Genomic DNA, 71579 nt, shown 5'->3' on the forward strand with positions numbered 1-71579 from the left:
TGGAGCTGAGCCTAATGTTCCTTGTCCACCATTGTAACTCTGTAATGGATTCAGCAGTTAAATACATAGCTCGGTCAAAGTGACCTGAGTTTTGCTTTAGTGCGTGCACTTTTGCTCTTTGTAAATTTTGGTAGTGCAAAGGTCCAAATTGTGTAGCTGGGAAAGCTGCTACCATTTTACCAATAACTCTAGCTACGTGCCGTATGGTTGGCTGACGTTTATGCATTAGTTCGTGGCATGATAGTGCCAATTGTGATGCTTTCCCCTTTGGCAGAGTTACAACCATGCGAATAGTATCAATCGTAAATCCAAGATAGTCCATGGTAGTGGACGGTGTAAAATTGGATTTATCTGGATGTATGGCAAACCCCAAAGTTTCAAACAAACGTTTGGTGGCTGCTACTGCCAAAATAGCTGTCTCCAAGGTTTTCCCTACTATTAAAATGTCGTCTAAGTACGCCATGACTATATGCTTTTGTTTTCTTAATAATGCCAAGGCGGGTTTTAAGATTTTAGTGAACAACCTTGGAGCGGAGGTTAGTCCATTTGGTAAGGCTTTAAATTGCCATAGCTGTTTCATCCAGATAAATTTTAAGTATTTACGGTGTTCCTTGTGTATGGGTACTGAGTAGTAAGCATCTTTTAAATCAATGCCTGCTAGAAAGTACCCTGTAGAAATCAAAAGTCTGGCGGTTTCAAAAGTTTCCATCTTAAAATGTGTGTACTTAACTGACTCGTTTAACGTAGTTAAGTCAATGATGATGCGACATCCACCATCTTTTTTAGATTTAGTGAAAATATTAGACACAAATTCCAAAGGTTCATGTTTTGTTCTTTCAATGACACCTTTTGCTAGTAGCCTCACAAGTTCAGCTTGACCCTCTTGTGTCTCTTTGACTGAGAGGGTGAATACCCTTTGGGGTATGTGCTGAACGGGCGGAATGTTTTCATGAACAAAGTCAATTTTATAGCCATGAATGCAGCTTAGTATGTATTTGTCATTAGTGATGGTTTCCCATGCATCCAAAAACAAGTGCAATCTCCCCCCTGATAGTATAGAGTCCCTACTGCTCATATGTCGAGAGGTACCAGACCCACCTACCTGCATGGTTACTGGTGTTAATTTTTCTTCTGCCTCTTCGCTGGACGATGAGGTGTCTGCTGGGCTGTAGAGGGCTGCTGTTGCCGTTGATGTTGTTGGGGGTGGCGCATTTTCCATGGGGTCCGCTCTGGGCCCTGGCCTAAAAAAGGCTTACGGGGAATGATTGCGGACCCCGAGCTTTCACCAGTCGCATATGGTCTATGACTGGTGGACGCCGTGAGGTACTGCCGCCTGGGTTTGTTGGGTCTGCTCGGTCCCAAACCTGCCCTCACGAGACCAAAGGTCTTGGATTCTTCCTCTAGGTCTTTCACCTTTTTTGGAAGATCCTTTCCGAAAAGCAGAATTGGAGGTTCTGAACCCGGTGTTTTGCAGAGTCCCGCAAACTTAGGGTTGAGGGCAGGCTTGATGATTTCCTTCCGTAACATATTGATTTGGTATTGAGTGGTGCACAGCAGAGCTAATGTGTCTTGCTGATTTGTGGAGATGTCCACACCATCAATGGACCGAGCATATGATGTTATCCCTGCAGTCAGGAGTTTCAGGGTTTTCTGGAGCTTCAACTCCAGGTTCCTGATGTTCTGCCCCAGATGTCCCCAAATTTGGCTGTTTACAGCTGGTACATTTAATGATGTACAATTTTCTGGGGCTGTATATAGCTCAAGAGCCTCATTGAGCACCTGTTCTTGTAGGGGTTTTGAGGACAGGTGGTCAATGCTGGCTGCAAGTTTCGGCTCTAAAGGCCGACCCCCTCGTGGAATGACCACGTAGCGGTTGACCACACCCAGCAGTTCTTCCTGATCCTGTACACTCTGCGTACTCCGGACATCTTCAGCCAATAACCCCTCTTCTTGACCAGCCCAGACCTGGTCGCCAATGCTGCCTTCAAAAGAAGGTGAGGCAATGGCCAGTGCCATAAAGGGCACTGCGGGAGTACCTGGGCTCCCTTGGCGAGTCTGCTGCTGCTCTCTCAGCAGATCTCGCTGGAGCATTTGCTCCATAAGCCGTTCCATTCGGCTTAGGCGGCTGCCAGTGCCGCTCTTTAGCGGTGTGGCATCTTCATCCGAATCGTCGGATACTACCGCCCGGTTCTGGCTGCAGGTACCTCCAGCTCGCTGCTCAGGCTGCACTAGCGGTGCTGGGCTCGGCTCGGTAGTTGCTGCCGCCTCTTGCCCCCCCTCCAAAGAACGTTCCTCAACGGAAAACGAACGGGGGCGAGCTGCAAATTTCTTTCCTCTGGTCTTGCTCATCTTGGGACCTAAAGCAACCCACAGAGCACAGAGAAAGTACTCACGGCGACGGTAAACTTACCTGTCGGCCCGACTTTTTAAATTGTAGCGGGAGCACCTTGAACTCCCGTTCGTCGCGGGTGCACTGCGTGAACGCTAATGTCGCGCATGCGTGCTGGACGGGGTCTTCACGTAGTCACTCACGTGACTCCGAAATAAAATCTATATTTTACTAATGGAGTTTTAGCTGTTAGAAAAAATCTTTTATCATTAGCTTTAACTGTTTTCAACAATATATTAATGAAATGTTTTAGCAAAGGTGACTCTTGATCCTTAACTAATAGCTTCGCTTCCCATTTATAGATAAATTCTTCTGGGCATAGTTCTTTTATTTTATCCATTTCAATTTGAACCCATGCTGTTTTTCCACCCTCTTGATAAAAGGATGAAATAAAACTCATTTGTGCTGCCAGATAGTAATTTTTAAAATTTGGTAATTGCAGTCCACCTAATTCAAATTTCCATGTTAATTTTTCCATAGACACTCTTGGCATTTTACCTTTCCAAAGAAAATTTCTCACAATTTTATTCAATTCTTGAAAAAAAATATTTGGTAAAGGTATAGGCAGTGTTTGGAATAAATACTGTAACCTCGGAAAAATATTCATCTTAATACAGTTCACTCTCCCTAGCAATGTAATTGGAAGTTTCATCAATTTCTTCAAGTCCTCCTCAATTTTTTTAATTAGTGGTTTATAATTTAGTTTATACAGATTATTTAACTTATTATCTACTTTAACCCCTAGGTACTTCATGCCTTCTTTTTGCCATTTAAACTGACTTTCTCTTTTACATTGATCATAATTACCTTCAGAAAGAGGCGTTATTTCAGTTTTATCTTTATTAATTTTATATCCTGATACTTTCCCATATTCTTCCAGTCTGAAATATAATTTTCTTAAGGATTCCAATGGTCTAGTAAGACAAATTAAAACATCATCTGCAAATAAAGTAATTTTGTGATTTTCCTGATTAACTTTAAATCCTTCAATGTCTAAATCTGATTTTATTAGCTCTGCCAGAGGTTCAATGGCCAATACAAATAAAGCCGGTGACAAGGGACATCCCTGTCTACTAGATTTTTCCAAATTAAATGATTGAGAAGATTGGCCATTTGTCACCACTTTGGCTTTAGGTTGTTTATAAAGAGCTTTTACCCAGTTAATGAAACCATTTCCCAATCCGTACTTCTCTAATACTTTAAATAAAAAATCCCATTCTAACCTGTCAAACGCCTTTTCAGCATCTAAAGCAACTGCTACGCTCAATTCCTTTCTTTTCTGTGCTAAATGTAAAATACTTATAAATCTTGCTACATTATCAGATATTTTCCTTTTTTTGACAAATCCAGTTTGGTCCTCTTTAACCAGCTTCGGTAAATATTCTGCCAATCTCCTTGCCAAAAGTTTAGCAACTATTTTATAATCTGCATTCAACAATGATATTGGTCTATAAGAAGATGCATTTAAAGGGTCTTTCCCTTTTTTAAAAATTACGGTTATAATTGCCAGTGAGAAGGATTCTGGTATTGTAGAAGTTTTTTCCGCTTGATGTATCACTTCCATAAATACTGGTAACAACAAATCTTTAAATTTTTTATAGAACTCAGGTGGGAAACCATCTTCCCCTGGAGATTTATTACTTGGTAAAGAATATAATACTTCCTCGACTTCTCTCAAAGTAAAGGATGCATTTAGTCCCATCTGCTCCTCATTAGAGATTGTTGGTAATTGTATCTTGGATAAAAAATTATTTATCTTAATTTCATCCTTTTCAGATTCAGAATGGTACAGATTAGTGTAGAATTGCTTAAATACCTCATTGATTTCTCTAGGTTTATAAGTAATAATGTTTTGATCTGTTCTAATTGAATTTATTGTTCTTGATATTTGTTCTTCTTTCAGTTGCCATGCCAATACCTTGTGCGCTCTTTCTCCTAATTCATAATATCTTTGGTTAGTTCGTAATATTAGTTTTTCTGTTCTGTAAGTATGTAAAGTATTGTATTGAAATTTTTATTTGCAAGTTGCGTTTTTTTCGTATCTGAAGAAGTTTTCTGTAAGTCTTTTTCTAATACGGTGATTTATTTTACTAATCTTTCAGATTCCTTCCTATAGTCTTTCTTTATCTTAGATGAGTAGCTTATAATTTGGCCTCTCAAATAAGCCTTCATTGCATCCCATACAATAAATTTATCATCAACTGAATTCAAATTTGTTTCCAAAAATAATTCAATTTGTCCTTGAATAAAATCACAAAAGTCTTGCCTTTTCAATAGTAAAGAGTTGAGTCTCCATCTATAGACTGACTGTTCTTTATCTGGCATTGTAATTTTCATTAATAATGGTGAGTGATCCGATAACAATCTAGCCTTGTAATCTATTTGTATTATTCTACCCCTTAATTGAGCTGAAATCAAAAATAGATCTATTCTAGAATATGTATCATGTCTATTGGAATAAAAGGAGTAGTCTCTTTCCCTGGGATGGCTTTTCCTCCAAACATCTATTAAATTTAAATTTTCCATTAAATTCAAGGTTGTCTTCGCTGCTCTTGTCCTTGTCGTTGTCCTTGATGATCTATCCATTACTGGATCTAAACAAAAATTGAAATCTCCCCCTATCAATATATTTTCATGTGCTTCCGCCAGATTTGAAAAGGTACCCTGCACAAACTTCTCATCATCTATATTTGGTGCATATATATTCATCAAGGTCCACAATTCTGAGAAAATTTGACAATGTACCATTACAAATCTACCTACTGGGTCACTTACAATATTTTGTATCTTAATTGGTAGCGTTTTCTTAAATAGGATAGCAACCCCTCTTGCTTTTGAGTTAAAAGAAGATGCGACCATACTTCCTACCCAATCTCTCTTTAACTTTTGATGCTCTTTTTCCGTTAGATGTGTTTCTTGCAAGAAAGCTATATCTACTTCCAATTTTTTCATCTATGTTAAAATTCTCTTCCTTTTTATCGGTCCATTTAACCCATTCACATTATAGCTTAAAAAATTTAATGTGTTATCCATTCATTCCTTTTTTTTTCTTCCCTTTTTCCTTACCTTGATACCTCTTCAGGTATTTACATTGTGCCGTATTTCAGTGTGCTCCCCTCCATAGTCCAGGTATAAAAACAGAAAAGAAATAAGAAAGATAGAGAAATAAACCCTCCCTCTAATGTTGTTAATAAATAGATTAGCAACATTACCCCCCTCTATTATACGAGGTGTGGTCCGCACCACACTTGTGCCCATGATTATGGTGGAGCATCCACATTCTCCAACCCCCCCGATATATCAAGTACTTCTAAAAATTAACAATCCTTAATACAGTTAATCCCCTCTATAGTATACAGATATTATTAATAATCAATCATTCATGAATCTTCTTAAGCATTTCTCGATGGCAATTCTTCTGCTTTGACAAAGTCTTTAAAAAAATTATTTTCTCCAGTGTTGATCATAATCTTCAAAGTAGCCGGATGCAGTAAAGTAAACTTATAGCCTTTCTTCCATAGAATATTTTTGGCCTTATTAAATTCTTTTTTTCTGCTCAACAAGGCATTACTGATGTCTGGGTAAAAGATTATTTTAGTGCCTTCATGTTCTATTGGTTTTCCCTCTCTTATATTATTCCCGACTGTTTTGAAAACCAATTCTCAATCTTGGTATCTTAAAAATTTAATCAACACAGATCTTGGCTTTTGATTAGCCGAGGGTTTTGGTCTTAGAGCCCTATGTGCTCCTTCTATTTCCATCCGACCTTGTTTATCTATTCCCAGAGTGGTCACTATCCAATCTTGAAAAAAGTTAATTGGGTCTTCCCCCTCCACTCCCTCTGGCAAACCAACAATTTTAACATTATTTCTCCTGCTATAGTTTTCCAAGGCATCCAACTTCTCCGCCGTCTTTTTGCTTTCAATTGCTGCTGCAGTAATACTGTCTTCATTTTTTTCCACTCTAGATTTTAACATTTCATTTTCCATTTGTATATAATCCATTTTATTTGTCACTGTTTGAAATTTCTCCTCCATTTTTTTCAAAGTCTTACGAAATTTCTTGTTATCTCTCCTCATTAATTTGTTATCTCCTTCAATTTTCTTAAGCCTGTTAATAATTTCTTGAAGCATCGTTTTCATATTAGTCTCTGTATCTTCTTGCTTTTCTTCTTCTTCCTCATTTCCACTTCCACTGCTAGTGGAGTCTCCCGTTACCTCATCGTCACTCGAGTCCGAAACTCCAGACACAACATCAGCAGCCTCTCGGCAAACAGTGGGCCTTTTTGGTAACTCACGGCGACTCCCTCGTATTTTGACCCGAGTCAAAGAGCGCTTACTGGGAGTAGTAGACTCCAGCTTCATACCGGAGCCCTCCCCAGACTCACTGCCTGCCGAGGAGTCACCAAATCTAGTCCTCTGCTCCATCAGAGCTGTGGGCCTACCTTCGATTTTTTTTCTTGATTCCTTTGCTTGCTTCTGTGGCAGTTGTACTCCTCCTTTTACTTTCTTGGAAGGCATCCGTACGTTCTGTATACTTTCTGATTTAATTTAAAGTACTTGAATCCTTTAGTTCGTCTTTTTTTAGCAGTTTAGGGCTTTGTTTTCGGGAGTGCTGAAAAGTTATGTCTACTCAGCCAAGCATTGGACACGCCCCCTCTTCGCCTCGTTGAAAGCGGACACAGCCTCGTCGTGCCACTGCACATCCTTCCGCCTACCCGCCAGGAGCTGGAACAATGATCGCATGATTCGGGCCGCAGTGGGCACAAACCGGTGGTAGAAGGCAACCATCCCCACAAATTCCTGCAGGCCACGCACCGTTGAAGGACGCGGGAAATGGTGGATGGCTTCAACCTTTTCCGGGAGCAGAACTGCACCCTGCGGGGTCACGCGATGCCTGAGGAAGTCGATGGAGCTGAGGCTGAACCGGCACTTCTCCAGGTTGATCGCCAGGCCGTGTTCGTCAAGCCACTGGTAGAGCTGCCGGAGATATGAGCAGTGCTCCTGTCGGGAGTGGCTTGCCATGCGAATATCGTCAGATACACGAAGACAAAACCGAGCCCACGGCACACCCAGTCCATTAGGCGTCGAAAGGCCTGCGCGGCGGTTTTGAGGTCGAACGGCATCCGCAGGAATTCAAAAGGCTGACCGGTGTGATTATGGCCGTGTTTGGGATGTCGTCCGGGTGGACCGGGATCTGATGGTACTCCCGCACGAGGTCCACCTTCGAGAAGAATCTGGCCCCGCCAGGTATGCGTTGAAGTCCTGAATATGGGGGACAGGATACCGGTCCGCGGTGGTCACGTCGTTAAGCTGCCGGTAGTCACCACACGGCTGCCAACCGCCACTGGCCTTGGGGACCATGTGAAGCGGGGAAGCCCACGGGCTGTCGAAACGCCGGACGATCCCCAGGGCCTCCATGGTGCAAAACTCCTCCCGAGCGATGCGGAGTCTGTCGGGTGGGAGTCGGTGCACACGGGCGTGGAGTCAGAACACCAGGGAACTCGGCCAGTACCTGTGCATACAAGTTGGCGATTGCCGACACCGGGTCCCGAGGCAGCGCTGTCGGTACGACCCGGCGCAGGGAGACGCGCTCGAGCGTCGCGGAGTGGATCAGGTGCTCCCGCTGGACATCGACAAGGAGGGAGTGTGCCCAGAGGAAGTCCGCGCCCAACAACAGTTGGGAGACGTCCGTGATGGTAAATGGCCAGGTGAAATGGCAGGCCCCGAGGATGAGTGGGACCATACGAACCCAGTAGGTCTTGATGGGGCTGCCATTCACCGCAGTGAGCGAGGCCCCTTGCCTCCCTGAGCGGATGTCCGATGCTGTAGGGGGGAGGTCGCTCAGCTCCGCCCCGGTGTCGACCAGGAAATGACTCCCAGAATGCCGATCCCAGGCGAAGAGGCAGTGAATCTGGCCGGCCGCCACAGCGACTACTGGCGGCCTGCACCGGCGGTTGCCAGGTACGTGCAGGGCAGTGAGTAGTGTGCTGTGTTTTTAATAAAAGCCTCTACGGAATTTGCGGCGCGGCGGGCATCTTGTTCGGCTGAATCATGCGGTAACGGAGAGTCAAGGGTCACCAGTGTGGCGGGTGTGCAATAGGGCCCAGAAAGAAGGCAAGGAACCAGGCAAATTCCGTAAAGACTTTTATTGCACACATCATATTACTCACCGCTTCAGTGAGAGCGTGAAGACGGAAAACTAACCCCTGCAGGAAACCCCGTAGCCTCTGAAGGAAACCCCGTAGCCTGGGCCGTCCCAGGACTTGTCCATCACAGTACCAAGGGGTTCGATGTGGGAGTGGCCTGACCCTTGAGAGCCGCCACAAGTTAAGCTTATTTCAGTTGCTATTTCAGTTTACAGTTTAAGAATTCATTGATGCTGACAGCTGAGTTCAAACACTTGTGGGAACGCATTAATTACTGAGCAAATGTAGCAAGATGTTATCCAACTGAGACGGCTGCTTGGTTCTTCCAATGCCCTGAAGCAGTGTGAACTCTACTGACAGTTGTGCACTGTGTAGCAATGCATCTTTGTGCTGAAGCCCAGTGTCCTCACCTCTAAATCAAAGGGGCGAGAGATCGGGCTGCACTCCAGAAGTTCTTAAACTTCTAGCTCTTGCTGGAGGATGTGCAGTGTTGTCAGTAGTCCAGTTGTTGGGATGGAATATTAAAGTGAGTGTAGGTAGACACAAAATGCTGGAGTAACTCAAAGGGTCAGGCAGCATCTCTGGAGAGAAGGAATGGGTGACGTTTCGGGCTGAGACCCTCCTTCAGAATGAAAGTGAGAGTACATCAGTGTGAAGATTAAAAAATCCGACAGTGCGTTTGAAGAACAAGAGGGCCCTCACCAATACCTATCCAAGTCATCATCGATCATTACCACAGTGCTCTTTGTGGCACCTTGTTCTGCACAAAGAAGGAGTTAGTCACCGACTTCAGGAAGTGAATGGAGTACACGTCCCAGTCCGGATCAATGGTGCTGAAGTGGAGGTGGTCAAAAGTTTTGTTCTGAGCTGTAAATATCACCGACAATTTGTCCTGGTCGAACCACATTGATCCTTCATCCAAGAAAGCACAACGCCTCTCCTTCCTCAGAAAACTAAAGAAATTCGGCATGTCTCTAATGACTCTTACCAATTCCTACAGATGCACCATAGAAAGCGTCCGATTGGGATGCATCCCATCTTGTTTCGTCAACAGCTTTGCTCATGATCGCAACAAACTGCAGAGTTTTAGACATAGCCCAGTGCATCATACAAACAAGCCTCCCCCCACTGTCTCTGTCTACTTTTCATGCTGCCCTCAGGAAAGCTGCTAAAATAATCAAGGACCACTCACACCCCTGTTATTCTCTCTTCTCTCCTCTCCCATTTTGTAGAAGATACAAAAGTTTGAAACACATACTAACAAATTCACGAATAACATTTTCTCTGCTATTAGACTCTTGAATGGACCTTTCTTAAGCTAAGGATGTATTCCCGAATCTCCCAGTCTACCTCATGACTGAGAAAAATCTGATCTTTCTCGGTAGCTGTGACACAATATTTTGCAAGTGTTTCCTTTCTCTTTTTGCACTACCTGTTGTATTCATGTGTGGTTTGATTGCATGGAATGATTTATCTTGAAATGTTTTCAATCTATCCCAGTACTTGTGACAATAAACATAGTAATACATAGTAGCTGCAATTGTTGCCTTGTGTTATATCCAGTGACTATTCTTTAAATATTGTACTCATTGTAACACATTGGTTTATTTGTGTTGTGTCAAACCATTTATTTCTGGGCGACGTAAACGTTTGCAATGTTTCTGTGCTTCCTTTTAGTTTACAACTGTATGACGGTTGGCACGGTGGCGCAGCGGTAGAGTTGCCGCCTTACAACGCCAGGGATTCAGGTTCCATCCTGACTACGGGTGCTGTCTGTATGGAGTTTGTACGTTCTCCCAGTGATCTGAGTAGGATATTGGTTTCCTCCCACACTCCAGAGACGTACAGGTTTGTAGGTTACTTGGCTTGGTGTATGTGTAAATTGTCCCTAGTGTGTGTAAGGTAGTGTTAATGTGTGGGGATCTCTTGTTGGAGCAGACTCGGTGGGCCGAAGGCCCTGTTTCATCGCTGTATCTCTAAACTAAACTAAACATAGGATGGTGCAACCTCTCCAACAGCCATTTCTCTATTCTACAAAATAACAACACTTAACAAGTACATTATTGGCTGTTGTCTGTGAAGCAGCTTGAGATATCCTGAGTTTCTAATATCAGCTACGTAACAGCATGTCTTTCTTTCTGATGCGTATCAATTTTAATATTTACAGTGATATTTGGAGAAAATTCAAGACTGGGAATGATCAGATAGTTCTTTCAAAGAGCTTGCAGCATTTGACAGTGAACCTAAGTATATAAGTTATAGGAGCAGAATTAGGCCATTCTGCCCATCAAGTCTACTCATGGCTGATCTATCTTTCCCTCTCAGCCCCAATGTCCTGCCTTCTCCCCATAACCCTGCCACTCTTACTAATCAAGAATCTGTCAATCTGCACCTTCAAAATATCTAATCACTTAGAGAAATCAAAATCAATGGAGGAGACCAAGAAAAGAAAGGTACAGTACTTTGATTAGTATGGCTGTCAGGGGTTGTGGGGAGCAGGCCGGGAAATGGGGTTAGGACAGCCAGGGGGGCTATGTGAGAATGCTGTTCATTGACTTTAGTTCAGCATTCAACACAATAGTCCCCAGCAGACTGGTTGAGAAGCTGCTGGAACTGGGGCTTAGCACTCCTCTGTGTGCCTGGGTCCTGGACTTTCTCACCGCCAGGCCCCAAGTGGTCAGGATGGGGGAACACACATCTAGCTCCCTCACCCCGAACATAGGATCCCCCCAGGGTTGCGTCCTTAGCCCCCTACTGTACTCCCTGTACACACATGACTGTGGGGCCAGGTTCAGCTCAAACTCCATCATCAAGTTTGCTGATGACACTGTGGTGGTGGGCTGGATCTCCAACAACAATGAGAAGGCCTACCGGGAGGAGGTGGCTGATCTGGCACTCTGGTGTCAGGACAATAGCCTCCTCTTGAATGTCACTAAAACGAAGGAGCTGATTGTGGACTTCAGAAGGGCTAAACATCCAAGGACGTACACACCACTGGAGATAAATGGGTCTACTGTGGATAGGGTGAGCAGTTTTAAATACTTGGGAGTCCGCATCACAGAGGATCTGACATGGGCAACGCACATTGCCGCACTGGTGGGTAAGGCAAAGCAGCGCCTTTACCACCTTAGACAACTGAGGAAATTCAGAGTGTCTCTGAGGATCCTTCATTGCTTCTACTCTGGGGCTGTAGAGAGCATCCTGTCCGACAACATTACAGTCTGGTTTGGGAACAGCTCTGCCCAGGACAGGATGGCCCTGCAGAGAGTAGTGCGTTCGGCAGAACGCACCATGGGAACTACACTTGTCCCCCTGCAGGACCTATACATCAGGAGGTGCAGATCCAGAGCAAGCACGATCATGAGGGACCCCTGCCACCCCAGTAACGGACTGTTCCAGATGCTACGATCAGGCAAACGCCTCGGCTGTCACGCTGTGAAAACGGAGAGGATGAGATGGAGTTTCTTCCCACAGGCCATCAGGACTGTCAACTTTTATGACCCCAGAGACTAAATTTTTGTCTACACTATAGTAACTTATTAACTTTATTTATATGCTGTAACTGTAATTCTTTTTTGTGCACAATCCGCAGGCATTGCCACTTTCATTTCACTGCACATTGTGTATGTGTATGTGACAAATAAATTTGACTTGACTTGACTTGACTTGAGGAGGGAGAGATAGATCAGCCATGATTGAATGGCGGAGTAGACATGATGGGCCGTATGACCTAATCCTGCTCCTAATACATAACTTATGACCTTGTGACCACTTGGCCTCCCCAGCCATTTGTGGCAATGAATTCCACAGATTCACCGCCCTCTAACTAAAGAAATTCCTCCCCATCTCCTTTCTAAAGGTACATCGCTTTTATTCTGAGGCTGTGCCCTCTGGTCCTAGACTCTCCCAGTAGTGAAAAGATCTTCTCCACATCTACTCTAGCCAGGCCTCCACTATTCGGTACGTTTCAATGAGGTCCCCTCTCTTCTTCCAGCCCAGGCCCAGTGCCATCACATGATTGTTTTAATGCTTATAAGCATTCTTTTTACGGAAATATGAAAATAATCTCTTCAGGAAGGAACTGCAGATGCTGGTTTAGAGAGACTCATAATGCTGGAGTAACTCAGCGGGACAGGCGGCATCTCTGGAGAGAAGGAATGGGTGACGTTTTGGGTCGAGAACCCTTCATCAGACCCTGGTCGAGACCCTTCTTTAGAATTAGACTATTCTTTTTTAGGGCTGAGAGTATTTTAAATTTCCAACTATATATCCGACCAGATGATGGCGCTGTAGTTTCCCTCCCTGGCCTGAGGCTGATGATGAAATTCAAAAGACTACTTGCTGAAAATCTAAATCAAAAAATGAAGAATCTGGAAACATTCAGCATGTCAGTCCACATCTGTGGACAAAGAGACAGAGTTAATGTTTCAGTTTAATGACCCTTCATATATCATTCAGGCCAAGAACATATTTGTGAATATGTGACTAGTTCCTTTCTTGTATTTGATGGAACATTTGATACAATGATATAAAACAGCAATATTACATGTGGCGATGCAGGTTTCCTTACCTTATAGAAGTATTTCCATGGCATTTAGGACATTCTGATGATGCACGAATGATTGTAAAATAAAATTCCATTAATCTGGCACGCTCAAGACTGAGGTGGTACTGCATTTGTAGATTTTCTGGATTGTTGTATGTTATTCTATTAGGTGGCACAGTGGTGCAGCTGATGGTGCTGCTACCTCACAGTGCCAGAGACCCAGTTCGATCCTGACCTCAAATGCTGTCCGTGTGGAGGTTGTATGTTCTCCATGTGACCACATGGGTTTCCGGGTGCTCTGGTTTCTTGCCAAAGACATGCAGGTTTTCAGGTTAATTGGCCTCTGTAAATTGCCCGAGTGTGTAGGGAGTGGATAAGAAAGTGGGATAACATAGAACCAGTGTGAACGGGTGACCGATGGTTGGCGTGAACGTGATGGACCCAAGGGCCTGTTTCAACTCTGTATCTCTAAACTAAATTATATTACCCCGCCACACATTTAAATCTTTTTTTTAATTGCATGATACCATGATTGACAGGGGAGAGTCAGTGGATGTGGTGTACCTCGACTTTCAGAAAGCCTTCGACAAGGTCCCACATAGGAGATTAGTGGGCAAAATTAGGGCACATGGTATTGGGGGTAGGGTACTGACATGGATAGAAAATTGGTTGACAGACAGAAAGCAAAGAGTGGGGATAAATGGGTCCCTTTCGGAATGGCAGGCAGTGACCAGTGGGGTACCGCAAGGTTCGGTGCTGGGACCCCAGCTATTTACGATATACATTAATGACTTAGACGAAGGGATTAAAAGTACCATTAGCAAATTTGCAGATGATACTAAGCTGGGGGGTAGTGTGAATTGTGAGGAAGATGCAATAAGGCTGCAGGGTGACTTGGACAGGTTGTGTGAGTGGGCGGATACATGGCAGATGCAGTTTAATGTAGATAAGTGTGAGGTTATTCACTTTGGAAGTAAGAATAGAAAGGCAGATTATTATCTGAATGGTGTCAAGTTAGGAGGAGGGGGATTTCAACGAGATCTGGGTGTCCTAGTGCATCAGTCAATGAAAGGAAGCATGCAGGTACAGCAGGCAGTGAAGAAAGCCAATGGAATGTTGGCCTTCATAACAAGACGAGTTGAGTATAGGAGCAAAGAGGTCCTTCTACAGTTGTACCGGGCCCTGGTGAGACCGCACCTGGAGTACTGTGTGCAGTTTTGGTCTCCAAATTTGAGGAAGGATATTCTTGCTATGGAGGGCGTGCAGCGCAGGTTTACTAGGTTAATTCCCGGAATGGCGGGACTGTCGTATGTTGAAAGGCTGGAGCGATTGGGCTTGTATACACTGGAATTTAGAAGGATGAGGGGGGATCTTATTGAAACGTATAAGATAATTAGGGGATTGGACACATTAGAGGCAGGAAACATGTTCCCAATGTTGGGGGAGTCCAGAACAAGGGGCCACAGTTTAAGAATAAGGGGTAGGCCATTTAGAACGGAGATGAGGAAGAACTTTTTCAGTCAGAGAGTGGTGAAGGTGTGGAATTCTCTGCCTCAGAAGGCAGTGGAGGCCAGTTTGTTGGATGCTTTCAAGAGAGAGCTGGATAGAGCTCTTAAAGATAGCGGAGTGAGGGGGTATGGGGAGAAGGCACGAATGGGGTACTAATTGAGAGTGATCAGCCATGATCGCATTGAATGGCGGTGCTGGCTCGAAGGGCTGAATGGCCTACTCCTGCACCTATTGTCTATTGTCTATGATGAACTTTCCAGTATATTGGGTATTTTTAAAGGGAACATGCGACTGGCATCTCACTATGTGGGAAGGAGAGTGGCAAATATCTTCTGATCAGCCAGATGTTAAATCATCAGGATATCCAAATAGTCAGCGAGTGGATTAATAGTGTTTCACTGTAGTTTCTTTGTAGCCCTGTAAAATGTTCATGGCCAACAAGTAAGCAAGGATAGACACAAAATGCCGGGACAGGCAGCATCTCTGGAGAGAAGGAATGGGTGGCATTTCGGGACCCTTCAGACTGATGTCTGGGAAGTGAGAAGTACAGAGATAAAATGTAGTCAGAGACCGTAAGACTGGTCAGAGTACTGGGAAGGGGGAGGTGATGGAGAGAGGGAAAGCAAGGGCTGCACCTCCTTCCCAGTTAAACTTCAAGTAACCCTTGCTTTCCTTCTCTCTCCATCACCTCCCCCTTCCCAGTTCTCCGACCAGTCTTGCTGTCTCGAACCACATTTTATCTCTGTACCGCCTACTGGGGGAGGGTTGCCATTTTGTGTTCAGCTCCAACCACACGCTCGACACCCAATTGGTCCGGGTCCCATGTGGGGAGAGCGCCGGTGCTCCCCGCTCTGATTGGTCGCCGGCGCGTCCTGATTTGTTCCTACCGCTCACCCCCACATGGAGTCCATTGATTGGCTACAAACTCCTGCTCGACGCCCGATTGGCCGCGTCACCATGTCAGGTGCAATGAATGTCTCCGACCTCCCGCTCGACGCCCGTCCTGTCCCCCCTCGCCTGCCCACTCCCCGCCCGGCCGCCCATTTTTGAAAAATACCTCAGATCCATCTCGGCATCTTTATTTTACATAGGATCTTTATTTCATTGAGATTCTTTTTATTTTATTTATTAAACAATTTATTTTAAAGAAAAAATGCGATTTCCCCAGGACACAATGGAAACCCTACGAGGAATGGGCCCAACTGGTCCACTTGGTCTAGTCTATCCATCTATCTTTATATATATACTAGACCAAGTGGATACGTTGGGCCGAAACCTCTCCAGCATTGGTGCAGCACCCTCTCCATCCCCCCCTTCTCCCTCCCCTCTTCCCCCTCGCCCCATCCCCCCTCCACCCCCCTCCCCTCTCCCCCTCCTTCCACCCCCCTACCCCATCTCCACCCACCTCCTCCCTCCCCACCCCTCCCCTTCCCCTCCCCCCCACTCCATCCACCTTAACCCCCCTTATCCTCCTTCCCCCCCTCCCTCCCTCCTTCCCTCCCCCCTCCCTCCCTAGGAGATAGATTTAAACTTTAAAATGTGAATAACTTTAAAAATATAACACCGATTTTAATTAAACTTCTTCCATTAGCACCAAAGGGACGACGGTGAGTAAGGTGGGCCTAAAATCTTTACGCTGCCATGTACCATTTTGGCTGTAGTTCAGGAACAAACAAACAAACAAATGAGAGTTTTAGTATATAGATATATATATTTCTGAGTTTTGACTATGGGACTACACCAAAACAGTAAACGATAGCACCATAATTTTAGCACCACCTTAATCACCATTGTCCTGACGACTGTTCATGAAAAGTTTTATTTAAATTGGTCTTATATTTTTAAAGTTAGAGAGATTTTAAAGTTAAAAATTTCCTTTCAATCCGATTTCTCAAAGGTCCTCAGCGTGTGAAGGCACAGTAGGACACACACGACTAATTGCGCACCCCCTCCCCCCGAGGACTGTGGCGCCAGAGAGAAGGCGAAAGAAGATGGCCGCTGACAGGCCGCCCCTGGCCGGGTTCAGTGGCTCCCTATCCCCTTTCCTTTCCCCCCTCGCCCGCACCCGGCCCCGGGGGAGACTCCGAGCAGGAGGGAGATGGTCGTCGACCCCGTCGACTGCTCTTCCCCTCCGTCTCCTCGGGCGCCCGCTTCAACCGATGGCGTCGTTGAGTCCCCGCTCCCGCCTTTCAATGTTGAGTCCAAAACTGCACATCCACGTCATGGATGATAAATTTAAGTAGCAATTAATCTGACAATGTCGTAAAATATTTCCCAGAGGATGTGCAACATAGCACATTGGTCTGAGAAAGCATCCAGTGGTAAATTCTGCTCTGCATCTTGGAACCAGTCTGTTGGGGGTGAGCTGTATTGTCCACCAGCTGGGAATTTAGTTTAGTTTAGTTTAGAGATACAGGGCGGAAACAGCGGTGCTTGCAAAAGGACTCTGTTAGCTACGGTAGAGAGGAACCCACGGTTTAAGAAGGAAAAAATCAGAGGCACCTGTGCAGAAAATATTGTCAGAAGAGCTTTGAAAGAGGCAGCGGAATGGAGGGAATGATACAATGCATCATAGAAACAAGTTATTTAAACTCCAGGGCACAAGATTTCCTGACAATAACAATTCATGAGCATGACAAAATGATAAAAAGTTTGGAAATTGTATAGCCAGGATAAATGGAGTGATGTCTCTCTGCAGATGCGTACAGGATCCATGTTCAATTGTTAATTGAGGTGGTTGACAACAACTGCCTCCGTGGAGGGCTGGGTGCAATAAAACTACTGGATGAAGGAATCTTGCTGGCAATGCAGAAACTCTACCAACAACCAGCCATATCAGACATCCCTGCCTCCTTTAAAAAGACATTTAGCATGCTGGTTCCCAAGAAGAGCAAGGTGACACGACTCAACAACTGCTGAACACTGGTACTCACACCATTGTGAAGAAGGGTCTCGACCCAAAACATCACCCATTCCTTCTATCCAGAGATGCTGCCTGTCCCACTGAGTTATTTTGTGTCTATCTTCAGTGTAAACCAGCATCTGCAGTTCCTTCCTACACACCCATTGTGATGAAGTGCTTCGAGAGATTGGTTGTGATGCAAAATCAACTCCTGGCACAGTATTGACCTGGACCTGCTTAAATTTTCCTTCTGCCACAGCAGATCGATAGTGAATGCAATCTTGCTGGCTTTCCATTCTGCGCTAACTACATGGATAAGAGGTTTTGCTCTCAGAATAGGACTGCAGACACCTCTCTGACTGTGAAGATGACACATTCTGTGTTACAGCCCACTGGAATCCATGGTAAGGCAACACCACCCTCTTTAAAGGAGTGGAATGTAAAACTGGAGGGAGGGATGGAAGGGGATGGAGGGAGGGGAAAAATTGAAATTTATGTATTCTAATTCTTTCAGTTACAAAACCTGAAAGTGCAGATATATTTCTCCCAACCCCCACCACTGTTCCTTTCCCCTCCTCTGTACATTTATCTTCCACCCCTTCCTTCTTCCCTTTGTCAGTTTTTTATGTTGGGGTGATGGCCAAGGAAAGAATTCTTCACTTAAACGTTTGGTTATTCTTCACTTAAACGTTTGGCTTTGTAACACTAAATTAAATTACTCATGGGACGTGTTTGTACAACTTTGGCAATTCTCCACACCCTTTTTTTCTGCATTACTTCTCTATCGAATACTCCCTGATCAAGCACACTGTGTGGCAACTGAAGATGTTTGAGAAATCTGTTCTTTAAATTGGACGTATCTGACTGTTGCTGGCGGACAAAATAACTCCCTGAATTTGTTCTGGTGTTGAACAGTCTATTTCATCCCAGGAGTTAGTACCTGTTTTGCTGGTGCTGTGCTCTTTCCAGAAAAATAAAATCGACAATTCTACCAAAGATTGAATTTATGACTCCCAGATTCCTTAGCTAGGTTCTGTTCAGAGGGCTGCTCTGTAAAAATAAAATGCTTGCCCAGAAATTCCTCCGCATTCACAGTACCAACCTCAGTTGAAGTAGAGAACAACACTCAGATACGTCTAAATAGCTAATTTAACAATCCCAACCAAAAAATACATTTCTAGGCAACAGTACCTTCATGTTTTGAAAATAAAATGCTGGTATTTACGATCTATCATTAAAAAACCAGACATGCTTGAAGCATTCAGGTCAGACAGCATTTTTCACGTATGATGTGACAGGGTGCGGAATATATTTGCTGTACGGTGGTATTCACAGTTTTTGAGTATTTACAGGTTTTGAGTGCATGGGGATTCGTGCTCAGAGTAGGACTGCAGATTTCTACACCTGTCTGACAGTGAAGATTAAACATTCTGTGGTACAGACCACTGGAATCCATCGTAAGGTAACCTCTTTAGAGGAGTAGAATGTAAATTGGGGGGGTGGGATATGGGTAGAAGGGAACAGAGCGAAATATGAGATGATGTTCCTCCAATTTACATTTAGCCTCACCCAACCTGATCTCCCAGTTGCCAAATACTTTAATTCTCCTGTTTACTTTAATTCTCCTTCCCATTCCCACACAAACCTTTCTGTCCTTGGATTCCATTTCAGAGTGAGGCTAAACGCAAATTGGAGGAACAGCATCTCATATTTCGCGTTGGCAGCTTACAGCACAGTAGTATGAATATTGATTCCTCTAAATTCACTCCCTCTCTCTCCCTCCCCCCCCCCCCCCCCCCCACCCAAGTTGTACCAGGTTTCCGTTCTCACCTAGCTATAGTTTACAATGGACTGTTTTTTGACAAAGTGATTTTGAAATTTGGAGTTTTGGTTGATGTGGGGATGCTTCACTTTAAACATATTGAACATACGTTGAACCGTACAGCACAAGGTTCTTGAGAGTCATCCTTTGATGTGCAGCCAGCTATAACAATACATGACAAGTCCTAGAGAGTTCTCTTTACTAAGATTAAATACAAATAGAGGATTGAATAGCATGTAGTGTTTTTTTTAGATATTAGTACTTTTAAGAACGTATTGTGATTGGTGATAAGGAATTAGAAAATGGGCAAAATTTCAATTGGTCAATATCTGTATAAAGGTAGACGTTTCCGTGCAGACTTTTGGAGCAGTGAGGAAACTGGAGTGTGCTGCTTACCTTGTGCACAAGTAAATAAAGGGTGTCTGGGGAAAGAATGCAAATTGTCAGAGTCCAGTTGCATGATGGGACTAGCAAAAGATACCTTGGTCAGCAAAGATGAATTGGGCTGAAGGGTCTCTTTCCATGCTATGACTGTGACTGAGCCTGTGAAAATGTAAAAGATTAATAATGCCAGAGTAGTTAGAACTCCAACAATTTCCAAACCGCAAATTCCAAATTCTGATTTATTATAGGACTTGGATTATAAACACTTAGTTGTACTGCGGATTGACGTGTACACATTTGAAGAGGTGCCCGTGCTTCATGTTCAGCTAGGGGGACAGATGGGGCAGATCGATCTGCAAGTTACAAATTGTAGGAGTTTGCAGAGAATTGAATTAAATGTCTGAAAATAAGTCAGTTGAACACAGTGACAAAGAACAGCCCACAAACTCAAGGCCACAGTCAACAAGAATCCAAACAGAACTGTGAAAATCCCTTTATGACATGCAAGCACTTGACACATCCCACACAGATAAGGAAGTCTGTTTTCTCAGCAGTGTGTTCACTGTGTTCTGTGTGAAAGTTGTTAGTTGAATTCCATCTTTTTTGTTTTGTTTTGTTAGTTCCGATATGTTCAGTTTTTAGTTAATGTTTGCAGACCGTTCAATGATCCTCTCCGATACCACACAGCAAAGGCTTCCCCTTTGGTCCTTGCCACCCCCACCTCAACGAGTTCCGTGTCCGCCACGATGTAGAGCTCTTCTTCCGTCGCCTCCGCCTCCGGGCCTTTTTCCGTAGGAAGAAGTCCTCACCACCCAGTGATGACCCCTTCTTTCGTCTCCAACGGACCCCCTCCTCTTGGACTTCCCCGGTTGGCCATCTACCTTCATTAGACCTTTTCATTTCCAACTTCCGTCGGGATACCAACCGCCTCAAATTTTCCACTCCCCTGACTTACTCTAACCTCTCCCCTCCTGAACGTACAGCACTCAGCTCACTCTGCAACAACGCCGACTTGGTTATCAAACCCACCGTTAAGGGAGGTGCCGTGGTAGTCTGGCGCGCTGACCTCTACCGGACTGAAGCCAGGCAACAACTCTCAGACACCTCCTCCTACTTATCCTTGGACCATGACCCCACAGACATGCACCAGGCCTTAAGATCAAACACCATTACTGATCTCGTCACTTCCGGCCCTATGCCCTCGAAAGCCTCCAACCTTATTGTTCCCCAGCCCCACACGGCCCAATTTTAACTTCTTCCCAAAGTCCACAAACAGAACTGTCCTGGCAGACCCATTGTTTCTGCCTGTTCATGTCCAGACGTACACTGCCCCTATCCCCGAACTATACCTCTGCTACATTGACGACTGCATTGGTGCTACCTCGTGGACCCATGCAGAACTCACTGACCATCAATTTCACCACTAATTTCCATCCTGCTCTTAAATTTACTTGGACCATCTCCGACATCTCCCTAACGTTTCTGGATCTCACCATCTCCATCACAGGAGACAGACTTGTGACCAACATCTACTACAAACCTACTGACTCCCACAGCTATCTTGACTACACTTCTTCCCACCCTGTTTCCTGTAAAAACTCTGTCCTCTACTCCCAATTCCTCCGTCTACTCCGCATCTGCGCCCAGGATGAGGTGTTTCACACTAGGGCGTCAGAGATGTCCTCATTCTTTAGGAAACAGTGGTTCCCCTCTTCCATTATAAATGAGGCTCTCACTAGGGTCTCCTCAATATACCGCAGCTCCGCTCTTGCTCCCCCTCCCCCTATTCGTAACAAGGACAGAATCCCCCTTGGCCTCACCTTCCACCCCATCAGCCGTCGCATACAACATATTATCCTCCAACATTTCCGCCACCTCCAACGGGTTCCCAACACTGGTCCCATCTTCCCATCTCCACCCCTTTCTGCTTTCCACAGAGACCGTTCACTCTAACATTCCTTGGACCACTCGTCCCTTCCCACCCAAACCACCCCTCCCCAGGTACTTTCCCCTGCAGCTGCAGGAGATGCAACACCTGTCCCTTTACCTCCTCCTCGACTCCATCCAAGGACCCAAACACTTTCTAAGTGAGGCAGAGGTTCACCTAGACCTACTGTATTCGCTGTTCCAGGTGTCAACTCCTCTACATCGGCGAGACCAAGCGCAGTCTCGGCGATCGTTCGAGTGAACACCTCCGCTCAGTCCATCTAAACCAACCTGATTTCCCGGTGGCTCGGCACTTCAACTCCCCCTCCCATTCCCAATCTGACATTTCTGTCCTGGGCCTCCTCCATTGCCAGTGAGGCCCAGCGCAAATTGGTGGAACAGCACCTCATATTTTGCTTGGGTATTTTACACCCCAGCGGTATCAACATTGACTTCTCTAACTTCAGATAGTCACTGCTTTCCCTCTCTATCCCCTCCCCCTTCCCAGTTCTCTGTACTGATTGTTTCAAGGTGCAAAGTAGCTCTGATCTGTTAAAGAAGGGTCTCGACCCGAAACGTCCCTCCATCCTTCTCTCCAGATGCTGCCTGACCTGCTGAGTTACTCCAGCATCTTATGTCTACCTTTAATACCTAAAGGTTGTTGTGCTGGACAGCTATCCTAACCTTTGTCAGACCGCAGTTTCCACGGGGTGTGACATTTAATGTGTTTCATTCTTCTCCTGTCTTTCAGATGGCTGACTCAGAGAAAGTTGCTGTAATCAGACCCTCACTGAGTGAGGCCCAGGTGGTGGTGTTGGTCGGACGGTTGTACGGTCTGAAGGTTTCAAAAGTCCATCCACTGCCCAGTTACATGGACCAGAACTTCCACGTCATTGTATGGGAGACCCAGGAAGGTGGAGATCACGGAGAGGGCTACATCCTCAAGGTGCTGAACACTGCCGACAGCCAAAACGCTGATTTGGTGGAAGCACAAACGCGAATCATGATGTTCCTGAACCAGAAAGGTTTTCTTACAGCCGTACCAATCCCAACCATTGATGGCAAGATTATGTCCCTGGAGACAATCAGTGAGTTTCATTCATTGGCTTCTATGCATTTTCTGATGTTTGATAATTGTCCACATTTTCATAATTCTCTGAAAATACTAAAACTAATCAGAAACATCTTTTCAGCTTCAGAAGGATAAGGCAGAGTACATTACAAGAAATCTGTGTTCTCTATTTTGAAGGTTATGGTCAAGAATATAAGAACTACATAGTCCGCTTGTTGACCTACCTGCCAGGAACTCAACTACTGAAGATCCCTGCAGACCCACAGATCTTGTACAAAATTGGCCGAACACTTGCTCAGATTAACAAAGTTCTGATAGTAAGTACATTTATTCTACTTCCAGCCATTTTCTGAATAAGCCGTGTGCCCGGGTCTGAAACCAGTTTGTTTGTGTAATTCAAATTAGAGCTCCATCCTGCGGTAACATCGAAGGCAGACACAAAATGCTGGAGTAACTCAGAGCGTCAGGCAGCATCTCTGGAGAGAAGGAATGGGTGACGTTTCGGGGCGAGACCCTTCTTTAACAGATCAGAGCTACTTTGCACCTTGAAACAATCAGTACATTTTCAAGCAGTTTTTTTTTAAAAGGCTTCCTTTTTATTTACACAAAAGGTCACAAAGTGCTGGTGTTGCTCAACAGATCAGGCAGCATCTTTAGAGAAGATGGAAAGCTGACATTTCGGATTGAGACCCTTCTTTAGACATTATGGGGGGGGGGAGAAGAAAGCTGGAAAAGGGGAGAGAGGGGACCCAGTGTGACAAGCCATAGGTGGACACAGGCGAGGGGGGTTTTGATAGGCAGATGGTTGGAACAAAGGCCAGAGATAAAAGCAGGTGTGAGACAGGGTTGAAGAGTTGCAGATTGTGAAGCTAGAGGATGGAAAGTAATAGGGGATGAGGAAGGGGGGAGAAATAGTTGGGAGTCCAGGAGGGGCACTGAGGAGAGACGGGGCGGGGAATATTTAGGGTATTTGGGTATTGCAGATATTTAGCAATGAGATATAAAACAGGAAATGCTGGAAAGCTCAGCAGGCCAGACAGTATCTCCAGAAAAGGAAACAGAGTTAACATTTCAGGTCAAGGACCTTGTGTCAGACAGTCTCTGTTTATCATATCATATCATATCATATATATACAGCCGGAAACAGGCCTTTTCGGCCCTCCAAGTCCGTGCCGCCTAGTGATCCCCGTACATTAACATTATCCTACACCCACTAGGGACAATTTTTTTATTTTTTTATTTTTTACATTTTACCCAGCCAATTAACCTACATACCTGTACGTCTTTGGAGTGTGGGAGGAAACCGAAGATCTCGGAGTAAACCCACGCAGGTCACGGGGAGAACGTACAAACTCCTTACAGTGCAGCACCCGTAGTCAGGATCGAACCTGAGTCTCCGGCGCTGCATTCGCTGTAAAGCAGCAACTCTACCGCTGCGCTACAATTTAATAATTGAAATTGATAGAGTTTTGAACATTTTAATTTTTTCCTATATTTTGTTTGAAAGATAGATGGAAATTGTTCAATTAATCCCATATTGCTTTGGTACCAGCCAGAACATTTCATTGTGTAGACACAGCATCTCTGGAGAGAAGGAATGGGTGATGTTTCAGGTCGAGACCCTTCTTCAGACTTCTCAACCCGAAATGTCACCCATTCCTTTTCTCCAGAGATGCTGCCTGTGCTGCTGAGTTACTCCAGCATTTTGTGTCTGTCTTCAATGTAAACCTGCATCTGCAGTTCCTTCCTACACATTTCCTACTGCAAAATGGCGGCACTGCGCAGCAGCTGTGGCTCACCTGCAGTCCGTTGGTCTTTTGGGTTTTTTGTTGTTTTTTGTCTTAATTGTAGTGTTTAGATGTGATGTAGTGTTTTTTGTGGTTGTGTACTATGTGAGGGGGAACTGTAAAATTGTCTCTTCCGAACGGAGACCCGACCTTTATTTTCTTGGTGGTGTCTCCGTTCCTGCTGCGGCTACATCGGCCAAATACCTGGAGCTGGCGGCCTCCACCAGGGACCACGTGGCTCTGGTTCGCAGAGCCCGCGGACCAGACTTACCATCTGCGGAGCTGGCTGCCTTCGGAGGCTGTGGTGGCACTGCAAGTGCGGCTGCGACTCGCCTTCGGAAGCTTCGGAGGCGGGCCGCGTGGATACCGGAAGCTCGCAGGCCATGCCCTGGGTGGGGGCCAACATCGGGAGCTCCAGCAGCGGCAGCGTCTTCGCCCGCCTCGAATCGCGGGGCTTGGGTCGGCCCACCGTGGACCTTTCACCGTCCGGCGCGACCTGCAATAGGCCGTGGGATTTTTCTCTGCCCGGCGGGGGCTTCAACGTCGGGAGCCACGACCGCCCCGACGTGCAATGGCAGCGTCTTCGCCCTCCCCGAATCGCGGGGCTTGGGTCGGCCCGCTGTGGACCTTTCACCGTCCGGCGCAGCCTGGAACGTGGCAACTTCAACAGCCTGACCACGGGAGAAGACGGCAGGGGAAGAGAAAATACATTTTGGCTACCATCACAGTGAGGAGGTGACTGGAGGAGACTCACTGTAATGGATATTTCTTTTTTTTGTTTTGTGTTGGCTTGTGATTGTGTGTGTTATTGCTTATTTGTATTGCTCTTATTGTTGGACTGTGGGTAATGGAATTTCGTCCAAAAGACTTGTTTTTTTGGATGACAATAAAGGTTATTCTGATTCTGATTTCATTGTATAACTTTTATAGTCCATAAGAGGATGCCATAGTGGATGTAGAAACCTAATGAATGTTGCGCCTTTGGGAGAAAACACTAGCCAGTGGTAGGTGGCTTTCTACATTGAGTTGTGAACATTTGTATTGAACTTCTGGTTGTGTAGAGTGAGTTCATCTAACATTTCCTATTATCTAAAGTGCAGTGATCTGTTCATCTTGATCCAACTTTAATGATCTATCCTCTAAACATGCCTAACTTTGTCCGTATCTGGCCGTGGATTCGTTGGTGTTACATTTTAATAGAAAGACAGAATTACTTGACAATTGTCATGAAGTTACCTCATAACTGCACTGGTGATGGTTGAGTGTAACTGACTTGTCCAATTATTAGGAATTCAATCACCCCAACATAAAGAGTCTGCAACAAGATTCTTTCATCTGGAACCTTTCAAACACTCACCTTCTGGAAAAGTACCTGTTCGCAGTGAAGAACACCCATGATCGCCAAATTGTGGATGACGTTATTCAGCAATTTATGAAGAAGATACTTCCAAATATCAACAACTTTCAGAAAAGTAAGTGCCTATCTTTCTTGATCATGAGGGCAACAGAATGAAATTTCCGATAAGATGGAGAGTTGTGAACAATGGGAAGTATTAGTGGGCCACAGTACACCCGCTTCACCTTCTGACACATGGTGCACAATGGAATGGAATATTGGCTGTGGTGCTTATAGAGCTAGCTGGTCTGTTCCCACCCATTTCAACCAACAACCAATACCATTACTATTATTTTCTATCATAACAGATCCCACATCAAGATATAAGAAGGCAAAGGGAACTTTCCGCAGTTGGATCTTGCTTATTGATTGATGTGTATTTTAATCACAGATGGGGTATGGTGGTGGCACAGTAGTTAAATTGCCAAACAAGTGATCTAGAGAATGGAGCCGTCTAACTCCCCACTTACTGTCCTCTCTCAACTGATGAATCAGTGCTCCTCCAAGTTGAACAACACTTGGAGAAGAACAGAAAGTAACAAGGGCACAGAATGTATTCTGGGTGAGGACCTCAATGTCCATGACTAAGAGTGGCTTGACAGCATCATCATTGACTGAGCTGGTTGAATCCTGAACCGCATTGCTGCCAGATTAAGTCTCAAGGTTTCAAGGTCTCAAGGTCCGTTTATTGTCACATGTACCAATTCAGGGACAGTGAAATTTGAGTTACCATACAGCCATACTAAGTGAAAAGCAACAAGACACATAACCACATAAAAGTTAATATAAACATCCATCACAGTGGGATCCACATTCCTCACTGTGATGGAAGGCAGTAAAGTTGAAACTTCTTCCTATGTTCTCCCGTGGTCGGGGCAGTCAAACCATCCACAGTCAGGGCGATCAAAGCCCCCGCAGCCGACGGTCGAAGCCCCCGTCGGGGTGATCGATCCTCCCGTTGCGGGGCGATTGAAACTCTCTGCGGCATGGAGCTCCCGAGTTGAGGGAGCTCCCGAGTTGGGCCTCTTCTTACTAGAGACCGCAGGCTTCACGGTTAAAGTCCACAGGCTGAGCGGTTGGAGCTTATCTCCCCAGGAAAGGGATCGCAAGCTCCACGATGTCAAAGTCACGCAGACTTCTGCGGCTTGGAGCACCCTTCGGTCTCCAGGAAAGGCCGCCAACTCCACGATGTTAGGCCGCAGTGGGACGGAGGTACGATACTGAAAAAAATCGCATCTCCGTCGAGGTAAGAGATTGAAAAAAAAGCTTCTCCCAACTTCCCCTTCCACCCCCCACATAAAACAGACCAAGGAACACTAAAACATACTTTTAAACACATACTAAAAATTAAAAAAAGAAGAAAGGACAGACTGACTGTTGGCGAGGTAAGTGGTGAGAGAACCAAACTATCGATGGATGATCTCATTCTCACTAATCTACCTCTGGCAGATGCATTCGTCCATGATACCATTGATAAAAGTGACAAATGCCCCGTCCTTGTGGTGACAGTCCTGCCTTCACACTGAGACCACCCTCGATGGGTTAGGCATTGAACAGTTCCGGCAGCTCAAAACTGAACATCCAAGAGGCACTGTGAACCATGAGCAGTAGCAACGATGTACACCACCATCGTCAGTCTGAAGAAGGGTCTTGACCTAAAACGTCACCCATTCCTTCTCTCAGAGATGCTGCCTGTCCCACTGAGTTACTCCAGCATTTTGTGCCTATACTTTATAACCTCAGAGTCTGGCGTATTTCCTCACTCTATCATTACAATCCAACCGGGGGATCAACCCTGGCACATATTGAGCAGTACATATTGCCTTTTCGGGATGAATGGTAAAATGTTGCAACATTTGTACGTCCAACAGGCATTATTCACGGGGACTTCAGTCACACCAACATTCTCGTGCAGCCTCTTCATTCATCAGCTGATCGCTCCAACGCAGCAGGTCACATGCAGCAGCAGCTGGAGATTTCTGGCATCCTGGACTTTGGCAATACAGACTATGGTTACTGTGTGCATGATGTGGCCATCTGTATAATGTACCTCACGCTGGACAGCAAAGCCCCCCTGTATGTTGGAGGCCATATTCTCGCAGGCTTCGAGAGTGTGATCCCGTTAACTCTCCAGGAAAGGGATGCCTTGTATTTGCTGGTTCTTTGCAGATTTTCCAAGTCTCTGGTTTTAGGGGCATATAATATTCTGCTTTACCCTGAAAATGAAGAGTACCTACTGACCACATCAAGAACTGGCTGGAAGCATTTGCATCAACTCTGGGAGTTGGGAAAAGAAGCAGTGGAGAAGGTTTGGTTTGAGACGGCCAAGTCCTACCTCACTCTGTGAAACCCCCATTGGTTCTCAGTGCCGGAGTGCCACAGCCTCTCCCACAACATCCATTTCGAACGAAAGATTAAAACACAATCGAGCAATATTTCTACCATCTGAAACTATATCCAGATGGATTTTAAGCCATTTTCATTGGCATCCTTTAGTTTAGTTTGGTTTGGTTTAGTTTAGTTGACTTTAATTTAGTTTAGTTTAGTTTATTGTCACCTATACCAAGGAACAGTGTTGCATGCAAATAGTCAGCGGAAGGCCAATACATGATTACAATCGATGCAGACGAGTCAACAGTAACAGTTAAGGAATACAGTAAACTGATGACAATTTATCCTTGTCTTTACTTTTATATAGAATGATTGATCTCTTGCTATCCACTTTGCTGTTGTAACACTGTAAATTTTCCTGATGTGGGACAAATAAAGGAATATATTATTATTTACAGTGTATAGATAGATGATAAGGGAATAACGTTCAGTGCAAGGTAAGGCCAGCAAAAGTCCAATGAAGGATGGTCTGAGGGTCAACAAAGAGGTAGATAGTAGTTCAGCACTGCTCGCTGGTTTATGTTTTTTGCTGGCCACCATTCTTTTCCCACTGTAACTGAATCAACATTGCAAGTGTGAACCCCTCAACAATCACTGAATCCCAGTCCAGAGCGTCTCCCTGTGTGGACCTGAAATGTTGCAGCCAACCATCATGAGATGTGATGCCTGGTAAATAGTCTCACTATCCTCTGACTGATTGTCCTGCAGACACTGGAACCCAAATCTTGGAACGATTCTCCAAACTTCATACCATTCCCGATTACATAATGAGTAATTTTTTCTGTCAGGTTTGTATTTGTAAATGATCTACAAACTGTACATGAATGGGGTTGAAATTACACCAAACCTCCTCCACATGTTGATTTACACTGTTATTTACATTGTCAATAGCTGAATCGTCACCCAAGAATCTGTTGTGAAATGCTCTTTAAAGACCAGTTGACATACGGTGAGCACATTGCAAAGCAGTTAGGAGAATTTCTTCTTCATTGTCATTTGGCCATGTTTTTCCTTCCTCGGGTAATGTCAGAGTTCATTCATCTCTCACTTCAACTCCATGCAGGCCGTTTTGTTGTTCACCATCCTTTGCCAGTCTCTTCTAACAAGCCCCATCGCCATTTCCATTGTTTACTTCTTGCTGTCTTCCATCCATCCCGACTTGCTCTGCAATCTAAAACTTATTCCAACTTCCCTTTTCCCATTTCTAACGAAACATCACCAACCTGAAATGTTAACTCTTCTTCCCTCTCCATGGTTGGTGAGAATTAGAGTCATAGAGTGATACAGTGTGGGAAAAGGCCCTTCAGCCCAACTTGCCCACACCGGCCAACATGTCCCAGCTATACTAGTCCCACCGGCCTGCGTTTGGTCCATATCCTTCCAAACTTGTCCTATCCATGTACCTGTCTAACTGTTTCTTAAATGTTGGGATAGTCCCAGCCTCATCTACCTCCTCTGGCAGCCTGTGCCATACACCCTTTGCGCAAAAAAGTTATCCCTCAGATTCCTATTAAATCTTTTTCCCTTCACCTTGAACCTATGTCCTCTGGTCCTTGGTTCCCCTACACTGGGCAAGAGATTCTGTGCACCTACCCGATCTATTCCTCTCATGATTTTATACACATGCATCATTTGCAGCATTTTAAATGTTTTATTTATTTTTATATAATTATGGACGAATATGGTGATGGGGCAGATATTGAGTGGATGAACATGGTAAATGGGGCATATGTGCGTCCATTATGACGATCAACTTCTTCTTCCAGATTCCTCTCCAGGCCGATTTCTTTGGCCAGTAATCCCAGCTCCAGTCTCTCCTGTCTCCTGAATTCCTGATCTGACATTCTGTCCTCTTATCCTTTCTCAACTATTCATTGCTAACTGCAGAATGACATGCACTATCTCGTTTTCCACTACCCTTGTCCTCTGTGAGTTACAGTCCTCCTGAACTTGCTGCAGTGTATTTTCTCATGACCAACCTCAAAATTGTCATCAAAGTACAGTTGTGGTTTGGTGAACCTCCTTCTACCTCACAGGGGCCAAATGTCAGTTTCGATACACTTCTTCATTCCTCCCGCCAGACCATGGCCCCACTACTGAGTACCAAACATTTGACTCACAAAAAGCCACCAATTTCATTTCCGTGCAAGAGCTTCTCTTCATAGTGGCATCCTTATGTCTCCCAATGCAGTCCAGCACAGTTTGGTTTGGCTCCTACATGTACAATTGTCCTGGAGATCACAAAATGTCAGCCTGAACTTGTCCAAGGAACTTATTGTTTCTAACTTTGACTCTGTTCTCTTATTCATGATCTTCCCACTTTTATCCCTGAAAACCTTTTTTCCTGGTTTCCTGATCCCAACTGGCTCATCTTCATTCTGGACACCCAATTCCATTCCATCAATACCTTCATCCCCCAACAGGAGGCTCTTATACAGAGGGTCAGATCAGTACCTTCCACCACCACTCACCTTCGCCTGGCTCAACTAATTTCTAAATTGGACAACTTCTCCTAGAACTCCACATTCTCCAAATCAGAGGTGTAATTATGAACTCAAATGGACCCAAGCTAACCCTGCATCTTAGTGGGATGCAAAGAGCAGCCCTTGTTTCAGTTGCACCAAGGCCCCCTCTCTCAACTCTCCTTCCTGCACATTGATGACAGTTTTGGTCTTGCTTCCTGCATTCTAACAAAACTCAAATTTTGTTTTCTGCACTGCCAATTTCCATTCTCCCCTCACGCTCACTGCTTCCGAACTGACTCTTCCCTTCCCTTTCCTGTTTCCATGCTGCACCTCTAAACTAAATTAAACTAAACTATACTTGACAAAAATAAACTAATGTCAATACCAATACAAAAGAAGGTTTGATACAAGAAATCTCAAAAGCTTTACTCGCCCTTCACTATTCTATTCTATCTTTGAGGAGGATTCATTTTGCTTTGATACAAGATATCCTGACTCCATCCGTCATAGAGCTCTCCAGCACAGATACAAGACCTTCGGCCCAACTCATCCATGCCGACCAAGTTGCCGACCAAGTTGCCAAACAAGCTTGCCCCATTTCCCTTGCCTGGTCCATATCCCTTCCAGATCTTTCTTATCCACGTACCTATCCAAGTGTCCTTAAAATGTCACAAGGTACCTACCCCTACCACATCTGCTGGAAGTTCATTCCATGGATGAGATAGTTGCCCCCCAGGTTTCGGTTTATTGTCGCATGTTCTGAGGTACAGTGAAAAGCTTTTGTTTGTGAACAGTTCAAGCAAATGAGACAATACAAGAAAATACATGAATACGATCATGTCAAACACAAATGCAAAAGATATGGTGCAGACAAGGATACAGAGTGCAGAATGTATTTCTTGGCATTGTAGTGTAACAGTTACAGGTTAAAAGTCCATTATCTGTAATGAGGTAGATTGGAGAATTGGATAGTTCCCTAGCATAAGGAAGGACCATTCAGAAGTCTGATGACAGATGGGGACGACCAGTTCCTGAGTTCCTGGAGAGAGTACATGAGCTGTGAGTAGGATACAAAGAGGCTCCAAAGTGATATAGACTAGTTGTGTGATTGGGCAAATGCATGGCAAATATTTAACGTTGATAAATGTTGATTATAAAAGCCTAAAAGCCAGGTTATTATCTAAATGGAAACGTGAAGACGTGAAGATGCATCATAACCTGGCTGTACTTGTGCACCAGTTGTTGAAAGCAAGCTTTAGTTTTAATTTAGAGATACAGCACGGAAACAGGCCCTTCGGCCACCGAGTCCACACCGACCAGTGATCCCCGCACACTAACGCGATCCTACATGCACTAGGGACAATTTACAATTAACCGACAAACCTGTACGTCTTTGGAGTGTGGGAGGAAACTGGAGATCTCGGAGAAAACCCACGCAGGTCACGGGGAGAACGTACAAACTCCGTTTAGACAGCACCCATAGTCAGGATCAAACCTGAGTCTCTGGTGCTGTAAGGCAACAACTCGACTGCTGCGCCACCGTGCCATCCAAGTGTTCAAGTTTAAGTGTATCAAGCAGATAGAAAAGCAAATGACAGGGATCTGAGTACAAATGCAAGCATGTCTTGCTGCAGCTGGACAGGACTTTGGTGAGACTCCATCAGGAGGTTTGTGAGCAGTTTTGGCCTTCTTACATGAGGGATGATTTTCTTTTCATAAACAGAGAGCAACAAAGGTTCATCGGACAGATTCTTGGGACAGCAAGGCTGGCACAGGAGGAGACAACAAGTTGGTTAGGTACATATTCATTCAAATGTGGAAGAATTGAGAGGAGGGGATTTCACAGAAAGATTTAAAGTTCTACCAGCTGTGCCACTGAATGTTGGAATTGTCCACCAGGGACGGCATTGGAGGTGAAGACATTTAATATATTAAAGAAGGTTGTGGACATATTCCTTGTGGAAACAAAGAACTGCAGATGCTGGTTTATGCCAAAGATGGACACAAAGTGCTGGAATAACTCAACAGGTCAGGCTGCATCTCTGAAGAAAAAGGATGGGTAACGTTTCAGGTTGGGACCCTTCAGTTTACTCCAGAGATGGTGCCTGACCCGCTGAGTTGCTCCAACACTTTGTGTCTATCTTTACACATATTCCTTAATGCAAAGAGAAAAACATGGGAATGTGGCACTGAAATGGATGTTCAACCATGATTGTGTTGAATGGTGAAGCAGGGCTGAAGAGCTGTATGCCCTACTTATGCTTCTAGTTTGTATCCTGTGCATTCTAAAGTGGCATCAGTAGCTCTCTACATCAGAATCATAAGGTACGGCAGAAAAATGTTGAGGTGGAGATCGCTATGATCTTATTGAATAGCTTGGCAAGCTTGAGTGGCCGAATGGCCTCCTCCTGCCTAATCACTGTGATTTTTATGAAGTGTCTTGTTGCCATGTCAAAATTAGATTCTTACGGATGTCATACTAACTGGGTTATTGTTCAGATTTTTGTCCTCTCTCCTTCCTCGACGGTTAGAATTCCAGCTTCCGCTTTCCACGTTGTCAGTGGAGAAGTAGATCTGTTTACATGTCTTTTCAACGTTGAGTCCAAAACTGCACATCCAGGTCACAGATCATAAGTTGACAATGTCATAAAATATTTCCCAGAGGATGTGCAACGTAGCACATTGGTCTGAGAAAGCATCCAGTGGTAAATTCTGCACTGCATCTTGGAACCAGTCTGTTGGGGGTGAGCTGTATTGTCCACCAGCTGGGAATTTAGTTTAGTTTAGTTTAGAGATACAGGGCGGAAACAGTGGTGCTTGCAAAAGGACTCTGTTAGCTATGGTAGAGGGGAAGCCACGGTTTAAGAAGGAAAACATCAGAGGCACCTGTGCAGAAAATATTGTCAGAAAAGCTTTGAAAGAGGCAGCTGAATGGAGGGAATGATACAGTGCATAATAGAAACAAGTTATTTAAACTCCAGGGCACAAGATTTCTTGACAATAACAATTCATGAGCATGACAAAATGATAAAAAGTTTGGAAATTGTATAGCCAGGATAAATGGAGTGATGTCTCTCTGCAGATGCGTACAGGATCCATGTTCAATTGTTAATTGAGGTGGTTGACAACAACTGCCTCCGTGGAGGGCTGGGTGCAATAAAACTACTGGATGAAGGAATCTTGCTGGCAATGCAGAAACTCTACCAACAACCAGCCATATCGGACATCCCTGCCTCCTTTAAAAAGACATTTAGCATGCTGGTTCCCAAGAAGAGCAAGGTGACACGACTCAACAACTGCTGAACACTGGTACTCACACCATTGTGAAGAAGGGTCTCGACCCAAAACATCACCCATTCCTTCTATCCAGAGATGCTGCCTGTCCCACTGAGTTATTTTGTGTCTATCTTCAGTGTAAACCAGCATCTGCAGTTCCTTCCTACACACCCATTGTGATGAAGTGCTTCGAGAGATTGGTTGCGATGCAAAATCAACTCCTGGCACAGTATTGATTAAATTTTCTTAAATTTTCCTTCTGCCACAGCAGATCGATAGTGAATGCAATCTTGCTGGCTTTCCATTCTGCGCTAACTACATGGATAAGAGGTTTTGCTCTCAGAATAGGACTGCAGACACCTCTCTGACTGTGAAGATGACACATTCTGTGTTACAGCCCACTGGAATCCATGGTAAGGCAACACCACCCTCTTTAAAGGAGTGGAATGTAAAACTGGAGGGAGGGATGGAAGGGGATGGAGGGAGGGGAAAAATTGAAATTTATGTATTCTAATTCTTTCAGTTACAAAACCTGAAAGTGCAGATATATTTCTCCCACCCCCCACCACTGTTCCTTTCCCCTCCTCTGTACATTTATCTTCCACCCCTTCCTTCTTCCCTTTGTCAGTTTTTTATGTTGGGGTGATGGCCAAGGAAAGAATTCTTCACTTAAACGTTTGGTTATTTTCTTCACTTAAACGTTTGGCTTTGTAACACTAAATTAAATTACTCATGGGACGTGTTTGTACAACTTTGGCAATTCTCCACACCCTTTTTTTCTGCATTACTTCTCTATCGAATACTCCCTGATCAAGCACACTGTGTGGCAACTGAATATGTTGGAGAAATCTGTTCTTTAAATTGGACGTATCTGACTGTTGCTGGCGGACAAAATAACTCCCTGAATTTGTTCTGGTGTTGAACAGTCTATTTCATCCCAGGAGTTAGTACCTGTTTTGCTGGTGCTGTGCTCTTTCCAGAAAAATAAAATCGACAATTCTACCAAAGATTGAATTTATGACTCCCAGATTCCTTAGCTAGGTTCTGTTCAGAGGGCTGCTCTGTAAAAATAAAATGCTTGCCCAGAAATTCCTCCGCATTCACAGTACCAACCTCAGTTGAAGTAGAGAACAACGCTCAGATAGGTCTAAATAGCTAATTTAACAATCCCAACCAAAAAATACATTTCTAGGCAACAGTACCTTCATGTTTTGAAAATAAAATGCTGGTATTTACGATCTATCATTAAAAAACCAGACATGCTTGAAGCATTCGGATCAGACAGCATTTTTCACGTATGATGTGACAGGGTGCGGAATATATTTGCTGTACGGTGGTATTCACAGTTTTTGAGTATTTACAGGTTTTGAGTGCATGGGGATTCGTGCTCAGAGTAGGACTGCAGATTTCTACACCTGTCTGACAGTGAAGATTAAACATTCTGTGCTACAGACCACTGGAATCCATCGTAAGGTAACCTCTTTAGAGGAGTAGAATGTAAAGTTGTGGGGGAGGGATATGGGTAGAAGGGAACAGAGCGAAATATGAGATGATGTTCCTCTAATTTACATTTAGCCTCACCCAACCTGATCTCCCAGTTGCCAAATACTTTAATTCTCCTGCTTACTTTAATTCTCCTCCCCATTCCCACACAAACCTTTCTGTCCTTGGATTCCATTTCAGAGTGAGGCTAAACGCAAATTGGAGGAACAGCATCTCATATTTCGCGTTGGCAGCTTACAGCACAGTAGTATGAATATTGATTCCTCTAAATTCACTCCCTCTCTCTCCCTCCCTCCCCCCCACCCAAGTCGTACCAGGTTTCCGTTCTCACCTAGCTATAGTTTACAATGGACTGTTTTTTGACAAGCTGATTTTGAAATTTGGAGTTTTGGTTGATGTGGGGATGCTTCACTTTAAACACGGCACGGTGGCACAGCGGTAGAGTTGCTGCTTTACAGCGAATGCAGCGCCGGAGACTCAGGTTCGATCCTGACTACGGGTGCTGCACTGTAAGGAGTTTGTACGTTCTCCCCGTGACCTGCGTGGGTTTTCTCCGAGATCATCGATTTCCTCCCACACTCCAAAGACGTACAGGTATGTAGGTTAATTGGCTGGGTAAATGTAAAAATTGTCCCTAGTGGGTGTAGGATAGTGTTAATGTACGGGGATCGCTGGGCGGCGCGGACTTGGTGGGCCGAAAAGGCCTGTTTCCGGCTGTATATATATGATGATGATATGATGATATTGAACATACGTTGAACCGTACAGCACAAGGTTCTTGAGAGTCATCCTTTGATGTGCAGCCAGCTATAACAATACATGACAAGTCCTAGAGAGTTCTCTTTACTAAGATTAAATACAAATAGAGGATTGAATAGCATGTAGTTTTTTTTAGATATTAGTGCTTTTAAGAACGTATTGTAGCGACCATAGAGAATGGTCCAGGTCGTCGAACCCTCGGATTGGCCAGCGAGGTCACGTGTGAACGCGACCATGGGGATTGGTCCAGGGAGCGACATCGCTGATTGGCCAGCGATGTCATGTGCGCGTTTGGCGCCCGAAATAGTTAGTTCGGCGAAGTCTTCGAAGAAGACAGTAAGTTTGTCCTTTACCTTGTTGTTTAACTCTGTATTCGAATATTGCGGCTGCAATAAACTTCTTCTACAACCAACAAGTTTCCGGACTCGCCATATTGGTGACCCCGACGTGATCTGGACGATCACCGACTATGCAGGGACCCGACGCCTCGTCGGCGATGGCCGCGCCGGGCACACCAGAGTCAAGCGCGGTAAGCGTTCACCTTCCGTGGTTTTGGACGCACGCACCGCAATCTTGGTTTATACACACCGAAGCTCAATTTCATATAAAGAAGATATCGGACGACTCCACGAGGTATTACTACCTCGTCAGCGCTCTATCATCGGAGACGACCACGCGCGTGATGCGGTTCATCGTTAATCCACCTGCGGAAAGCAAGTACGAGGCCCTGAAGAAAGTATTACTGCGAATCTTCGGGTTTAATAAGCATGGTGGTGCGGCAAGACTTCTGCACCTACCGGATCTTGGAGACCGACTGCCTTCCGTCCTCATGTCCGAAATGATGATGCTAGCCGGTGAGCATACGGATTGCCCTATGTTCGAACAGGCATTCCGCGAGAAGCTTCCTGAGGATGTCCGACTGCTGCTCACGGATTGTTCTTTTAAGGACCCCGAAGCATATGCAGCGAAAGCGGACGCGCTCATAGCGGCTAAAAACAAGGCAAAGGACCAGGCAAGCGGTTCGATCAACAAGGTCTCGACATCAGTGACCACGCCACAGCGACGGCAAGATGGCGCCACGTCTCCCGCCAATTCTCCGAAAGCCCGCCAAAAAGATCCGCACAAGCGCGGCTGGTGCTATTATCACCTACGATGGGGTAGCGAATCCCGCAACTGCCGCTCACCTTGTACCTTCGCGGGAAATGCCTCGGCCGATCGTACATAGGGGCAGTTACGATTGGCCAGAACCGGCGCCTCTATGTCCATGATCGATTCACGGACACAGAATTTTTGGTGGACACGGGAGCCATCGTCAGTATAGTGCCGCCGACCGACCTCGAAACCAGATCGGGTAAGACAGGTCCCACCCTCATCGCGGTTAATGGCAGCCCAATTCGCACTTTCGGTATACGGAAGATGTCCCTTGTGTTAGGCCTCCGCACGTACGAATGGCCATTCATCATAGCCGACGTCAAACAAGCGATCTTGGGAGCAGATTTTCTCTGGGCTTTTTCACTGGTCCCTGATGTCCGCGGTAACGACCTCCGACCCTCTGCCGAAGATGAGCACGTCGCTCCGACAATCGCCTCCTCGCCCAGCCCTACTGTCCAGGCCGTCGTCGCGGCCCCCGACTCGTATGCTGAGATTCTGGTGGAGTTTCCAGAGCTGCTCATTCAACGTTTCGACACGTCTTCGGCCAAGCACGGCGTGGTCCATCACATCCGCACCGAAGGCCCTCCTGTTTTCGCTCGGGCCAGGAGGCTACCGCCAGACAAACTGGTGGTGGCACGGGCAGAGTTCAGGAAGATGGAGGAAATGGGAAATGTTCGTCAGTCTGACAGCCCGTGGGCCTCGCCGTTACATATGGTCTCCAAGGCATCTGGGGGGTGGAGACCATGAGGCGATTATTGGCGTCTCAATGCTGTCACCACGGCTGATCGCTACCCCATACCGCACCTACAGGACTTTTCATCTGGGCTGGAAGGAGCGGTGGTGTTCTCCAAAATCGATTTGGTGCGAGGATACCACCAGATCCCGGTGCGACCGGAGGACATACAGAAAACTGCAACGATTACTCCGTTCGGGTTGTTTGAATGGTTGCGTATGCCTTTCGGTTTAAAGAACGCGGCACAGGCTTTCCAACGACTGATGGACCGCATGGGCCGGGATTTACCCTTTTTGTTTATTTATTTAGACGACATCCTGGTTGCCAGCACCTCAGTACAGGAACACCAGGCCCACTTGCGGACCGTTTTCCAGCGGCTCCAAGACCACGGGCTCATAATCCAACCCTCCAAATGTCAATTCGGCCTTCCTGCTCTTGATTTTCTAGGGCACAGAATTACCCCTGCCGGCGCCTCCCCTTTGCCCGAAAAGGTGGAGGCTATCCGGGCATTTCCTAGGCCCACCACAGTAAAAGGGCTACAGGAGTTCGTAGGCATGGTTAATTTCTACCATAGGTTCATCCCGGCAGCTGCGCGAGTCATGCGCCCGCTTTTCCAATGCCTTGCAGGGAATCCGGTAGAGTTGATATGGTCCCCGACCGCTGAGTCGGCTTTTACAGCAGCTAAGGCAGCTTTGGCAGACGCCACCATGTTGGTCCACCCGAGCCCCTCCGCCCCCACGGCCCTGACGGTTGACGCCTCTGACGTGGCGGTGGGCGGGGTTCTGGAGCAGCAGGTCGGTGGCCGTTGGCAGCCTTTGGCGTTTTTCAGCCGGCAACTAAATTTGGCTGAGCTGAAGTATAGCGCATTTGACCGAGAGCTTTTGGCCCTCTATTTAGCTGTTCGTCATTTCAGGTACTTCCTTGAGGGCCGCCCATTTGTGGCCTTTACGGACCATAAACCATTAACATTTGCTTTTGTCAAATTGTCTGACCCATGGTCGGCCCGCCAGCAGCGGCACCTGACTGCTATCTCCGAATTCACCACCGATGTCCGTCATGTCGCGGGTAAGCTTAATGCCGTTGCTGACGCCCTGTCTAGACCTGCTTTTCCCCCTATTTCGTGGATCCCCAAGAGCTTGCGGAGGCACAGCTTCTAGCGGATACCGCTTCGGCATACCAGTCCACCACTTCGGGATTGAAGTTGGCCCAGGTAGCTTGTGGGTCAGAAGGCACAAAAGTCTGGTGCGATGTTTCTCTTCCCCGTCCCAGGCCGGTAGTACCGCCCTCCCTTCAGCGCCGGGTTTTCGATGCCATTCATGGGCTGGCGCACCCGTCCATCCGCTCCACCTCTGCTTTGGTAGCAGCTCGGTTTGTCTGGCATGGCCTACGGAAACAGGTAGCGGGTTGGGCGCGTGCCTGCGTTCCCTGTCAGACCGCTAAAGTCCAGCGCCATGTCCAGCCCCCCGTACAGGATTTCGAGGTCCCGGCTGTTCGTTTTTTCCACATCCACGTGGATTTGGTCGGTCCTTTGCCTTCCTCCCGGGGCTACACCCACCTCCTCACGGTGGTGGATCGGTTCACCCGGTGGCCAGAGGCTTTCCCATTGTCTGATATTTCGTCAGCGTCTTGTGCTAGGACTTTGGCCCTTCATTGGGTAGCTCGTTTCGGGGTCCCGGCAGTTATTACCCCTGACAGAGGCCCACAATTCACTTCGTCCCTCTGGGCCGCGCTCGCAGAACTGTACGGGTCCAAGTTACAACCCACGACTGCATATCACCCCCAGGCAAATGGACTCGTAGAAAGGTTCCACCGCCAACTTAAGGCGTCCCTCAGTGCAAGGCTTGAAGGCCCGGACTGGGTAGACCAGCTCCCTTGGGTTCTTTTGGGCATCCGGACTGCTCCTAAGCTAGATCTCGGTGCGTCGTCAGCAGAACTAGTATATGGCTCGACACTTCGAGTACCCGGAGATCTGTTTCCGGACCCTTCAGACCAGCTGCCTACAGTCCCATCAGTGTTAGCATCTCTCCGGGAACGGGTGGGCTCCCTGGCTCCAGTTCCGACTTCACGTCATGGGTGTCCCATGGTACATGAACCGCCTTCCCTGAAGGACTGTGAGTTCGTTTTTCTGCGAAAAGATTCCCATCGCGCCCCGTTGCAGAGGGTCTGTCAAGGGCCGTTCCGGGTTTTGCGTAAGGGAACGGCTACCTTCACCTTAGACATGTGCGGCAAGAGTGAGCTCGTCTCGGTGTCCCGGCTCAAACCTGCACATTTGGATCCGGATCAACCAGTCCTGGTCAGTCAAACCCCTAGGAGAGGCCGACCTCCGTTAGTTCCGCTCAGTCCAGGACCCCCCGTTCCGACAGTTCCTCCAGGACCCCCTGTTCCGGCAGTTCCTCCAGGACCCCCCGTTCCGGTAGTTCCTCCAGGACCTCCCGTTCCGGCTGTTCCGCCAAGTCCGGAACCCCCGGCTCCTGTGGTTCAGGCTGTCCCTCTTCGTACTCGTTATGGTCGCGAAATCCGGCTCCCTGCTAGGTTCCGCACCTCGGGTTCTGGGGGGGGTCATGTAGCGACCATAGAGAATGGTCCAGGTCGTCGAACCCTCGGATTGGCCAGCGAGGTCACGTGTGAACGCGACCATGGGGATTGGTCCAGGGAGCGACATCGCTGATTGGCCAGCGATGTCATGTGCGCGTTTGGCGCCCGAAATAGTTAGTTCGGCGAAGTCTTCGAAGAAGACAGTAAGTTTTTGATGGTTGTCCTTTACCTTGTTGTTTAACTCTGTATTCGAATATTGCGGCTGCAATAAACTTCTTCTACAACCAACAAGTTTCCGGACTCGCCATAGTATTGTGATTGGTGATAAGGAATTAGAAAGTGGGCAAAATTTCAATTGGTCAATATCTGTATAAAGGTAGACGTTTCCATGCAGAATTTTGGAGCAGTGCGGAAACTGGAGTGTGCTGCTTACCTTGTACACAAGTAAATAAAGGGTGTCTGGGGAAAGAATGCAAATTGTCAGAGTCCAGTTGCATGATGACAACAATGGGACTAGCAAAAGATACCTTGGTCAGCAAAGATGAATTGGGCTGAAGGGTCTCTTTCCATGCTATGACTGTGACTGAGCCTGTGAAAATGTAAAAGATTAATAATGCCAGAGTAGTTAGAACTCCAACAATTTCCAAACCGCAAATTCCAAATTCTGATTTATTATAGGACTTGGATTATAAACACTGTTAGTTGTACTGCGGATTGACGTGTACACATTTGAAGAGGTGCCCGTGCTTCATGTTCAGCTAGGGGGACAGATGGGGCAGATCGATCTGCAAGTTACAAATTGTAGGAGTTTGCAGAGAATTGAATTAAATAAGTCAGTTGAACACAGTGACAAAGAACAGCCCACAAACTCAAGGCCACAGTCAACAAGAATCCAAACAGAACTGTGAAAATCCCTTTATGACATGCAAGCACTTGACACATCCCACACAGATAAGGAAGTCTGTTTTCTCAGCAGTGTGTTCACTGTGTTCTGTGTGAAAGTTGTTAGTTGAATTCCATCTTTTTTGTTTTGTTTTGTTAGTTCCGATATGTTCAGTTTTTAGTTAATGTTTGCAGACCGTTCAATGATCCTCTCCGATACCACACAGCAGAGGCTTCACCTTTGGTCCTTGCCACCCCCACCTCAACGAGTTCCGTGTCCGCCACTATGTAGAGCTCTTCTTCCGTCGCCTCCGCCTCCGGGCCTTTTTCCGTAGGAAGAAGTCCTCACCACCCAGTGATGACCCCTTCTTTCGTCTCCAACGGACCCCCTCCTCTTGGACTTCCCCGGTTGGCCATCTACCTTCATTAGACCTTTTCATTTCCAACTGCCGTCGGGATACCAACCGCCTCAAATTTTCCACTCCCCTGACTTACTCTAACCTCTCCCCTCCTGAACGTACAGCACTCCGCTCACTCTGCAACAACGCCGACTTGGTTATCAAACCCACCGTTAAGGGAGGTGCCGTGGTAGTCTGGCGCGCTGACCTCTACCGGACTGAAGCCAGGCAACAACTCTCAGATACCTCCTCCTACTTATCCTTGGACCATGACCCCACAGACATGCACCAGGCCTTAAGATCAAACACCATTACCGATCTCGTCACTTCCGGCCCTATGCCCTCGAAAGCCTCCAACCTTATTGTTCCCCAGCCCCACACGGCCCAATTTTAACTTCTTCCCAAAGTCCACAAACAGAACTGTCCTGGCAGACCCATTGTTTCTGCCTGTTCATGTCCAGACGTACACTGCCCCTATCCCCGAACTATACCTCTGCTACATTGACGACTGCATTGGTGCTACCTCGTGGACCCATGCAGAACTCACTGACCATCAATTTCACCACTAATTTCCATCCTGCTCTTAAATTTACTTGGACCATCTCCGACATCTCCCTAACGTTTCTGGATCTCACCATCTCCATCACAGGAGACAGACTTGTGACCAACATCTACTACAAACCTACTGACTCCCACAGCTATCTTGACTACACTTCTTCCCACCCTGTTTCCTGTAAAAACTCTGTCCTCCACTCCCAATTCCTCCGTCTACTCCGCATCTGCGCCCAGGATGAGGTGTTTCACACTAGGGCATCAGAGATGTCCTCATTCTTTAGGAAACAGTGGTTCCCCTCTTCCATTATAGATGAGGTTCTCACTAGGGTCTCCTCAATATCCCGCAGCTCCGCTCTTGCTCTCCCTCCCCCTATTCGTAACAAGGACAGAATCCCCCTTGGCCTCACCTTCCACCCCATCAGCCGTCGCATACAACATATTATCCTCCAACATTTCCGCCACCTCCAACGGGTTCCCAACACTGGTCCCATCTTCCCATCTCCACCCCTTTCTGCTTTCCACAGAGACCGTTCACTCTAACATTCCTTGGACCACTCGTCCCTTCCCACCCAAACCACCCCTCCCCAGGTACTTTCCCCTGCAGCTGCAGGAGATGCAACACCTGTCCCTTTACCTCCCCCCTCGACTCCATCCAAGGACCCAAACACTTTCTAGGTGAGGCAGAGGTTCACCTAGACCTACTGTATTCGCTGTTCCAGGTGTCAACTCCTCTACATCGGCGAGACCAAGCGCAGTCTCGGCGATCGTTCGAGTGAACACCTCCGCTCAGTCCATCTAAACCAACCTGATTTCCCGGTGGCTCGGCACTTCAACTCCCCCTCCCATTCCCAATCTGACATTTCTGTCCTGGGCCTCCTCCATTGCCAGTGAGGCCCAGCGCAAATTGGTGGAACAGCACCTCATATTTTGCTTGGGTATTTTACACCCCAGCGGTATCAACATTGACTTCTCTAACTTCAGATAGTCACTGCTTTCCCTCTCTATCCCCTCCCCCTTCCCAGTTCTCTGTACTGATTGTTTCAAGGTGCAAAGTAGCTCTGATCTGTTAAAGAAGGGTCTCGACCCGAAACGTCCCTCTATCCTTCTCTCCAGATGCTGCCTGACCTGCTGAGTTACTCCAGCATCTTATGTCTACCTTTAATACCTAAAGGTTGTTGTGCTGGACAGCTATCCTAACCTTTGTCAGACCGCAGTTTCCACGGGGTGTGACATTTAATGTGTTTCATTCTTCTCCTGTCTTTCAGATGGCTGACTCAGAGAAAGTTGCTGTAATCAGACCCTCACTGAGTGAGGCCCAGGTGGTGGTGTTGGTCGGACGGTTGTACGGTCTGAAGGTTTCAAAAGTCCATCCACTGCCCAGTTACATGGACCAGAACTTCCACATCATTGTATGGGAGACCCAGGAAGGTGGAGATCACGGAGAGGGCTACATCCTCAAGGTGCTGAACACTGCCGACAGCCAAAACGCTGATTTGGTGGAAGCACAAACGCGAATCATGATGTTCCTGAACCAGAAAGGTTTTCTTACAGCCGTACCAATCCCAACCATTGATGGCAAGATTATGTCCCTGGAGACAATCAGTGAGTTTCATTCATTGGCTTCTATCAATTTTCTGATGTTTGATAATTGTCCACATTTTCATAATTCTCTGAAAATACTAAAACTAATCAGAAACATCTTTTCAGCTTTGGAAGGATAAGGCAGAGTACATTACAAGAAATCTGTGTTCTCTATTTTGAAGGTTGTGGTCAAGAATATAAGAACTACATGGTCCGCTTGTTGACCTACCTGCCAGGAACTCAACTACTGAAGATCCCTGCAGACCCACAGATCTTGTACAAAATTGGCCGAACGCTTGCTCAGATTAACAAAGTTCTGATAGTAAGTACATTTATTCTACTTCCAGCCATTTTCTGAATAAGCCGTGTGCCCGGGTCTGAAACCAGTTTGCTTGTGTAGTTCAAATTAGAGCTCCATCCTGCGGTAACATCGAAGGCAGACACAAAATGCTGGAGTAACTCAGAGCATCAGGCAGCATCTCTGGAGAGAAGGAATGGGTGACGTTTCGGGGCGAGACCCTTCTTTAACAGATCAGAGCTACTTTGCACCTTGAAACAATCAGTACATTTTCAAGCAGTTTTTTTTTAAAAGGCTTCCTTTTTATTTACACAAAAGGTCACAAAGTGCTGGTGTTGCTCAACAGATCAGGCAGCATCTTTAGAGAAGATGGAAAGCTGACATTTCGGATTGAGACCCTTCTTTAGACATTATGGGGGGGGGAGAAGAAAGCTGGAAAAGGGGAGAGAGGGGACCCAGTGTGACAAGCCATAGGTGGACACAGGCGAGGGGGGTTTTGATAGGCAGATGGTTGGAACAAAGGCCAGAGATAAAAGCAGGTGTGAGACAGGGTTGAAGAGTTGCAGATTGTGAAGCTAGAGGATGGAAAGTAATAGGGGGTGAGGAAGGGGGGAGAAATAGTTGGGAGTCCAGGAGGGGCACTGAGGAGAGACGGGGCGGGGAATATTTAGGGTATTTGGGTATTGCAGATATTTAGCAATGAGATATAAAACAGGAAATGCTGGAAAGCTCAGCAGGCCAGACAGTATCTCCAGAAAAGGAAACAGAGTTAACATTTCAGGTCAAGGACCTTGTGTCAGACAGTCTTTGTTTATCATATCATATCATATCATATCATATATATACAGCCGGAAACAGGCCTTTTCGGCCCTCCAAGTCCGTGCCGCCTAGTGATCCCCGTACATTAACATTATCCTACACCCACTAGAGACAATTTTTTTATTTTTTTATTTTTTACATTTTACCCAGCCAATTAACCTACATACCTGTACGTCTTTGGAGTGTGGGAGGAAACCGAAGATCTCGGAGTAAACCCACGCAGGTCACTGGGAGAACGTACAAACTCCTTACAGTGCAGCACCCGTAGTCAGGATCGAACCTGAGTCTCCGGCGCTGCATTCGCTGTAAAGCAGCAACTCTACCGCTGCGCTACAATTTAATAATTGAAATTGATAGAGTTTTGAACATTTTAATTTTTTCCTATATTTTGTTTGAAAGATAGATGGAAATTGTTCAATTAATCCCATATTGCTTTGGTACCAGCCAGAACATTTCATTGTGTAGACACAGCATCTCTGGAGAGAAGGAATGGGTGATGTTTCAGGTCGAGACCCTTCTTCAGACTTCTCAACCCGAAATGTCACCCATTCCTTTTCTCCAGAGATGCTGCCTGTGCTGCTGAGTTACTCCAGCATTTTGTGTCTGTCTTCAATGTAAACCTGCATCTGCAGTTCCTTCCTACACATTTCCTACTGCAAAATGGCGGCACTGCGCAGCAGCTGTGGCTCACCTGCAGTCCGTTGGTCTTTTGGGTTTTTTGTTGTTTTTTTGTCTTAATTGTAGTGTTTAGATGTGATGTAGTGTTTTTTGTGGTTGTGTACTATGTGAGGGGGAACTGTAAAATTGTCTCTTCCGCTCGGAGACCCGACCTTTATTTTCTTGGTGGTGTCTCCGTTCCCGCTGCGGCTACATCGGCCAAACACCTGGAGCTGGCGGCCTCCACCTGGGACCACGTGGCTCTGGTTCGCAGAGCCCGCGGACCGGACTTACCATCTGCGGAGCTGGCTCCCTTCGGAGGCTGTGGTGGCGCTGCGAGTGCGGCTGCGACTCGCCTTCGGAAGTTTCGGAGGCGGGCCGCGTGGATACCGGAAGCTCGCAGGCCCTGCCCTGGGTGGGGGCCAACATCGGGAGCTCCAGCAGCGGCAGCGTCTTCGCCCGCCTCGAATCGCGGGGCTTGGGTCGGCCCACCGTGGACCTTTCACCGTCCGGCGCGGCCTGCAATAGGCCGTGGGATTTTTTTCTGCCCGGCGGGGGCTTCAACGTCGGGAGCCACGACCGCCCCGACGTGCAATGGCAGCGTCTTCGCCCTCCCCTAATCGCGGGGCTTGGGTCGGCCCGCTGTGGACCTTTCACCGTCCGGCGCAGCCTGGAACGTGGCAACTTCAACAGCCTGACCACGGGAGAAGACGGCAGGGGAAGAGAAAATACATTTTGGCTACCATCACAGTGAGGAGGTGACTGGAGGAGACTCACTGTAATGGATATTTCTTATTTTTTGTTTTGTGTTGGCTTGTGATTGTGTGTGTTATTGCTTATTTGTATTGCTCTTATTGTTGGACTGTGGGTAATGGAATTTCGTCCAAAAGACTTGTTTTTTTGGATGACAATAAAGGTTATTCTGATTCTGATTTCATTGTATAACTTTTATAGTCCATAAGAGGATGCCATAGTGGATGTAGAAACCTAATGAATGTTGCGCCTTTGGGAGAAAACACTAGCCAGTGGTAGGTGGCTTTCTACATTGAGTTGTGAACATTTGTATTGAACTTCTGGTTGTGTAGAGTGAGTTCATCTAACATTTCCTATTATCTAAAGTGCATTGATCTGTTCATTTTGATCCAACTTTAATGATCTATCCTCTAAACATGCCTAACTTTGTCCGTATCTGGCCGTGGATTCGTTGGTGTTACATTTTAATAGAAAGACAGAATTACTTGACAATTGTCATGAAGTTACCTCATAACTGCACTGGTGATGGTTGAGTGTAACTGACTTGTCCAATTATTAGGAATTCAATCACCCCAACATAAAGAGTCTGCAACAAGATTCTTTCATCTGGAACCTTTCAAACACTCACCTTCTGGAAAAGTACCTGTTCGCAGTGAAGAACACCCATGATCGCCAAATTGTGGATGACGTTATTCAGCAATTTATGAAGAAGATACTTCCAAATATCAACAACTTTCAGAAAAGTAAGTGCCTATCTTTCTTGATCATGAGGGCAACAAAATGAAATTTCCGATAAGATGGAGAGTTGTGAACAATGGGAAGTATTAGTGGGCCACAGTACACCCGCTTCACCTTCTGACACATGGTGCACAATGGAATGGAATATTGGCTGTGGTGCTTATAGAGCTAGCTGGTCTGTTCCCACCCATTTCAACCAACAACCAATACCATTACTATTATTTTCTATCATAACAGATCCCACATCAAGATATAAGAAGGCAAAGGGAACTTTCCGCAGTTGGATCTTGCTTATTGATTGATGTGTATTTTAATCACAGATGGGGTATGGTGGTGGCACAGTAGTTAAATTGCCAAACAAGTGATCTAGAGAATGGAGCCGTCTAACTCCCCACTTACTGTCCTCTCTCAACTGATGAATCAGTGCTCCTCCAAGTTGAACAACACTTGGAGAAGAACAGAAAGTAACAAGGGCACAGAATGTATTCTGGGTGAGGACCTCAATGTCCATGACTAAGAGTGGCTTGACAGCATCATCATTGACTGAGCTGGTTGAATCCTGAACCGCATTGCTGCCAGATTAAGTCTCAAGGTTTCAAGGTCTCAAGGTCCGTTTATTGTCACATGTACCAATTCAAGGACAGTGAAATTTGAGTTACCATACAGCCATACTAAGTGAAAAGCAACAAGACACATAACCACATAAAAGTTAATATAAACATCCATCACAGTGGGATCCACATTCCTCACTGTGATGGAAGGCAGTAAAGTTGAAACTTCTTCCTATGTTTTCCCGTGGTCGGGGCAGTCAAACCATCCACAGTCGGGGCGATCAAAGCCCCCGCATCCGACGGTCGAAGCCCCCGTCGGGGTGATCGATCCTCCCGTGTCGGGGCGATTGAAACTCTTTCTGCGGCATGGAGCTCCCGAGTTGGGCCTCTTCTTACTAGAGACCGCAAGCCTCACGGTTAAAGTCCACAGGCTGAGCGGTTGGAGCTTATCTCCCCAGGAAAGGGATGTCAAGCTCCACGATGTCAAAGTCACGCAGACTCCTGCGGCTTGGAGCGCCCTTCTGTCTCCAGGAAAGGCCCCCAACTCCACGATGTTAGGCCGCAGTGGGACGGAGATACGATACTGAAAAAATCGCATCTCCGTCGAGGTAAGAGATTGAAAAAAAAGTTTCTCCCAACCCCCCCTTCCACCCCCCACATAAAACAGACCAAGGAACACTAAAACATACTTTTAAACACATACTAAAAATTAAAAAAAGAAGAAAGGACAGACTGACTGTTGGCGAGGTAAGTGGTGAGAGAACCAAACTATCGATGGATGATCTCATTCTCACTAATCTACCTCTGGCAGATGCATTCGTCCATGATACCATTGATAAAAGTGACAATTGCCCCGTCCCTGTGGTGACAGTCCTGCCTTCACACTGAGACCACCCTCGATGGGTTAGGCATTGAACAGTTCCGGCAGCTCAAAACTGAACATCCAAGAGGCACTGTGAACCATGAGCAGTAGCAACGATGTACACCACCATCGTCAGTCTGAAGAAGGGTCTTGACCTAAAACGTCACCCATTCCTTCTCTCAGAGATGCTGCCTGTCCCACTGAGTTACTCCAGCATTTTGTGCCTATACTTTATAACCTTAGAGTCTGGCGCATTTCCTCACTCTATCATTACAATCCAACCAGGGGATCAACCCTGGCACATATTGAGCAGTACATATTGCCTTTTCGGGATGAATGGTAAAACGTTGCAACATTTGTACATCCAACAGGCATTATTCACGGGGACTTCAGTCACACCAACATTCTCGTGCAGCCTCTTCATTCATCAGCTGATCGCTCCAACGCAGCAGGTCACATGCAGCAGCAGCTGGAGATTTCTGGCATCCTGGACTTTGGCGACACGGGCTATGGTTACAGTGTGCATGATGTGGCCATCTGTATAATGCACCTCACGCTGGACAGCAAAGCCCCCCTGTATGTTGGAGGCCATATTCTCGCAGGCTTCGAGAGTGTGATCCCGTTAACTCTCCAGGAAAGGGATGCCTTGTATTTGCTGGTTCTTTGCAGGTTTTCCCAGTCGCTGGTTTTAGGGGCATATAATATTCTGCTTTACCCTGAAAATGAAGAGTACCTACTGACCACATCAAGAACTGGCTGGAAGAATTTGCACCAACTCTGGGAGTTAGGAAAAGAAGCAGTGGAGAAGGTTTGGTTTGAGACGGCCAAGTCCTACCTCACTCTGTGATTGGTTCTCAGTGCCGGAGTGCCACAACCTCTCCCACAACATCCATATTTGAACGATAGATTAAAACACAATCGAACAATATTACTACCATCTGAAACTATATCCAGATGGATTTTAAGCCATTTTCACTGGCATCCTTTAGTTTAGTTTGGTTTGGCTAGGTTTAGTTTAATTTAGTTTAGAAACGTAGAAACATAGAAAATAGGTGCAGGAGGAGACCATTCGGCCCTTCAAGCCAGCACGGCCATTCATTGTGATCATGACTGATCATCCACAATCAGTAACCCCTGCCTGCCTTCTCCCCATATCCCTTGATTCCACTAGCCCCTAGAGCTCTATTTAATTCTCTCTTAAATCCAACCAGTGATTTGGCCTCCATTGCCCTCTGTGGCAGAGAATTGCACAAATTCACAACTCTCTGGGTGAAAAAGTTCCTTCTCACCTCAGTTTTAAATGGCCTCCCCTTTATTCTAAGACTGTGACCCCTGGTCCTGGTTTACTTTAATTTAGTTTAGTTTAGTTTATTGTCACCTTACCGAGGTACAGTAAAAGGCTTTTTTGCATGCAAATAATCAGCAGAAAGAGAATACACGATTACAATCGATCCATTTACAGTGTATAGATACATAAGGGAATAACGTTCTGTGCAAGGTAAAGCCAGCAAAGGTCCAATGAAGGATAGTCCGAATGTCAACAAAGAGGTAGATAGTAGTTCAGCACTGCTCGCTGATTTATGTATTTCACTGGCCACCTTTCTGTCACTTTTCCCACTGTAACTGAATCAACAATGTGTGTGAACCCCTCTACAATCACTGAGTCCCAGTCCAGAACGTCCCCCTGCGTGGACCTGAAATGGTGCAGCCAACCATCATGAGATGTGATGGCTGGTAAATAGTCTCACTGTCCACTGTCTGATTGTCCTGCAGACACTGGAACCCAAATCTTGGAACGAATGTCCAAACCTCATACTATTCCCGATTACATAATGGGTAATTTTCTGCCAGGTTTGTGTTTGTAAATGATCTATAAACTGGTCAGGTCACTCACTGATTATTGGATTGTGCTGTGCTACATTAGCATCTATTGCATGCGTAGGTAAAACATTATAATGCTAGAACACCATACTCTGCATGCCGTTACTTTTCCCTTTGCAGTACCTGTTGTATTTGTGCATGGCTTGATTGTATTCTCGTTGCTTTGATTAGATATCATGCAAAGAAAGCTTTCGACTGTATCTCGGTACACAGGACTATAATAAACCAATACCAATCCAAGTTAGCCTTTGACTTTCAGGTAGAAACAAGGAACTGAAGATTGCTGGTTTACAAAAAAAGACACAAAATGCTGTCTGACCTTCTGAGTTACTCCCGCACTTTGTATCTTTCTTTAGCTTTCAGGTGATCTTCTAAAGTACAGAAAGCCTGCTGAGCTAGGCCTGCCTCTTGGTGTGTCCAGTTGTCGTCATTATCAAATGAAACTTTCTTGAAAAATTCACATAAAGAGGAAAAAAATATTTTTCCAACGTAAAGTAATTAATTATCTAATCCTAAATAAATATTTCCTGAAGGAGGGATTAGTTGATGGGAATCAACCGGTTATAACAGAACTATGTTTTCAAATGCATATGACGTGATATTAAAATCCAAAGTGCCACCTCTTAACTTGCTGGTGATGGAAAGCTTATGCACTCACCTACGCTCCTCCGATGTTGAGAAAGGCTGGGCAGACACGTCATGGGGGTTATCAAGTGGGCTCCTACTTTCATCGATGTCTCCAGTAGGCTCAGTGGTGCGTTCTGGCGTCCCAGAACCACTCTCCTCTGCATCTGCCTAGCCAGCTTATTTGGGAGACCAGATGTGGTCTTTCCTCTTCAGCCAGAGCCACTGGCTACTCTGCTCTGCCTCCCCTGATGTTTCCTTGATGGCCTGGCGTAGGGCTTGTCTGCTGATCCCCAGGTCCTTCATCAGTCTTACAGTTGATGTTGCCACGAAGCCCCGACATCCAACTTCTACCAGGTAGATCTTTGCTCTCCAGCCCCGCTGTTCTGCCTCCGCTGCAAGCTCTGTATATCGCAGTTTCTTTCTATTCAAAGGCTTCCTGCACAGCATCCTCCCAAGGGACTGTGAGCTCCATATTAAAACTCTCAACATGAAAATATTCAACCGTGGGCAGCTTAGTGGGGTAGCGGTAGAGTTGCTGCCTTACAATGCCAGAGACCCACGCTTGATCCTGACTGTGGGTGCTGTCTGTACGGAGTATGTACGTTCTCCCTGTGACTGTGTGGGTTTTCTCCAAGGGCTCGGGTTTCCTCCCACATCCCAAAGATGTACAAGTTTGCAGGTTAATTGGCTTTGCTAAATTGTTAAAATGTCCCTCGTATGTGTAGGGTAGTCTACAGGAGTGATCGCTGGTTGGCGTGGAGCTGATGGGCCAAAGGGCCTGTTTCTGTGCAGTATCTATAAAAGTCTAAAGTTGCTGATTTTGAATACATGGGAATGACATTTCAAGAACCAGACATAACACTGGATGTTAATAGGAATTGCACACAACCACTGTGGAACTCAGGGCCATTTTTTTCTTTCACCTTTCAATCAGATCAAAATTTATTAAATGATAAAGTAATATAAAAGAAAGATTGACGCAGAAATAGAGTGCAACCTTGCAAAAAGTCCTGTAAATTACAACGTGTTGATATTATTTCTATGAGCACCTATATCACATGCAACTAAAAAATAAAATTGATAACAATATTTGTCATGTTCATTTTAATTTAACCTGTGTGATGCAAGGCTGAATTTCTCACTGTAATTCTATTTTTTTTAAAATCATATACTTTTTTTCCAAACTTATACCATAACATAACAGAACGGAAATAGAAAACACTGAAGATACTCATTAGCTCAGGCAGCATCCGTGGAGAGAGAAATCACGAGGCCCACCGGAAATTGGAGGAACAGCACCTCGTATTTCGCCTGGGCAGCTTGCAGCCCAGTGGTATGAACATCGACTTCTCCAACTTTAGATAGTTCCTCTGTCCCTCTCTTCCCCTCCTCCTTCCCAGATCTCCCTCTATCTTCCTGTCTCCACCTATATCCTTCCTTTGTCCCACCCCCCTGACATCAGTCTGAAGAAGGGTCTTAACCCGAAACGTCACCCATTCCTTCTCTCCTGAGATGCTGCCTGACCTGCTGAGTTACTCCAGCATTTTGTGAATAAATACCTTCGATTTGTACCAGCATCTGCAGTTATTTTCTTATACTAATGAATGATCTTTATCAGAACTGGAAAATTGAGCACACAAAGATGTTTTCAATTACAGGGAAGAGAAGGGATGCAAAAAATCAAGGGTTCAGGCTGCATTTTATCACAAAATTTTCTTCACAGTAGTCAAATCCTTAAAAAATATATGCTCTCAATGACTGCAATAAAACCTTCCATCTCTACTCCTTTTCCCATTTCTGTGTGGATAAAATTGAACAAATGAAGAAATACAAGGGGCCGCACAGTGGTGCATCTGATAGAGCTGCTGCCTCACAGCACCAAGATATGGGTTTGATCCTGACTTTGGGTGCAGTCTGTGTGGCAGATATTGGCAGTATTTACACGTTCTCCCTGGGACTGTGTGGGTTTCCTCCGGTTTCATCCCACATCCCAAAGACGTGCGGGGTTTCTCAACTTTGGCCTTATTCAAGTGGTCTTGTTCGGACAACTATGCCAGATAAACCCACTCTAGAGGTACTAATTTAATTGATTGAAGTGCATAATCTGTGCAAAATTATTGAGTCTGGATCATCTTTTCCTTGTTAAATCGAGAGCAAACTTGCCTGGGCAGTAGGACACAACCTGCTGCTAAAACAGCTCATCAAACATTCTCAAGTTCAAGAACGCTCAACCCAACATTCGTTACCACTTTCTTTCCTCATACAATTTCTCTCCAATCATGATAGTTTGACTATTGCAATTACACAACGTAGTTAATATATTCAAGATAACTGGGTGTATCACTGAGTGTGTCACTGAATGTGTCACTGAGTGTATCACTGGGCAGTGTGCCACTGTGAGTGTATCACTGGGCAGTGTGCCACTGTGAGTGTGTCACTGTGAGTGTGTCACTGAGACATTAATTCCAGGTGCACCTCCCCAATGTATCGGTGGGCTGCAGAATGGGGTGTGTGTCACTCAGCGGGCAGGTTACAATTGGATGTCCTCACTCCTCCAGTTACCTCTCTGATCAAACGCCCTCTACTGCATGCTCACGAATGCAACATGAGACCACACATCTTGATTGAACTTAATAAACCAGTTAGCTGGTTACTGTTATGCCGGCTTTAGTAGAGGTACTTCTCTTTTTCTCTTAAAAGTTAATCTGCGGAGCCAGAAGCAGCTAACCTGAAATGGGTCCAGGCGTTTGGTTGGTGGGTTTGTTCCTCCTCTCCTGCTGCATAACTGGTGAGAATTATGCGAGATTGTTGTTTTCACAGTTTCTGTCTGCATCTCAGTGGGGGAGTGTAAAAGCTGAACAATATTATTTGTATTAGAGTCTTTGATGTTGCAGTTTCATTATGGGCAATTGGTTTAAAATTGGCAGAGGAGAGGTTATAGTTTTTAGTTTTTTATAAGACTTTATAGTTTTATAGTTGAGTTTAGTTTGTTGTATTGTAATTGTATCGTATTGTAATTAATTTATTAGCCAAGTATGTAAAAACATTACATTTGATTTGCCATAGTCATACCAAAAACGCAACAAGACACACAACTGCATAAAAATTGTCATGTGCCAGTGAAAAGCTTTTTTATTGTGTGCTATCCAGCCAGCGGAAAGACTATACATGATTATAATCGGGCTGTCCACAGTGGACAGACACAGGATAAAGGGAATAATGTTTAGTGCAAGATAAAGTCCAGTAAAGTCCGATTAAAGTGCTTGGGGTGCTTGGGGCTTCTATACTCACCACATGGTGTCTTCGTCTGCCTGCCATGTCCCTGATACCCAAAGTCTATCTGCATGTAAGGCACCCAATAGATAAAATAGGAGAGTCCCAGGGTCTCCAATGAGGTAAATGGTAGCTCAGGACCATTCTCTAGTTGGTGATAGAATGGTTCCGTTGTCCGATAACAGCTGGGAAGAAACTGTCCCTGAATTTGGAGGTGTGCGTCTTCACACTTCTGTACCTCTTGTGAAAGGGAAGAAGAGGGAGTGACTGAGGTGAGACTAGTCCTTGATTAAGCTGCTGGCCTTGCCAATGCAGCGTGAAGTGTAGATGGAGTCAATGGAAGGGAGGTTGTGTGTGATTTTGTCACAGTCAATGGTTGAGGAATTTTTGAAACGAAAATTGTGTTTAAAAATAGAAATGTATGGAAAGTGGGGATGGTTTTGCTGTAGTCACTGCCTAGACTAACACAAGGGGCAGAATGGCATTTCACTGCATTTCCCCAAACCCTTTGTTAAAACAGAGGAGGTGAGATGAGTGCCTTCAATTTAAGGATTAGGTTGTGGAAGAGTTGGAAAGAAACACTGAGAAGAAAAGAATGCAACAATATCCCCAACAGAACTGGCTGGGTGGTAAAACAGGAAGTATTAGATGGCACAAAAAGCTGGAGTAACTCAGCGGGACAGGCAGCATCTCTGGAGAGAAGGAATGGGTGATGTTTCGGCTCGAGACCATTCTAATCTAGATTGATAAAATAGGGTTATCTATCTTATAGATAGATAAGATAGATCTATCATATCCATCTTATTAATATAAGATAGACACTTCCTTGGAGAGGAGGTCCAATCTCAATTCCCTGTAGATTCTGGGGATAAGGTTCTGGGTGCTTGGGGCTTCTATACTCCCCACATGGTGTCTGCGACTGCCTGCCATGTCCCTGATACCCAAGGTCTATCTGCATGTAAGGCATCCAATGTTAGCTGTAGACAAATCCCCACTGGAGGAAGCAGCTGAATAGTCAATGAAGAATAGAGACACAAAAATTGCAGATGATGGAATCTTGAGCAAAACGCCAAGTGATGGAGGAACTCAGTTTGTTCAGGCAGCAACTGTGGAGAGAATGAAGAATGAGCATCTGGAACATGCAGTGAAGCACGCTATGCCACACAGAGTCTGTGCTCCTGTTGGTGAGATGCTGTGGGCCCTTTCTTCACACCTCTGCACTGTGAAACAGTGGGCGTCTTTCAGTGGTTCCTTGAAGGAACGCAATAAGGTGTTCCTTCAACCCACCCTCTTTCTCAACAATCCCTACACACCAGGGGCAATTTACAGATACCTATTAACTTACAAACACGCACGTCTTTGTGATGTGGGTGGAAACTGGAGCACCTGGAGGAAACCCACGCAGTCACAGGGAGAAGATGCAAAAATGCCATACAGATAGCACCCGAGGTCAGGATCGAGCCTGGGTCTCTGGTGCTGCGAGGCAGTAGCTCTACCCTCTGCGCCAGCTTGCCACCTTTAAGGGTTTCCTTGAGGGAAGGCTCTGAAGTGTTCCTTCAACCCACCCATCAGTTCCTCTTTCCAAACAGGCAGTCATGGGATGGACTGCTCTGAATCTACATGGAGGTGAGATCGATCCCTTCTGGAGTCTGAGACGGGGCTCTGGTCTGTGTGGTGTTGGGTGCCTGACCAATGCGGTTTCCTCCCTGCACTGTGCAATGCTGGGGGCAGCTGGAGATGCCTACAACTTCCTCACTGTGAAGCTGAGAAGTGCTGCTGGGCCCTTTGGATAGAGGTTTAACCAGGAGCAGAGGAACACTGCACCCATTTCTGCTGGGGATTTTGATCTCTGGCTTGCAATGGGATTTTGGTGAACATGCAAAACATTGTTCTGTTACAAACAGAAGAGTGCAGACTGGGAAACAAATCAGTTGGTCTGTTTAGGAAGGAACTGCAGATGCTGTTTAAACCAAAGATAGACACAAAAAGCTGGAGTAACTCAGCATCTCTGGAGAGAAGGAATGAGTGACGTTTTGGGTTGAGACCCTTCTTCAGACTGGGAGACCCGAAACGTCACTCGTTCCATCTTTCGAGAGATGCTGCCCATTCCACAGAGTTACTCCAGCTTTTGTGTCTACCTTCAGTTGGTCTGTTCTCAATTTCAGGGCACGCAGGGTTAATACGACTTGATTGTGAATAACAGGAAAGACACAAAGCGCTGGAGTAACTCAGCGGGGTCAGGCAAAATCTCTGGTGAACATGGATAGGCGACATTTCAGGTCAGGGCAATTCTTCAGTGTTGAAGAAGGGTCCCGAGCCAAAACATTACGTATCCATGTTCTCCAGCTGCCTGATCTGCTGAGCGAATCCAGAATTTTGTGTCCATTTTGGTAAATCAGCATCTGTAGTTCCTTGTTTCTGTGAATAACAGGGAACTTGATTTTTCTGAGACAATCCTCCTGGAGAGGAACTTTGGTCCTTGTGCTATTGTGCATTTGTGCTATTGCATTCTCAGCTTCACAGTGAGGAAGTTGTAGGCAGCTCCAGCTGCCCCCAGCATTGCACAGTGCAGGGAGGAAACCGCATTGGTCAGGCACCCTAACACCACACAGACCAGAGCCCTGTCTCAGACTCCAGCAGAGGGGATCAATCTCACAGAAGTTAGACTATCAACTGACATGGAAACATTGGAAATAGGTGGAGGAGGAGACCATTGGCCCTTCGAGCCAGCACTGCATCTATTATAAACCCACTGACTCCCACAGCTATCTAGACTACACTTCTTCCCACCCTGCTTCCTGTAAAGACTCTATCCCCTACTCCCAATTTCTCCTTCTGCGCCGCATAGAAAATAGGTGCAGGAGTAGGCCATTCGGCCCTTCGAGCCTGCACCGCCATTCAATATGATCATGGCTGATCATCCAACTCAGTATCCTGTACCTGCCTTCTCTCCATACCCCCTGATCCCTTTAGCCACAAGGGCCACATCTAACTCCCTCTTAAATATAGCCAATGAACTGGTCTCAACTACCATCTGTGGCAGAGAATTCCACAGACTCACCACTCTCTGTGTGAAAAAAAACGTTCTCATCTCGGTCCTAAAAGACTTCCCCCTTAGCCTTAAACTGTGACCCCTTGTTCTGGACTTCCCCAACATCGGGAACAATCTTCCTGCATCTAGCCTGTCCAACCCCTTAAGAATTTTGTAAGTTTCTATAAGATCCCCCCTCAATCTTCTAAATTCCAGCGAGTACAAGCCGAGTCTATCCAGTCTTTCTTCATATGAAAGTCCTGCCATCCCAGGAATCAATCTGGTGAACCTTCTCTGTACTCCCTCTATGGCAAGAATGTCTTTCCTCAGATTAGGAGACCAAAACTGTACGCAATACTCCAGGTGTGGTCTCACCAATGCCCTGTACAACTGCAGCAGAACCTCCCTGCTCCTATACTCAAATCCCCTCGCTATGAATGCCAACATACCATTCGCTTTCTTCACTGCCTGCTGCACCTGCATGCCTACTTTCAATGACTAGTGTACCACGACACCCAGGTCTCGTTGCATCTCGTTTGATAATGTCAGACCAACGTATTTTCCAGGCTATTGGATGTCACTCCAATTAGTATCCACTCATCTGCGCCCAGGATGAGGTGTTCCTTTCCAGGATATCGGAGATGTCCTCTTTAGGGACTTCTTCCCCTCTTCCATCATAGATGAGGCCCTCAATAGGGTCTCCCTCGATATCCCGCAGCTTTGCTCTTGCTCCCCCTCCCTCCAGTCGTAACAGGGACAGAGTACTCCTAGTCCTCACCTTCCACCCCATCAGCCATCGCATACAGCATATAATTCTCCAACATTTCCGTCACCTCCAACGGGATCCCACCACCAGCCACATCTTTCCATCTCCACCCCTTTCCACTTTCCGCAGAGACCGTTCCCTCCGCAACTCTATGGTCAACTCGTCCCTTCCCACCCAAACCACCCCCCTCTCCAGGTACTTTCCCCTACAACCACAGGAGATGCAACACCTGTCCCTATACCTCCCACCTTGACTCTGCCCAAGGACCCCGACAGTCTTTTCAGGTGAGGCAGAGGTTCACTTGCACCTCCTCCAACCTCATCTACTGTATCTGCTGTTCCAGGTGTCAACTCCTGTATATCGGCGAGACTAAGCGCAGGCTCAGCGATCGTTTCGCCAAACACCTCCGCTCAGTCCACCTAAACATACCTGATCTCCTGGTTCCTAGACACTTTAACTCCCTCTCCCATTCCCACACTGAACTTTCTGTCCTGGGCCTCTTCCATTGTCAGAGTGAGGCCCAACGCAAATTGGAGGAACAGCTCCTCATATTTTGCTTGGGTAGGTTACACCCCAGCGGAATGAACATTGACTTCTCTAACTTCAAATAACACTTGTTTTCCTCTCTCTCCATCCCTCCCACTTCTCAGTTCTCTGACCAGTCTCACTGTCTTCAACTACATTTTATCTCAGTTTGCTTTGTTGTTACCTTCTCCGAGCTAACAATGATCTGTTCTACATTTTCCTTGATCTCCATTCCCTTTGCCAAGTTTTCACACCTTCACACTTCCTTATCTATCTATCTCCCTCCCCCCTGACGCCATTCTGAAGAAGGGTCTCGACCCGAAACGTCACCCATTCCTTCTCTCCAGAGATGCTGCCTGCCCGCTGAGTTACTCCAGCAATTTTGCGTCTATCTGTGGTTTAAACCAGCATCTGCAGTTCCTTCCTACACATCCCATGACTGCCTGTTTAGAAAGAGGAACTGATACCGAGTGGGTGAGATTGAAGGAAACACAATGTTCCATCAAGGACACACTTAAAGGTGGCAACTGGCGCAGCGGGTAGAGCTGCTACCTCGCAGCACCAGAGACCCCGGTTCGATCGTGACCTCGAGTGCTGTCTGTGTGGAGTTTGCACCTTCTCTCTGTGACTGCGTGGGTTTCCTCCAGGTGCTCCAGTTTCCACCCACATCACAAAGACGTGCGTGTTGTAGGTTAATTGGTCTCTGTAAATTGCCCCTAGTGTGTAGGGATTGGTTGAGAAAGTGGGATAACATAGAACTAGGGTGATCACTGGTCGGCGTGGACTCGGGAGGTTGAAAGGCCTGTTTCCATGCTGTATCTCTAAACTAAACCAAACATCATGTAATGGGAGATCTCCACCCAGTGTGTGATGGTGGCGTGTGCTTCTGCCCAGTCTCTGCACCAGGGGCAGCTCCCTGCCTGGGGGGGGTTGCTGTTTTCAATCAGTTTGTTGTATTGGTGACTCCAGTTCGATGGTGCATACTGTGTCCAGACTGCCCTGTAACTGGGAACTGTGTTCTGAGCTCGGGCCCTGTAACTGGGAATAAAAATCACAAATCTGCAATGGCAGAAATTTGAAATAAAAACAGAAAATACTGGAAACATTCAACATGGGTCAGGCAGTATCCGTGGAAGGAAAAGCAAAATGTTGCCTGACCTGCTAAGTGTTTCCAACGTTTTCTGTTTAATGTAACAGGGGGTTCAGACTGCTCACTTGTAGTTTTGTCTGGAGTCTGTAGTTGGGGAGTCCTCTGTTATTATGGACTCTGTATCAAGTTGTATGCTACTGGTAACTCCTGCACCCAGACTGCTGAGCTCCACTTACTGACAGTGTGGGTGCAGGTAGCAGCTGGCAAGCAGAGTGTGGAATGTGCCAGTGAGTGGCTGTGTATAAGCTCATAAGTGATAGGAGCAGAATTAGGCCACTCAGCCCATCAAGTCTACTCTGCCATTCGATCATGGCGGATCTATCTCTCCCTCCTAACCACGGTGCCAGAGGCCTCAGCTAATCGCCCAGCATGGGGAAAGTGTACACAGATTACATGGTGCAGGACCCAGGAGACGGCACAGATTGCAAGCATTTCTCTGTTGTTGCAGGCAGTAGATTCAGAGACACACATAATAATGGTGAACTTGTAACAGCTGAGAGAGCCACAGCCTCACTGCATCAGAGATCCAGGTTCAAGCTACATCCGACCTTGGATGCTGCATGTGTGGATACTAATTGGAGTGACATCCAATAGTCTGGAAAAAAAGTTGGTCTGACATTATCAAACGTACAAGGGTGCCGGATTATCAGAGTTTTAGTGTGGTCCCCGTTGCACTTGGGCAGAAAAGACACCAGCCGTACACTGGCACCAAACGATGAAGATGTGTTAAGAGATACATTGAGGCGAGAAGAAACTTTTTCACCCAGAGAGTTGTGAATTTGTGGAATTTTCTGCCACTGAGGGCAGTGGAGGCCAAATCACTGGATGAATTTAAGAGAGAGTTAGATAGAGCTCTAGGGGCTAGTGGAATCAAGGGCTATGGGGAGAAGGCAGGCACGGGTTATTGATTGTGGATGATCAGCCATGATCACATTGAATGGTGGTGCTAGCTTGAAGGGCCAAATGGCCTCCTCCTGCAGCTATTTTCTATGTTTCTATGTTTCTATGAATGGAGATATTCCTGTGCAACTCCAGGGAAGGAGGATCACATTACCTTGAAAGGCCACCTTGTTAATTGGGAATATGGAGAATGTTGACCAAAACATTCTAGGACAGGATATACATTTGGACGTATCTCAAACACTTTCCCTTGAGGTGAAGATAAATTGTGTTAGCTACCTATGTACAATGGGCTCATGTGTTAGAGGGAGACAAACTGCTGGCCTGAAATGCAAAGGATCCAGATATCTATCAAGGAGATGGACAGGATGGATACAGCACAGAAGGAGGCCATTTTGCTCATCTCATCCCTACCAGAGCAACCTTTTAGTTCCATGCAATGGCTCTTTAGTTTAGTTTATTGCCAAGTGTACCAAGGTACAGTGAAAAGCTTTTGCCCTATACTAACCAGTCAGTGGAAAGACAATACATGATTACAATTGTGCCATCCACAGTGTACAGATAGATGGTACAAGGAATAACGTTTAGCGCAAGCTAAAGTCCAGTAAAGTCCAATGAAAGATAGTCCAAGGGTCTCCAATAAGGTAGATGGTAGCTCAGGACTGCTCTCTAGTTGTTGGTAGGATAGTTGGGTCACTTCCGGACCCACAGTCACCAATCCTCCAACTGAAGTCATGGTCATCTTCGAACCCGAAGGACGAACAACAACAGGATAGTTGAGTTGCTTGATAACAGCTGGGAGGAAACTGTCCCTGAACCTGGAGGTGTGAGTTTTCACACTTTTATACCTTTTGCCCGACGATAGAGGGGGGATGTGAGAGTGGCTGGGGTGCGACTTGTCCTTGATTATGCTGGTGATCTCGCCGAGGCAGCTTGAGATGTAAATAGAGTGAATGGAAGGTAGGTTGTTGTGTGTGATGGTCTGGGCTGCATCCACAATTCTCCGCAATTTCTTGCGGTCTTGGATGGAGCTGTTCCCAGACCATGCTGTGGTGCATCCCAATAAAATGCTTTCTACGGCGCATCTGTAGAAGTTGGTGAGAGTTGCTGGGGACATGCCGAACTTCCTAAACCTTCTAAGGAAGAAGAGGCACTTTTCCCGGAACCTCACAAATATAGCGACTTCCCTCAAAGAACATAATAGAGCCACATGTTCCTAACTCCAATCACATGCTGCAATTTGTTTTATCCATGTCCCTCTTAATTCTCTTCCCCTTTCCTTTGAACTAGACCTTCAACTTCGGAATCATTATTGTAAATCTTCTCTGGACTTCCCTCTAATTTCTTACCTCCTACCTGTTATGTTGTGACCAGAATTGAACACAATGCTCTGGTTGAGGCCAGCTGTATTTTATACTTCTTCTTTTCTGCTTTTATACTCTACCTTTTTTGACAAAGCCCAGATTTTTAACCTCTATCTCATCCTGCACCATACTCACTCCACCACTTTGTGCCCTTTTGTGTATCAACCACAATCTGCTGTTCCTGTTTTCTACACGAGAACATGCAAATCCTATACAGTTACAGTATTGAATTTCAGGATGGAACCCGAGTCATTGGAGCTGTGAGGCAGCCCCACTATTGCTGTGCCACTTTACATAAACATCAACCAGTACAGCACAGGGAGAGGGATCTTATTTTTTTTATCTTGAATGGATCTCACTGCAGCAATACCCTTTTCTATCCATGTGCGTGTCGAATATTTTTGGATCACATTAACATTCACAGCTCATCTTTTATTTCTCATATTAATTTTACTTCCCCTCTGACTCTTCTATAAAGAATCTGGTGTTTGCAAACTGACGTTTGTCACGACTGGCCTTTTCTCCCGACTGACTGGGAGCAGGTACCACCGATTGTGGGCATGGATTGGATTGACTGAGGTGATGTTTAGTTTAGAAATAGAGAGTGCGGAAACAGGCCCTTCAGCCCACCGAGTCTGTGCCAACTGGTGATCCCCGCACATTTACTCTGTCCGAAATGTCATTGGAGTGTGGGAGGAAACCGGAGATCCCAGAGAAAACCCATGCAGGTTACGGGGAGAATGTACAAACTCCGTACAGATAAGATCACCCTTCAGCCTCCTGTGTTTAAGTCCTAGCCTGCCCAATCTCTCCCTATAAACTCAGGCCCTCCAGTCCTGGCAACACCCTTATATTTCAGAGATAAATTTGCAATGCTGGGATTGAACCCGGGTGCTGTGAGGCAGCAGCTCGACCAGTTGCACTAATGTATCGCCCTTTTGAAGACTATTTCCCTGGAGCGAAGGACACTGAGGGGTGACCTTATAGAAATGTGTAGGAAGGAACTACAGAGGCTGGTTCACAAAAAGCTGGAGTAACTCAGCGGGACAGGCAGCATCTCTGGAGAGAAGGATTTGGTGACGTTTCGAGTCTGAGGAAGGGTCTCGACCCGAAATGTCACCCATTCCTTCTCTCCAGAGAAGCTGCCAGTCCCGCTGAGTTACTCCAGCTTTTTGTGTCTATCTTCAGTGACCCTTTTAGAGGTTTATAAAATCATAGGTATATTGATAAAGTGAATAGCCACAGTTTTTTTCTCCAGGGCAGAGAAGCCTAAAACTATCAGGCATAGGCTCAAGGTGAGAGCGGAAAAATGTAAAAGGAACCCGAGGGACAACATTTTCATACAGAGGATTGTGAAAGAGGAACTGATAGAGGTGTGTACAATGACAACATTTAAAATATATTTAGATAGGTGTATGGATAGGAAAGGATTAGGATACTAGACCAAGTGGACCCGTTGGGTCCATTACTCATAGAGGGGGAACAGGGAAGGGGAGAGGGTGAGACTGAGTGAGCCGTGGACCCAAGCCTCTCCTGCATTGGTGTAGCACCCTCAATTCCCCACCCCCCCCCCACTCAATCAACCTTATCCCCTCCTCCACCCCCCACTGACCCACTCCATCCCCCCTACCCCACCTGCCCCTCCCCGGCCCCCACCCCCACTCCCACTCCCCATATCCCCCCTCCTCGCCCCACTGACCCACTCCATCCCCCCAACCCCACCCCCTCTTGCCCCTCCCCTGCCCCCACTCCCCCCTCCCCTTCCCCTCAACCCCACTCGCCGTGCGAGGGAAGAGGTGTGAGGGGCGAGGGGCCGAGGCCGGGTGAGAGGCGAGGGGCCGGGCCGGGCCGGGCGAGGGGAGAGGGGCGAGGGAACGACTGAGGCCGGGTTGTCCTGCCAGCGGCGGCCATCTTGTTTTGGCGAGTGAGGAGCAAATGAAATCGAACGTCGCCCATTGTGAAGTCATACGCTGAGGACTTTCAAGAAATGGGTTAGAAAGTGAATTTTTAAACTTTAAAATGTCTCTAACTTTAAAAATGTAGCTTCAATTTCAATGAGAGTTGTTAGACATTATGGGCAGGATAATGGTGAGTAACGTAGGCCACAAATTGTGGCGCTATGGCTGTGCGAACCAAAAAAGGTTGACACATACACACAAACAAACACAGAGTTTTAGTAATATACTAGCACAAGTGTGCCCGTTGGGCCCGTCCTCGTAGGGTTTCCATTGTAACCGGGAGGGGAGTGGGGGGAGGGAAGGGGGAGGGAGGGAGGAGGGGAGGGGGAGGGGGAGAGGGGAGGGGGGAAGGGGGAGAGGGGGAGGGGAGGGGGGATGGAGAGGGGAGGGAGGGGGTGGGGGGGAGGGGAGGGGGGAGGGGAGGGGAGGGGGGAGGGAGAGGGGAGGGAAGGGGGAGGGAGGGGGAGGGAGGGGGGAGGGGAGGGAGGGGGACCTCCCCTTTTCCCAGTACCCCTCTTTCCCCGTTTGGCCCGTCCTCGTAGGTTTTCCATTATAACCGGGAGGAGGGGAAGGAGGGAAGGGGGAGGGAGGGAGGGGGGTGTGAAGGGGGAAGGGGAGGAAGGGGGACCTCCCCTTTTCTCAGTACCCCTCTTTCCCCGTTGGACCCGTCCTCGTAGGGTTTCCATTGTAACCGGGAGGGGGGAGGGAGGGTGGAAGGAGGAGGGAGGGGGAGAGGGATGGAAGGGTGGAGGGAGGGGGGAGGTAGTGGGGAAGGGAGGGATGGAGGGAAGGAGGGAGGGGGTGGAGTTAGTGGGGGAGGTGAGGGAGGGAGGGGGGAGGGAGTTGGGGAGGAGGGGGAGGGAGTTGGGGAGGAGGGGGGAGGGAGTGGGGATGGAGGTGGGAAGGAGTGGGGAGGAAGGGATTGAGGGGGGAAGGGGGACCTCCTCTTTTCCCAGTACCCCTCTTTCCCCCACCACCAAGCCCCCTCCGCAACGACCCCTGTTGTCCCCCTCCCCAGTCCCCATTCTCAGACCCAAACAATAAGTTGCTTTTCGCATTGTGACGTCACAAGCTGAAGACCTTGGAAAAAAAAGGTTAAAATTAAAAAATTTAAATTTGTAAAGAGTAGACACCCAATAGCAGCTGCTTGTTCATTGTGACATCACACGCTGAAGACTAAATCCGCACCGCAGCGCCCCCTATAGAAACTTCAATAAGGGGGGGGGGGCAGCGCTTTAAAACGTCTGTAACTTTAAAAATATGCGGCCGAATTACATAGAAATATCATTTTCCAGCAGCGAACCGCGTGGTGTTAAGGCGGTACAAAAATCGTGGCGCTACGGTTCACTGTTTTGCCGAAATCAGCCGGAATCAGTGAAATATATATACATAAACACAAGATCTGAATTTTAGTAATATACTAGCACAAGTGTGCCCGTTGGGCCCGTCCTCGTAGGGTTTCCATTGTAACCGGGAGGGGAGTGGGGACGAGGGAAGGGGGAGGGAGGGAGGAGGGAGGTGTGGAAGGGGGAGGGGAGGGGGGAAGGGGGGGAGAGGGGAGGGAGATGGGAGGGAGGGGGTAGGGGGGAGGGGGAGGTAGGGGGAGGGGAGGGGGGAAGGGGAGGGAGAGGGGGGGAGGGAGGGGGAGGGGAGGGGAGGGGAAAGGGGGGAGGGAGGGGGACCACCCCTTTTCCCAGTACCACTCTTTCCCCGTTGGGCCCATCCTCGTAAGGTTTCCATTGTAACCGGGAGGAGGGGAGGGAGGGAAGGGGGAGGGAAGGAGGAGGGAGGTGTGGAGGGAGGAGGGGAGGGGGAGGGGGAGGGGGGAAGGGGGGAGGGAGGGGGGTAGGGGAGGGAGGGAGGAGGGAGGGGGTAGGGGAGGGGGAAGGGGGAGGGAGGGGGACCTCCCCTTTTCCCAGTACCCCTCTTTCCTCGTTGGGCCCGTCCTCGTAGGGTTTCCATTCTAACCGGGAGGGGAGTGGGGGGAGGGTAGGGAGGAGGGAGGTGTGGAGGGGGAGGGTAGGGGGAGGGGAGGGGGAAGGGGGGGATTGGGGAGGGAGAGGGGAGGGAGGGGGTAGGGGGGAGGGGGAGGGAAGGGGGGAAGGAGGGGGACCACCCGTTTTCCCAGTACCCCTCTTTCCCCGTTGGGCCCGTCCTCGTAGGGTTTCCATTGTAACCGGGAGGCGGGGAGGGAGGGAAGGAGGAGGGAGGTGTGGAGGGAGGAGGGGAGGGAAGGGGGGAGGGGAGGGGGGAAGGGGGAGGGAGGGGGACCTCCACTTTTCCCAGTACCCCTCTTTCCCCGTTGGGCCCGTCCTCGTAGGGTTTCCATTGTAACCGGGAGGCGGGGAGGGAGGGGGGAGGGAGGGAGGAGGGGAGGGGGATGGAGGGGGGGGGAGGGGAGGGGGAAGGGGTGGGAGGGGAGGGGGGAAGGGGGGGAGGGGGAAGGGGTGGGAGGGGAGGGGGAAGGGGGGAGGGGGAAGGGGGGATGGGGAGGGAGGGGGAAGGGGGGAGGGAGGGGGACCTCCCCTTTTCCCAGTACCCCTCTTTCCCCGTTGGGCCCGTCCCCGAGAGGTGAGGGAGGTGGGGAGGGATGGGGAGGGAGTTGGGGAGGAGGGGGGGAGGGAGTGGGGATGGAGGTGGGAAGGAGTGGGGAGGAAGGGGTTGAGGGGGGAAGGGGGACCTCCCCTTTCTTTTTTCGAAACACTTGCCCCGGTGGCCCACGAGCATAGGGGCCCCATGCTGATCTGTGTATGTTAAGTGACTTGCAATAAAAAACACAACTTTAAAAAACAATCAGCTGCTTTTTGCAACAATGTAGAACCCATCTCACACAAGCATTGTGACGTCACAAGCTGAAGACCTTGGAAAAAAAAGGTTAAAAATAAAAAGATGTAAATTTGTAAAGAGTAGACACCCAATAGCAGCTGCTTGTCCATTATGACATCACACGCTGAAGGGGGGGGGGAGGGGGGTCAGCTCGAGCTCATCTCACAGGGGCATTGTGACATCACACGCTGAAGACTAAATCCGCACCGCAGCGCCCCCCTGAAAAGGGGGGGGCAGCTCTTTAAAACCTCTGTAACTTAAAAAATACGCGACCAAATTAAATGAAAATATCACGGCCGAGCGAGCGCGAGATTGGCGATTGAGGCGGTGCGAAAACCGTGGCACTACGGTTCGCCTTTTTTCCGCAATCGATGTTACGTACGGTTCAGGACATTCCCAAAAATATATATTAATATATCTACATAACACAAGATCTGAGTTTTAATAGTATACTAGACCAAGTGGGCCCGTTGGGCCCGTCCTCGTAGTGTTTCCATTGTAACCGGGAGGGGAGGAAAGGGGGAGGGTTGGGGGAGGGAAGGGGGAGGGAGGAGGAGAGGGGAGGGGGGAGGGGGGAGGGAGAGGGGAGGGAGGGGGGTAGGGGGGAGGGAGGGGGGAGAGGGGGGGATGGGAGGGGAGGGGGTAAGGGAGGAGGGAAGGGGGGAGGGAGAGGGGAGGGAGGTGGGTAGGGGGGAGGGAGGGAGGGGGACCTCCCCTTTTCCCAGTACCCCTCTTTCCCCGTTGGGCCCGTCCTCGTAGGGTTTCCATTGTAACCGGGAGGAGGGGAGGGAGGGAGGAGGGAGGTGTGGAGGGAGGAGGGGAGGGGGAGGGAGGGGGGAGGGGGGAAGGGGGGGAGGGGTGAGGGGGTAGGGGTGAGGGGGAGGGAGGGGGGAGGGAGGGGGAGGGGGAGAGGGGAGGGGGGGTAGGGGGGAGGGAGGGGGAGGGAGGGGGAGGGAGGGGAGAGGAGAGGGGGAGAGGAGAGGGGAGAGGAGAGAGGGGAGGGGGGAGAGGAGAGGGGAGAGGGGGGAGAGGAGAGGGGGGAGAGGAGAGGGGAGAGGGGAGAGGGGGAGAGGAGAGGGGGGAGAGGAGAGGAGAGGGGGGAGAGGAGAGGGGGGAGAGGAGAGGAGAGGGGGGGAGAGAGGAGAGGGGCCTATTTTACTCTAAAATAAACAGCATCCTTTGTTGAAAAAGAAATTAAACTTATCTATAGAGCAGCAGCTTATGTCTTTGTTATAAATGAAATTAAACTTATGTGAAATAAATGTTCTTTTGTTAAAAAAGAAAGTAAACTTATCTATGAAATCTCTGTCTTTTATCTTTTTTTTTAAATAAAATTAAATGCAATGGAAATCTCGTACCGTTTAAAATAAAAGTAATTTTTCTGTTGGAAATGATAAGAAACTTATCTATAAATATTCTTTCTGTATTTGGATTAAACTGCCCTCCTGAGCGATGCTGGAGCCTGTCCTCAACCAGCAGCAGCACGGTGGACTGTTGGTTACGCAGTTGGTGTCAGTTCAAATCAACTGCTCCACCCACATCGAGTGTGAGGTTGGAGCCAATCACTGCACCCCACGTAGAGACCCAGCCAATCGGGCGCTAACAGGGAGGGTGGAGCCAATCACTGCACCCCACGTACAGACCCAGCCAATCGGGTGCTAACAGGGATGGTAGAGCCAATCACTGTACCCCACGTAAAGACCCAACCAATAGGGCGCTAACAGGGAGGATGAAACCCAATGAAAAAAACCGCGTTTTTACTTTAAAATAAACAGCGTTCTTTGTTGAAAAGGAAATAAACTTATCTATAGAGCAGCAGCTTTTTTTAAATAAATAAAATCAAACTTAATGAAAATCACATTCCTCATTTTAAATAAATGTCTTTGTTATAAATGAAATCAAACAGCGGGAGAGGCGACGGCGACTACACTTCCGCTTCGGGGAGAGGAGGAGGGGGAGAGGAGGGGGGGGAGAGGAGGGGGGGGAGAGGAGGGGAGGGGGGGGAGAGGAGGGGGGGAGGGGTGGGAGGGGGGGAGGGGTGGGAGGGGGGAGGGGGGGAGGGGGGAAGGGGGGAGGAGGGAGGGGGGGAGGAGGGAGGGGGAGGAGGGAGGGGGAGAGGAGGGAGGGGGGGAGGAGGGGGGAGGAGGGGGGGAGGAGGGGGAGAGGAGGGGGGAGAGGAGGGGGGAGAGGAGAGGGGGGAGGGGAGAGGAGAGGGGAGAGGAAAGAGTGGAGGGGGAGAGGAGAGGGGGAGAGGAGAGGGGAGAGGGGGGAGAGGAGAGAGGGGAGAGGAGAGGAGAGGGGGGGGAGAGAGGAGAGGAGAGGGGGGAGAGAGGAGAGGTGTCTATTTTACTTTAAAATAAACAGCATTCTTTGTTGAAAAAGAAATTAATCTTATCTATAGAGCAGAAGCGGGAGAGGCGACGGCGACTACACTTCCCGGCGGTCAGCGCTGCGGGGAAGGGAGGGAGGGAGGGATGAGGTAGGGAGGAGAGGAGAGTGGGGAGGGAGGGAGGGGGGGAGAGGGGAGGAGAGGGGGAGGGAGGGTGTAAGGGAGGGGGGAAGGGGGGGGAAGGGAGGGGAAAGGGAGGGGGAAGGGAGGGGGAGGGGGGAGGGAAGGGGGAGAGGAGAGGGGGGAGAGGAGAGGGGGGAGAGGAGAGGGGGGGAGAGGAGAGGGGGGAGAGGAGAGGGGGGGAGAGGAGAGGGGGGAGAGGAGAGGGGGGGGAGAGGAGGGGGGAGAGGAGGGGGGGAGAGGAGGGGGGAGGAAGGGGGCAGAGGTGGGGGGAAGGGGAGGGAGAGGGGAGGGGAGGGGGGAGGGGGTGGGAGGGAGGGGGAAGGGGGAGGGGGGAGGGGGACCTCCCCTTTTCCCAGTACCCCTCTTTCCCCGTTGGGCCCGTCCTCGTAGGGTTTCCATTGTAACCGGGAGGAGGGGAGGGAGGGAAGGGGGAGGGAGGGAGGAGGGAGGTGTGGAGGGAGGTGGGGAGGGGAAGGGAGGGGGGGAGGGGAGGGGGGAAGGGGGGGAGGGGGAGTGAGGGGGTAGGGGTGAGGGGGAGGGAGGGGGGAGGGAGGGGGGAGGGAGGGGGAGAGGGGAGGGGGGGTAGGGGGGAGGGGGAGGGAAGGGGGGGGAGGGGGAGGGAGGGGGGATGGGAGGGGGAAGGGGGGAGGGAGGGGGCTCTCCCCTTTTCCCAGTACCACTCTTTCCCCGTTGGGCCCGTCCTCGTAGGGTTTCCATTGTAACCGGGAGGAGGGGAGGGAGGGAAGGGGGAGGGAGGGAGGAGGGAGGTGTGGAGGGAGGAGGGGAGAGGGAGGGGAGGGGGGAAGGGGGGAGGGGGGAGTGAGGGGGTAGGGGTGAGGGGGAGGGAGGGGGGAGGGAGGGGAGAGGGGAGGGGGGGTAGGGGGGGGAGGGGGAGGGAGGGGGAGGGAGGGGGAAGGGGGGAGGGGGGAGGGAGAGGGGAAGGGGGAGGGAGGAGGGAGGTAGGGGAGGGGGAGGGGGGAAGGGGGAGGGAGGGGCACAGGGGCATTGTGACGTCACACGCTGAATACCACGGGGGGGGGGGGGAAGGGGGGTCTGCTCGAGTTCATCTCACAGGGGCATTGTGACATCACAATGAAGAATAAATCCGCAGCGCAGCGCCCCCCTTCTGTCAAAACTTCGATAAATCAGGGGGGGCAGCACTTTTAAACCTCTGTAACTTAAAAAATATGCGTCCGAATTAAATAAAAATATCATTTTCCAGCAGCGAACCGCATGCTGATTAATGCGGTACAAAAATCGTGGCGCTACGGTTCACCGTTTTGCCGGAATTGCCGTATTCAGCCGACATCAGTGGAATATACATATATATATACAACATCTGAGTTTTAATAGTATACTAGAACAAGTGTGCCCGTTCTATGCGGGCCCGTTGGGCCCGTCCCCACACCCCCCATTCTCTCTCCCCCAGACACACTCTTAGCATCAGTTAAAGGCCCGGGGGGGGGGGGGGGGGGGTGCGGGTGATCGGATCTGTGAAAAGTCCGGTGGGGGGTGGGCTTCGGGAGATCTCATCATTCAAAGGTCCGGGGGGGGGGGTATAGCTGGGAGATGTTTTTCCGGGTGTGGGAGAGAGGAGAGAAGCAAGGGGAGAGAGGAGAGGTGAGCCGGTGATCGCGGGCTGTCGCCGCTAACGGCGTCCATTGTTTTGGTGCGAGTGAGGAGATGCCGCGCATGCGTGCTGAGTACAGAGTGAGGAGATTCCGCGCATGCGTACTGAGCACTGCCGGACCGCAGCGCCCCCCTTCTGTCAAAACTTCGATAAATGAGGGGGGCAGCACTTTTAGACCTCTGTAACTTAAAAAATATGCGTCCGAATTAAATAAAAATATCATTTTCCAGCAGCGAACCGCATGCTGATTAAGGCGGTACAAAACATCGTGGCGCTACGGTTCACCGTTTTGCCGGAATTGCCGTATTCAGCCGACATCAGTGGAATATATATACAACGCTACAAGA

General features: G+C 47.5%; 2 protein-coding genes across 2 annotated transcripts; both read left to right on the forward strand.

The window, feature by feature from the left end:
* Positions 1 to 22268: 22268 nt before the first annotated feature.
* Positions 22269 to 28228, forward strand: LOC144610897 (hydroxylysine kinase-like). The gene is made up of 4 exons (XM_078429880.1): positions 22269 to 22714; positions 22876 to 23015; positions 25774 to 25957; positions 27753 to 28228. Exons 1-4 carry the CDS (start codon positions 22378 to 22380, stop codon positions 28226 to 28228), a joined length of 1137 nt encoding a protein of 378 aa, XP_078286006.1. The 5' UTR covers positions 22269 to 22377.
* Positions 28229 to 43686: 15458 nt separating this feature from the next.
* On the forward strand, positions 43687 to 49636 carry LOC144610901 (hydroxylysine kinase-like). Its single transcript, XM_078429889.1, has 4 exons — positions 43687 to 44132; positions 44294 to 44433; positions 47198 to 47381; positions 49161 to 49636. The coding sequence occupies exons 1-4, from the start codon at positions 43796 to 43798 to the stop codon at positions 49634 to 49636; spliced, it is 1137 nt and encodes a 378-aa protein (XP_078286015.1). The 5' UTR covers positions 43687 to 43795.
* Positions 49637 to 71579: the final 21943 nt, after the last annotated feature.

This window comes from Rhinoraja longicauda, chromosome 38 (assembly GCF_053455715.1).
Source record: "Rhinoraja longicauda isolate Sanriku21f chromosome 38, sRhiLon1.1, whole genome shotgun sequence".
Classification (NCBI taxonomy): Eukaryota; Metazoa; Chordata; class Chondrichthyes; order Rajiformes; family Arhynchobatidae; genus Rhinoraja; species Rhinoraja longicauda.

Excerpts from the sequence above, each read along its gene's own strand:
- LOC144610897 (XM_078429880.1), top strand. The coding sequence starts at position 22,378 with ATGGCTGACTCAGAGAAAGTTGCTGTAATCAGACCCTCACTGAGTGAG. Across the intron at positions 22,715-22,875 it reads TATGTCCCTGGAGACAATCA|GTTATGGTCAAGAATATAAG; the intron begins GTGAGTTTCATT and ends TCTATTTTGAAG. Across the intron at positions 23,016-25,773 it reads AGATTAACAAAGTTCTGATA|GAATTCAATCACCCCAACAT; the intron begins GTAAGTACATTT and ends TCCAATTATTAG.
- LOC144610901 (XM_078429889.1), top strand. The coding sequence starts at position 43,796 with ATGGCTGACTCAGAGAAAGTTGCTGTAATCAGACCCTCACTGAGTGAG. Across the intron at positions 44,133-44,293 it reads TATGTCCCTGGAGACAATCA|GTTGTGGTCAAGAATATAAG; the intron begins GTGAGTTTCATT and ends TCTATTTTGAAG. Across the intron at positions 47,382-49,160 it reads TATCAACAACTTTCAGAAAA|GCATTATTCACGGGGACTTC; the intron begins GTAAGTGCCTAT and ends TACATCCAACAG.